This window comes from Odocoileus virginianus, chromosome 24 (assembly GCF_023699985.2).
Source record: "Odocoileus virginianus isolate 20LAN1187 ecotype Illinois chromosome 24, Ovbor_1.2, whole genome shotgun sequence".
Lineage (NCBI taxonomy): Eukaryota > Metazoa > Chordata > Mammalia > Artiodactyla > Cervidae > Odocoileus > Odocoileus virginianus.
In genome coordinates, this window is record NC_069697.1 from 27534298 (window position 1) to 27603583 (window position 69286).

General features: G+C 47.2%; 4 protein-coding genes across 8 annotated transcripts in view; 1 reads left to right on the plus strand and 3 right to left on the minus strand.

Annotated features, from left to right (window-relative positions):
* Nucleotides 1-4021: 4021 nt before the first annotated feature.
* Nucleotides 4022-28711, plus strand: RACGAP1 (Rac GTPase activating protein 1). Of its 4 annotated transcripts, none has more exons than XM_020908186.2 (17): nt 4022-4161; nt 11503-11591; nt 15358-15560; nt 16522-16658; nt 17611-17680; nt 19275-19328; nt 19984-20064; nt 20447-20564; nt 21253-21383; nt 22018-22182; nt 23893-23988; nt 24076-24274; nt 25552-25657; nt 25831-25963; nt 26072-26207; nt 27160-27268; nt 27586-28711. In XM_020908186.2, the coding sequence occupies exons 2-17, from the start codon at nt 11507-11509 to the stop codon at nt 27659-27661; spliced, it is 1899 nt and encodes a 632-aa protein (XP_020763845.1). In that variant the 5' UTR covers nt 4022-4161; nt 11503-11506; the 3' UTR covers nt 27662-28711. The 4 variants fall into 4 exon arrangements, with proteins under 4 accessions (XP_020763845.1, XP_020763851.1, XP_020763846.1 ...); XM_020908192.2 differs by having other exon boundaries at nt 11507-11591; XM_020908187.2 differs by lacking the exon at nt 4022-4161 and adding an exon at nt 4797-5270.
* An 8975-nt stretch (nt 28712-37686) lies between these two features.
* On the minus strand, nt 37687-41341 carry AQP6 (aquaporin 6). The gene is made up of 4 exons (XM_070454867.1): nt 40949-41341; nt 39963-40121; nt 39625-39705; nt 37687-38958 (listed from the first exon to the last, which is right to left on the minus strand). Exons 1-4 carry the CDS (start codon nt 41339-41341, stop codon nt 38746-38748), a joined length of 846 nt encoding a protein of 281 aa, XP_070310968.1. The 3' UTR covers nt 37687-38745.
* A 6693-nt stretch (nt 41342-48034) lies between these two features.
* AQP5 (aquaporin 5) lies at nt 48035-53181 on the minus strand. 2 transcript variants are annotated; one of them, XM_020908247.2, is made up of 4 exons: nt 52176-53157; nt 50908-51072; nt 50440-50523; nt 48035-49418 (listed from the first exon to the last, which is right to left on the minus strand). In XM_020908247.2, the coding sequence occupies exons 1-4, from the start codon at nt 52902-52904 to the stop codon at nt 49233-49235; spliced, it is 1164 nt and encodes a 387-aa protein (XP_020763906.2). In that variant the 5' UTR covers nt 52905-53157; the 3' UTR covers nt 48035-49232. The 2 variants fall into 2 exon arrangements, with proteins under 2 accessions (XP_020763906.2, XP_070310559.1); XM_070454458.1 differs by lacking the exon at nt 50908-51072 and having other exon boundaries at nt 52176-53181.
* A 14086-nt stretch (nt 53182-67267) lies between these two features.
* The window catches only part of LOC110147016 (aquaporin-2), a 4823-nt gene continuing 2804 nt past the window's right edge, over nt 67268-69286 (minus strand). The window contains exons 2-4 of the mRNA XM_020908248.2: nt 68585-68749; nt 68117-68197; nt 67268-67477 (exon numbers count right to left, since the gene is read on the minus strand). Of these exons, the coding sequence (XP_020763907.2) occupies nt 67268-67477; nt 68117-68197; nt 68585-68749 (456 nt within the window). The remainder of the gene's footprint in view (nt 67478-68116; nt 68198-68584; nt 68750-69286) is intronic.

Sequence of the window (69286 nt, forward strand, 5' to 3'; positions counted from 1 at the left end):
GGCATCATACCCACTGAACACCCAAAATTACCTGCATGGTGAGGTAAATATTCCTTCACAGCACTAAACCTTCATAAATCCTTTGCTTGTGTATTTATAATATATACACATGTGGCTCATTTCTGAGATGTCACATGATCCTCCCATGGCCAGGAATTTGCCACCCCCTTCTATTGGGTAAATTCCTATTCACACTTTATGTCCCAGCTCAGATACCAACTCTCTGTAGACTTTTCTAACACTCCCACTCGGATTAATTGATTCCTCATCTGTGCTTTAAAGCACTTTCCACAAATTCTGTCTTTGTATGTGTTGTGTTAAAGGTGTAAGGAGGCACAGGCTAATGCAGGGGTGGTGGTAAAAGAACAGGAAAAAAATAGTTCAGAGGACATCACATGTGTCAAAGCTATGGTTTTTCCAGTAGTCTTGTATGGATGTGAGAGTTGGACTATAAAGAAAGCTGATTGCCGAAGAACTGATGCTTTTGAACTGTGGTGTTGGATAAGACTCTTGAGAGTCCCTTTGACTGCAAGGAGATCAAACTAGTCGATCCTAAAGGAAATCAACCCTGAATATTCATTGGAAGGACTGATGCTGAAGCTGAAGCTCCAATACTTTGGCCACCTGATGTGAAGAGCTGACACTGGAAAAAACTCTGATGCTGGGAAAAGTTGAGGGCAAGAGGAGAAGGGGATGACAGAGGATGAGATGGTTGGATGGCATCACTCACTCAATGGACACAAGTTTGAGCAAACTCAAGGAGATAGTGATGGACAGAGAAGCCTGGCATGCTGCAATTCATGGGGTCCCAAAGAGTTGGACAGGATTTAGCGACTGAACAACAACAATATTATGTGTAGTAAGAATCAGTAGAGCTCTGTGCTATGTGGTTGTAATGTAAACTCTCTTGTCTCAGGAGGCCTTACAAATAGCTGTGAAAAGAAGAGAAGGAGTCTGTTAAAATTTTCCCAACCACAAGAAACGCATTTCCATCCTAGGGTGAAGACAATGGGAATATAAAGAGAGACAGATAGGAGAGATCATGAAAGTAAAATGGCAGAGGATTGGGTGTAAGAGCCGAGAGCGGGTCAGAAATGAGCCTGAGAGTTCTGCTCTGTGCAGAGATTTCTGGTCATGATGGTTGACAGAGGGCGAGTTTGAGAAGTGTCAGAGTAGGGACCTAGTTTTAGTCAGGATAGGCCAGGTTTTGTGGTCATAAAAACAATCCCTGAATTTCAACAGAGCAGAAGTGTACTTCTCCTTTACTGTCCATATCTGACCTGCTTGTCATGGTCACCCAGGAATCCAAATTGCTTTCCATAATCACTATGGAAAAGGGACATGATATGGCAAATTGTGTGCTGGCTCTTAAAGGTCACACAAGTCACTTGTGCTCATATTTCATTAGCTATAGCAGGATGCACGACCTCATCTAAATTCAGAGAGGGCAGGGAAGTGCCTTCTGCCCTGAGCTACATCCAACATGGACGCTGCATCACAGTGTCAGTGGTGGAAGGTAGTGGATAGATGGATAAGCCCAAGGTTTGGCAGCAGGAGTGTGGACATGGAAATACAGAGAGGGCTGGTGCACAGCTGTGCGGCCTGGGGTTCCAATCAAGAAGTTGCAGGGCAGGGGAACTTTGTAACTAGTGACAAAGTACCAATCTCTGTGGACAACAGCCTAATGCCCCCAGATAGGATTTGTCATGGCTCGGAGGATCCTAGGCTGTGACTGAGACAGATGAGAGGTGTCTCAGATGAGAGGCCGGGGAGAGGTGGGGTGGGGATGGGGGGGAGGTTGTAGATCTGAAGCATTCCCCCCCCCCAAAAAAAGAAGAGAAGCAAAAGGCAAAAGAAGAAAAGAAAAGATATACACATTTGAATGCAGAGTTCCAAAGAATAGCAAGGAGAGATAAGAAAGCCTTCCTCAGTGCAAAGAAATAGAGGAAAACAATAGAATGGGAAAGACTAGAGATCTCTTCAAGAAAATGAGAGAGATCAAGGGAACATTTCATGCAAAGATGGGCACAATAAAGGACAGGAATGGTATGGACCTAACAGAAGCAGAAGATATTAAGAAGAGGTGGCAAGAATACACAGAAGAACTATACAAAAAATATCTTCTTGACCCCGATAATCACGATGGTGTGATTACTCACCTAGAGCCAGACATCCTGGAATGTGAAGTCAAGTGGGCCTTAGGAGGCATCACTACGAACAAAGCTAGTGGAGGTGATGGAATTCCAGTTGAGCTATTTCAAATCCTAAAAGATAATGCTGTGAAAGTACTGCACTCAATATGCCAGCAAATCTGGAAAACTCAGCTGTGGCCACAGGACTGGAAAAGGTCAGTTTCATTCCAATCCCAAAGGAAGGCAATGCCAAAGAATGCTCAAACTACCACACAATTACACTCATCTCACATACTAGCAAAGTAATGCTCAAAATTCTCCAAGCCAGGCTTCAACAGTATGTGGACTGTGAACTTCCAGATGTTCAAGCTGGATTTAGTAAAGGCAGAGGAACCAGAGATCAAATTGCCAACATCTACTGGATCATCAAAAAAGCAAGAGAGTTCCAGAAAAACATCTACTTCTGCTTTATTGACTATGCCAAAGCCTTTGACTGTGTGGATCGCAATAAACTGTGGAAAATTCTGAAAGAGATGGGAATACCAGACCACCTGACCTGCCTCTTGAGAAACCTGTATGTGGGTCAGGAAGTGACAGTTAAAACTGGACATGGAACAACTGACTGATTCCAAATAGGAAAAGGAGTACGTCAAGGCTGTATATTGTCACCCTGCTTATTTAACTTATATGCAGAGTACATCATGAGAAACGCTGGGCTGGATGAAGCACAAGTTGGAATCAAGATTGTCAGGAGAAATATTAGTAATCTCAGATATGCAGATGACACCACCCTCATGGCAGAAAGCGAAGAAGAACCAAAGAGCCTCTTGATGAATGGGAAATAGGAGAGTGCAAAAAGTTGGCTTAAAACTCAACATTCAGAAAACTAAGATCATGGCATCTGGGCCCATCACTTCATGGCAAATAGATGGGGAGGCAATGGAAACAGTGACAGACTTTATTTTGGGGGGTTCCAAAATCACTGCAGATGGTGATTGCAGCCATGAAATTACAAGACGCTTACTCCTTGGAAGAAAAATTATGATCAACCTAGACAGCATATTAAAAAGCAGAGACATTACTTTGCTAACAAAGGTCTGCCTAGTCAAAGCTATGTTTTTTCCAGTAGTCATGAATGGATGTGAGAAACTATAAAGAAAGCTGAGCGCTGAAGAATGGATGCTTTTGAATTGTGGTATTGGAGAAGACTCTTTGAGAATCCCTTGGACTGCAAGGAGATCCAACCAGTCCATCCTAAAGGGAATCAGTCCTTAATATTCATTGGAACGACTGATGCTGAAGCTGAAACACCAATACTTTGGCCACCTTATGCGAACTGACTCATTTGAAAAGACCCTGATGCTGGGAAAGATTGAAGGTGGGAGAAGGGGATGACAGAGGATGAGATGGTTGGATGGCATCACCGACCCCATGGACATGAGTCTGAGTAAACTCCGGGAGTTAGTGATGGACAGGGAGGCCTGGCGAACTGCAGTCCATGGGGGTGACAAAGAGTCGACTGAGGGACTGAACTGAACTGAAAGCTCAGTAAATCTTCCAGAATTCTTCCTATTCAATGGAGAGATGATCCACTGATCAGTTAAGAATTTCCAAAAGTCCTATTTCCGGGTCTGGGGAAAACAGGCCCAGAATAATTTGCCCTCAAAAAGTATCATTTGTCCTTAGTCAACATGGTATCTTGAATGCCTTCAAAAAAGCCCTCCGGAGGGAGTGGGGGAAAGGGAGAAAGAAAACCCCCCGAAACTGTTGACCTTAGTCAAGATGGCAGCCTTTAGCGTCGCTCTATCAGAATGCGCATGCCTATTCTTGTCCCCGCCCTTCTCCGTTGCCCTGGCGTGTGCGTCAGAGCGTAGTGGGGGGGGAAACACCGCGGGAGGAATAAATTTCTCTGTGATTGGTTGGGGCAGGATTTCAAACCTGGGCTGGCGGCGCGGTGCTGGTCCGCCGTTGGGTGAGACGCGGAGGGAAGTAGAAGGCCGCCCGGGTGGGGCCAGGCGGACCCGACAAGGTGGGTGTTGGGGTCCTTCTGGCGCTGGGTTTGTTGGGGGAGGGAGGAGTCCCCGCTGGTGAGCTGTGGCCCCCCCGACGGGGTCGGGGTAGGGGGAGGCCGGCACCTATAGCTCCTCCGCGGCCCTCCTCCGGCCGGGGGCGCGGGCTGCCTGAGCCGGCGGTTATTTAGGGAGTGGGGGGTTTCTTTTCGTGGCGCCATGTTTTGTGGAAAGCCGGGGGCGTCATTTTGAGATGGTGACTTCAGCAGGGCAGAAACTACCCCAAAGAAATGGTTCTCACTTAAAGACAGAAAGTAGGTGGGGTAGCAAGACTTTTTCCAGGGTTCTTTTCGGAAGAACAAAACTTTTTCAAAGGGAAAAGCCCTGGTGTTGTAGAGGCCGAGGCGGCTTGGAGTGGAGCCCCTCTTTCTAGTGGGCTGTGAGAGTCTCGGGAAATGATGACATTTGCCTTTCTCATTAAAAACTCAGCCTTAGAAACAGCAAGGCCTTACTTTACCCTTTCACATACATCCCTGTTCATCTCTCAGCAGAGTCTATAGGAGGGAGTGTATAGGATTGTGGGGTGGGTGGGAAGATAAGCTTTTTTTTTTTTTTTTAAGAAACGTCATCGTACTCTAATGTGGTGGGTGAGCTTTCGAGTTATTCAAAGTGTTTAGAGAAGTCGCCTTTCCTATAGGTTAATCATGCAACAGGTATTGAGTGCAAAATTAAGTACAAGACAGTCTCGCTTGGCTTTAAAGGAGTTTGCAACTTATTTGTGCTAATAGAAAGATAGCACAAATCTAGTAGGCCTTTACACTGTTGAGAATACTGTACGTTAGTCCAGCCCTTTTAGAAAATATTTTGGCACCATTTATCAAGAGTCATAAGAGATTTTTTTACCGTCCGACTTGGTACTCCAATCCTTGGAAATGCATTTTTAAGGAACATGGCCACTTGAAGAAAAACACTGTCCACAATGATGTTCATCTTATTCGTTCATTGAATATTTTGTTATCATTTGCCAAATGTCAGGCATTGTTCTAGGCACCAGGAGCTCATCAGTGAACAAAAATCTCTGCCTTCTTGAAAGTTAAACTATTGGGGAGACACACAATAAACCAGATAAGTAAGTTAATATGTAAATATGTTAGATGTAGATAAATGCTTTTGAGCAAAGTAAAGCAGGAGTTTGGGGGGAAGCATGCAATTTGAAAGAGTGGTTAACAATGGGACAGTGTTTTTTTTAATTGAAGTATAGTTGATTGACAGTGTCATATTAGTTTCTGGTTTACAGCAAAGTGATTCATGTTCTTTTTCATATTTTTCTCCATTATGTATTTTCTCCATTATGGATTATTACAGGTCCTGCTATACAGTAGGACCTTCTTGTTTGTCTATTTTATGTATAGTAGTTTGTATCTGTTAATCCCAACTCCTAATTTATCCCGCCCCCTTTCGTTTTTGGTTGCCATAAGTTGGTTTTCCGTTTCTGTTTCATAAATAAGTTCATTTGTGCTATATTTTAGATTCTACATATAAGCAATGTCCTGTGGTATTTGTCTTTGTCTTTCTGATTTACTTAGTATGCTAATCTCTAGGACCATCCATGTTGCTGCAAATGGCATTATTTCATTCAGGGCTGAGTAGTATTCTGTGTGTGTATATATATGTGTGTGTGTGTATAATATATATATTACATATAATACATATAATATACACACATATATAATACACACACACACCCCTTCTTTATCCATTCATCTGTTAATGGACATTTAGGTTGTTTCCATGTCTTAGCTATTGTAAATAGTGCTGCTGTGAACATTGGGGTGCATATATTTTTCAAGCCATAGTTTTTTTCTGGATATATGCCCAGGAGTGGGATTACCAAATCACATGGCAAGTCTGTTTTTAATTTTTCAGGACCTTCCATACTGTTTTTTCCATAATGGCTGCTCCAATTTATAATCCTGCCAACAGCATAGGAAAGTTCCCTTTTCTCCATACCCTCTCTAGCGTTTGCAGACTTTTTAATGATGGCCATTCTGACTTGTATGAGGTGGTACCTTATTGTGATTTTGATATGCATTTCTCTAATAATTAGTGATGATGAACATCTTTTCATGTGCTTATGGGCCATCCGTATGAGGCAATGACATTTGAATCAATACCTGAAGAAAGTGAGGGAGTGACCATGTGAAAGAGTCTAAGTAGAGGTAATAGAAAAACAGAGTTACCTAAATGTTCAAGGAAGAGAACAGTTAAATAAATGTTCAACTTCTTGCAACTTAATGGAAACATGATAGAAAAAAGTAAGACACAATATATAAATTTATGATTGCAGTTCTATGAAATATGAATGCATAATGGGCAAAGATTACTTAGGGAGGTGCATATAGTTCAGGGTGGTGAGGTTTTAGTTTCACCATTAAAAAAATGTTACTTTTTTTCTGAACAGAGAAAATTAACAGTATGAAGCAGTGTTTTATACCTGCCAGTTGAGTGTTTTAGATAATAAAGAGGTTGTTTTATACTAAAATGATTACGGAATGCTTTCCATAAGTTGGTAAGACTTATATTAGACCTTGAAGAATGGAACACTTTGGAATGGAAAGAATTCACAGAAGAAAAAAATAAAAGGAGAACTTAGTATAATGAGCTGGTAATGATTTTCTGAAAAATAGTAATTTGTCTCATTCTGCTTTTTTTTTTTTTTTTGGCCATGCTGCATGGGCTTGTGGGATCTTAGTTCCCCCACCAGGATAGCTGGGCCCTCTGCAGTGAAAGTGCAGAGCCTTAACTGCTGGACTGCCAGGGAATTCCCTCTTATTCCGTATTTTAATCTTCATTCATGTTGGACTGAAGATGTTCTGTTTACTCTTTCTGCAGTTGACTTGCTCATGAGAACATTTGGTTTCAAGATATTCCTTCTGCCTGCCAGTTGAATAGAGGCTTTGATATGGTAAAGCAGAAGCTGGACATTTGGGAAAAAGAATTGTTCTGAAATGCTTTTATATGAAAGCATTTTGTAGTATTGAGACAGTTTTAGGGGATGTTTTTCCTTGGCAGCAGAGAACTGGTATTAATTTCTTGGGAATCTCCAGATTTAGTAATGTTTGTGAGAATGTTTTTCATCAAAACTCTTTCCTGAAAAACTCATTGCTTTGTCTTACAATATTTAACACCCTTGATACATCTAAAACCTGATGTATAGGTCTCTTAATAATGTTGTTTGTAGGGGGAGGAAGAAGAGGATAGAGACTTTTCCCAGGATACTCTGCAGTAAGATCTGTAATAGTCTGTTATTCTGAAGGATGATGTCTGTTCTCTTGGCTGGGTGATTGAAATTAAATTGGGGACTCAAAGCAATCACATCAAGCTGAGACTCTTTCCTGGTGATGCCAAATTGCTCCCTTAGGGATACTCACAGATTGGGAATCTGTAACATAGTGACTTCTCCACCTCTGGGGCTTCTCATCAATAACAACTGAGATTCTCTAGCACCTTTTTGTTTAAAGTGCTCCACAAACTGATTTCCTTGCTACACACAAGGATCCTTTCAGCTTTCCCAGAAGACAGCCGCCTCTGTAGTGGAAAAGTGACAGCTGTTTTACAGCTGCTCAGCAATGTACTACAATATGACTTTGTTTGTGTTTCCTTTCACATTAGTGTATCTCCTGGCTATGAGCTAAATAATAAAGGGGGAGAAATAAACAAGTGTTCATGAGGGTGAAAATGTGACCCAGCAGGACAATTAAGACCATTTTCGGTTGATATTGAATAGAATGAGTAAATTTTAGCTTTTCAAGATATCAGGGTTAGTACTGATACAGAAAGATATTTTTGTCATCTATAAATAATTCCTGAGAGTCACTTCTATAGAACATTAATAGAAATACATAGTTCCCCAGCATATAAAGTGAAAAGGATTATATTTTCTGGTGCTGTTTTGGATTGCCCAGAGTAATTCTGTGTTAGAGGAAAAGCTAACTCAGATGCTATAAGGCTCATGAAGAAGGGCTTGTTTAAGAGCCTAGACCATGTCAAATTTTACTGTCTGCTCCCTTTTTGATCTGAAGTCCAGCTGTGGTTTGCTAATCACTGTTCTAGCATGTAAATAATAACAATCAGACAAAAACAAAACCAAAATATTTATACCCACTCTAATACCCTATAGTCTTACTGTGAGGTTTGCTTTATACAGTATAAAATTTTATCTCCATTAATTTGTAGTATTCTGTGAGACAAATAGGGCAAGTATTTTTGTTCCCATTTATAGATGTGTTTCAGAATTTTAAGCGACTTATCCACGGTTATACAGCAGGTAAATAAAAGAACTAAAAGTTTATCCTAGGGCTTCTGTCACCTTTATTTAACTGTTCTCTTTGTTTTTATATATACTAAACATGTTCAGGTAGAATGGAAATGCTTTTGACATACTAAACATGTTCAGGTAGAATGGAAATACTTTTGACAATCAAATCATGGTGGGGGACGTGTCTGTATTCATTCATGAGTTTGTTCTCTGACTTCAATTTATCAAGTGTGTGTTTTTGTTTTTTTTTTAAATGCTGAGTCTTTGCAATATAGTAGTGCCAAATGTAAGGTTTCTCCTTTCAAATTTAGAGTCTAGCTGGGACATAGGATAGAAACATGGTGAAGTTAAAATAGAGTACAAGGTGAATATGCCACGTGAGCAAAGCAGTTAAGGAAAGATTGGAACCAGAGAGGTCAGTTGAGGTGAATGTAAATGACCTGCAAGTGTTGAGGGGCTGGCTGTAACATGCATGAGAGAAGAATCCACAAAGTTTGGTGACTGTATTTGTAGGAAAGGGAGTAACTTAAGATGACTCTGGGGTTTGAAACTGAGTAGGGGAGTGATAAAAATAAGAAAATCAAAGTTTAGTGTCAGGAGGAGGACTAGGGTAGGTCACTGGGTAGAGTGGTTGATAATATATGTGAGGGAAGGATGTTCTCAAAATAACAAGCTCAGCATCCAGGTCATCCAGAATTGAGAGCTATAGGATTGGGGTGGGGGTGGGGGGGGAGAGCTGAGGGCCAGAGAAAGAAATAGGGGGTTGTCTGTAGTGATGTAATGACTCAGATGGGGTAGTTTGACAGCTGTCTCCTAGGTGCTAGGCATCGTGTTAGGAGAACAATGCAGATTGAGGTAGTTGTGTGAGATCACAGTTACTATGGTGAGATGTCCCCAAGTAGGTACTCTGTGTCTTTAGTCTTTTCAGGAATCAAGTTGTGTTTTCAAGAAAGTACCTCCACACGGTGCTCACTCTAGGGAGTGGTGTACACAAAGAAAATAGGAAACAAGAATAGAGGAACTTGAGAAAATAAAGAATTTCTCTTAAAGGGGACAGAGAATCAGATTGTTGTCATTTAAGTTGTAAAAATCCTCTGAATTTTTTTTTTAAATAACCAGTTTTCAGTACTCTAGTTGCACTGTCAGATTCTCCTTTTCTGCTTGTGTGCTCAGCCGTGTCTGACTCTTTGCGACCCCATGGACTGTAGCCCACCAGGCTCCTCTGTCCATGGGATTTCCCAAGCTAGAATACTGGTGTGGATTGCTATTTCCTCCTCCAGGGGAATCTTCCCAACCCAGGATTGAACCTTCTCTGCATTCCTAGTGAAGTAGAAGTTTTTCTGTGTACTGAGCTCACTGTTGTACAATCTCAGATTATACAGATGAGGGAAGAGGTGATAGACACGAATAGTATCCCATATTAAAACTGACCACCGACTTTCATTTTTATTGGGAGCCAAAGGAATTCATCATTTGAATAGGCTACTGAATGCCCTGACCCTGTTTTCTGTCCTGTAGCACAGAGATGTATTTGCCTTTTTTGGTCATATTGTTAGAACCCATGGGCATCTCTGTGACTTCCACATCTTTTCCTACCAGTTTTAATACTAGTCTTTTAGTTTTGTTTTCAGTTTAGAGAAAGAGCTTTGTAATAAATTTGTCGGTCTGGTTGCTTAGCAGCTTGCTGTGATTATTATGTAGCTTGGAACAGATACATTGCCATTTGAAAATCTTGGTTTCCGGCCCTGATTCAGGTATATATTGCATCCAAGCTTTGAATTGAAAGCTTTTTTGCTATTAGAGCAATCATCATACAAGTACAAATGAGTAATTCTGTAGCATTTAATAGAAAATATCTTAATGTTTATATATTCCTTTTTTCTTTGGTTTTCCCTCCCCTTTCTTGCTCTCATAGCTTATAGTACAATGTTACAAACACTATAAAGTCACTGATCCTTCATAAAAGAGTTCTTAAAATTTTATTTAGATGCATGAAAGAGGACCTGGACTAGAACGTTCAAGGGATGATTAGGAGAACATAAGAAGAATCCTTTAATGGTGTTTCGGAGGATGTTCAGTTTTCAAATGAAATTTGATTTTTTAATTTCATTTCCTTGATAATTTTCATAACATCACACTGATGTCTTTCTCAACTGTTAAATGAAGATCTTATTTCCTCAAAGTGTTCCCAGTTAAAGTCTACTTGGAATAGAAATGCCTGTAAGGACACCATTTTTAATGTAATATCAGCAAGTCTTTGGGGGGGGAATATGAAGCTTGAAATTCACTATTACAGAACACAGTAGCAGATGATTTTTCCTTTGCCCTTCTAGCTGTGAAGGTGGTGTATTGTCTCCTTGATGCCAGAATGTGGTACAACATAATCCTTTGCCTATACTTAGTATAAATTTATTAGACATAGTCCCTGCACGCAGTCCAGCAGAGAGCCCTGCATTTCAGAAATAATTCTTGTGCTGCTGAGCTGGCGATTTCCCCACTTAATCACTCGTGTGACGTCATCTGTGCCAGTGGTAGGAAATGTGCTGACCATGTCCTGCGTTTTAAAAGGCAGTTGCAACATGGGTACTAGCTAAAAATGAAATTTAAAATAAACCTTTTAAGTTACATTGAAAGTCTTCAAAGTACAACAGGATTAAAGTGGCAAAAATGTTATATTAATCATTAGGCTCAACTAAGTAGTTGATCACCTAGTAGTCAACTGACATACTTGTCCCTAATTGCTTTCTTCTCAGCTTCAAAGTGATTGCAGAGTGGAGGAAAAGAAGTAGGCAGGAAGAAGGGGGTGTTACATTCAGGGGACTGAAATGCTTTTGTAATTTTCAAATGAGTCTTAAACATTCTAACTTTGTTTTTATAAAAAGGATTACACAAAACATCAGTTGTTAACTTGAGATTCTCATAGTGGTAGCTTACACATAGATGAGTCCAGATGTTAGTCACTGATCACTGTGCTGGATTGCTACTGAATCTTTTGTCTGGGGGAGATGGCAGGACCCCTAATTTATATTTAATTTCTTGGCAGAAAGATGGATACTATGATGCTGAATATGCGGAATCTGTTTGAGCAGCTTGTACGCCGCGTGGAGATTCTCAGTGAAGGAAATGAACTCCGTAAGTCATTCTGAGCTGGCCTGTGAGAAGAGAAAAAACAAGATTTCAGATATGGGCTTTCTACATAGCCGAAGTGTGTTCCAACCCTAAAATTGTTTTTCATTTTGAGTTACCGAAAAAAAAAAACAGTGGTCACTTATTTGTGGTCAGAGCTTCATGGACATGGATTCTAAATGTTCACTTTTTTTTTCTCTGTAGTTATTTTTAAATGGGTTTTACCCAGATTTTTTCATTATTAAGGTTCTCTTTTCACTAAATAGTTGGCACTAGTTTCCAGTTTCATTTTTGTATAACAAACTGGGCAAAATCGACTGAATTTCTAAGAATGTTGCTTTTTTTCATTAGAGGAGTAGTCGTGTACATTTTTTATCGGGGGTTTTCCCTGTGTTCTATAAAACATTTTCAATTGGAAAGGAGAAAAATGACATAATATCTTTTTGAAGGAAGGACAATCCATCTGCTTTCACCTACTTCGTATATTTGATGCTTAGTAATAAAGGTTTGAGGTTGGGTGGAGAGCTACGGAGGCAAAGGAGGTGGTGATAGAATAGTCTTCTGAGAAGTAGATTAGTGACAGAGAAAGGTGGAGCTGATAGCTCTGACTTAAGTGATCTAAGGGAGTTATTCTTTACCAGCTTTTCTTTGTGTTACCATCCTCTCCTATTTCAGATTTTCATGAATACCTAATTCAGTGGGTGTTGCTGCTAAGTCAGTCTCATAAAAGTAATGCAAGAACTAAGTCTTAAAAATCTTCATAGTACTTACTGTAGTGTGTTGCTTGTGCCATTCAATACTTTCTTTAATTTGATTCATGCTTTTAATAGCTTTCATTTACTTACAGCCCTTTCAAAACAATATTCTATTTTCTCTAATAACTGTTGCATGACCCTGTTATCTGGTACCAACTCAGTAACCATGATGGCATACTAATTAGGCTTTTCTTTGAGGTCACATCATCTCAGAAGACAGATTGTTTTGGAGTGGGGAAGAGATCTTAAAATTCAGGTTCACTCAGCATATATTCAGTGAGAACCTATCACAGCTTCTAGCACATGTAGAGGGAAAGGGATGATGAAATGACTTCATGGAAAAAACTAGGGTTTGACTTGAGCCTTCAATTGGATATACGGTAGGATCCCAACAGACAGAGATAAAAGAGGTCATTGAATGTTAAGGGAGACGAGTGGAGGCAAGAGGGTGTGGGATGTGAGGTGAATAAGAGTAAGTGGGGAATGACTTAATCAGAGCCATGCTTTTGGAAGGTTACCCTGCCAGAGGTGGCGGCTGCATTAGAGGTAGAGGCTGGGAGGCTGATTAGGTGGTTGCCCTAGCTCAGGAAAGAGGCAGTGGGGAGCCCTAACTGGAGTGATGATTGTGAACATGGAAATGGGTGGAAGAGACTGTGATAATAAGATCACTAGGAGGAGGCAGCTGATGGCATGTGGGGGCAGAGGGAGGAATTTGAGGTTTGGAATCTCAGTAACTAGTGCTGGCTTTTAACTGTTATTTCTGTCTGTGAGTTAGGAATTTTGCCACAAGGATTTGGAGGTAAATGAGATACTAGGTTGTGAAAATACCTATGGAAAAAATATGCCATAAAAATACAAGATATTTATTCTTATAGGAAACTTTATTTTATAAGTAACTTTCTATCTTTCCTTAATTTCTGTTACAAAGTAGAGGTACATTTTATACCCTCTTCGAATCCCTAACTTGGAATGTTGGCTTTTGAGGAACTTAAATGACTTAATGTCTTCTAGACTCTACAGTCTCCTTTTCTGCAACCACTAGTCTGTCATCTTCTTAGAGCCTAGGAATTCTTCCCATGCCTAAGTGTCCCCTGACTCCTTACTCTTGCTTTTCATCATTGTAACTTCATTCCTTTCTCTTTTTTTTGTATAGTCATGTATCTTATGTATCCTAGTCATGTATGCAGATGCTCTGGTTTTGGTCTAATATAAATAAGTATTTAATCATTTGTATTAAAATAGGAATGCCTTCCTTTAAATGAACTGATACTTTATTTGGTTTCAGTTCTGTTGTCCAATTCAGTTAGATCTGTAACATATGCCATTTAACAGTGAATGGGAATTAAACCCCAAATAAGACTGTTCAAAGAGTATCCTAAACAACAAGCTAACCAGCAAATTAGGTCAAGTGAAAATCTTTTCATTCTTATATTGTTTTTCAATTCAGAAAATAGTTGAGTGTGTAGGCAACACTGTATTTAGAAACATTGACCACAGTGTAGAACTAGAAAGTTTTTAGACCATGGAAAGTGTGTTTCCTGTTCTTTATTTTTGAAAAAGGGAAGTATTACATACATTGAAAAATATGCAAACAGTAAGTTCTTTGCTTGTTGAATTGTGAGAGTAAAATGTGACTAAGAACCAGCTCTTGTTTTTAAATTTTTTCTTTGTGAATCTATAATTTTGAAATACTTAAAGTTGCAAAAGGATATATTGTTTTCGTTTTCAGTTAAGGAGGAAAAGAACCCCTTAGTAATGTGTTCTAAACTGTTAACTGAACCGGTATATCATTTACAACTATTTGAATTGTGATAATATATTCTACTTTTTGAGATCCTTGATATTTGTATTATCTGAGATAACTAGGTCATACTATCCTATTTTGCTAGAATCTGTTGTTTACTAAAAACTTGTTTCCTTGTGTGTCAGAATCAGTTTCTCTAGATTGAATTGTTATCCTAATTTGTAAGTTTGAAATTTGGTCAAATAGTTAAAATTGCTTTAAAAAAGCACTATATTATTTCTGTGCTCTTATGTTAAATTTGAATAGGAAAGGCTCCCTTATTACCAGAGAATTTGCTAGCTTTGTGTGAATTTGGCCTAGTTTCCACCTTAAACTGGGTTAATTTGACCAGCAGCAGATGTACACCTTGGAAAGTTCCTCCACGATGCTGGTGGAGTGATGGCTTAGAGATACATTGAGGTTAACTAGAATAGTAAGGCATTGTAGAATTGTCTTTGCAGTAGTCTTTTGCAGGTGATAAGAATGGATGCCACCAGGGTTGTCATGCTTTGAGGTGCTGTCTTGGAAGTGATGCTTCCTTTGCAGACATTTGAAAAGAGTCCACATTCCTCTTATCAGTGAGTCATCCAAAGCTAGTATGATCTTCTCTTCCTGTGTCTTTGCAACTGGAATGTTTACATACCCTTCAGGGCTGTGTTAAACAGCAAAAGCAAATTGGCTCTTTACTTTCAAATCAGTATTTGTATAATTATACAGCTGAATGCGATTGCAGGCCTAGACATCTGTAATATTAATCGACATCTACTGGAGCATATTACAGCAGTTACATTTGAATTTGCTGTTTAACGCCTCTTTGGTGCAGCAACGTGTGACTCTGAAGGAGGCTGTTTTTATTTTATGGCCTAACTGTCCTGGTGCATGACAGCTGCCCCGAAGGTTTCCTCCTTTGATTGCCTTCTGTTCAGGGGCTTTCACTGTTAGTGTTACATCTGGAGCCAGGTGACTAATGAGTTACTTACTCCATAGCAGATGCCACTGGCTAAGCCAAAAGTAAGTGGCCTATTGGAATAGGAGTTGCTCCCCACAAAACTCTTGACCAGAGTGATGAACATATATCCAGGATCTGCTCCTGGTTATTTTCAGCTGGATTTGCCCATAATTCAACTGGTCCCTTAATTATGCACTTGGAGTAAATCTAACTGGTGAACTCATTTATTACAGCATTTATACTCTGTTTGGTGCTTGAATTATTAAAGTTTCCCCCTTTTCTTAGAATTTATCCAGTTGGCAAAGGACTTTGAAGATTTTCGTAAAAAGTGGCAGAGAACAGACCACGAGCTGGGCAAATACAAGGATCTTTTGATGAAAGCAGAGACTGAGCGTAGTGCTCTGGATGTTAAGCTGAAACATGCACGCAATCAGGTGGATGTAGAGATCAAACGGAGACAGCGAGCTGAGGCTGACTGTGAAAAGCTGGTGTGTATTGTTTTTATGCTAGCACTGTGACGGTGGGGGTGCCCAGTTTCTTCTTCATTAAAGAGTTAGAAGCAGTTTGTCCATGATTGGAGCTGAAATTGCAACCAGAAATACTATTCTTATAGGTTGAAATTTAAATTTTTAACTTTTTTCTCCTTTAGATCTTAAACATTTACTTAATATACAGATTTCAAATGAGAATTGAAGGAGTTAGGGGGAAAGGCAGGGAAATCCTTGCATATTTGATCTATTTCTTATTGTTGATTATAAGTGCTACCTAGAACATCCTCATGTAAGATAGTAATAGCTAGTACTTTGTCATTGATATAGGCAGGACAATTCTTAAGTCTTCATTACGACTCTTAATTTAGGATAAACGGTTAGCTGTGTTCAACCAATATGAACACTGGGACATAGAGCACTGTCATTTTGATGTACCAGAGTGGGTCATGGTACAAAGGAAGCCCTTACTAGGAGGGACTAATCCATCTCGGTGTACTGTTAGACGCCTCAGTAAGCTCAAATCGTCTGGTTCCACTGCATCACAGCTTTGTATCCATTTTAATGCATTTCGCTCCACTATTTAGAAAGGTGGGTGGCTGCTTTGATCTGTAGAAGCCAATAATTGTCCTGATAAGATGACACTAAAGTGTTTTTGCTCTGTGAAATCTATTTTGGGACTCTGATTTTGCAGTCTTCTCTTCTCTTGAATTAGCGGTTTGATCCAAAAGTCTTGTAGCAGAAACCTCACTATTCTAGATAGAGTTCATTTACCAGTCAGAAATCAGAGACGCAATCTGGGCTTGATGTGAATTAATATGCTATTGGTGTAGCAGCCTTCCTGAAGGCTCATTTGCATAATGCTGTATTTTAATGTCTTCTGGTCTGCCTGTCCCATAAATTTAAGGTGAAGCTTTCTCCCCTGGTTAGTTAGGATGTTTTACTCTGCTTTGGTCTGTAGGAAAGACAGATTCAGCTGATTCGAGAGATGCTCATGTGTGACACATCTGGCAGCATTCAACTAAGTGAGGAGCAAAAATCAGCTCTGGCTTTTCTCAACAGAGGCCAACCATCCAGCGGCAATGCTGGGAACAAAAGGTGGGGAAACTGCATCTGTTATCCGATCACAGGGAACACAGCTCTCAGAAGTTCTTATTATCTAAACTCTTAAATGTACTGCTTTTGGAATGTGTGCTAAATAAAACAGAAAAAGACTTTGGAGGAAGCGTGTGTGGGAAATAAAGGTGCAGGGGCTTCCCGTTTTATTTTTTTATCTCAGGTTTTTTCATTAAGGGTAAAATTTGATGTTGGTGCACAATTGCACCAACATCAATAATCCTGCACATTGCTAAGAAACCTAAAGGTGGAAGTGGCGGTTCAGCAATACTTCCGTGTTAACTCTCTAGAGAGCTCTCGTAGTTCTGGTTTAGAAAGACCCTCTGTGGGCCAAGACCAGACAATAATTTTGGTTCTACTGCATTGTTATTTAAAATAGTCTCAACCAAGCTTTGAATTAACACCCCCAATACAATACATAGGGAAAGGTCAGCACTCTTTGAGCTATTTATTTTGTTGTCTGGTTGTTTTATGGGGAATCTTTATAACTAAGAAGATGTACAGGCTTAATTTCTTAAAACGCTAATGCTGGGTAATTCTCTCTTGTAGAAAACAACCACAGTTGGCATCAAACTGAACTTCACTCTTCTGCCTTGTGACTTTTTAGCAGCCTGTAGTATAGACTCAGCAGGAAATAGCACCTATACCCCTGAGTGTAGCTTTCAACTGCTGTTATGAGACCTTTGCTGAAATAGCAACTGTGCTGCATGTGTGCTCGTGTGTGCACACACACACACCAACACACATACACATAGTCCCCCTTGAAAACCATAAAAAGCAGTCCACCACAGCTAGGGTTTGAGCTTGTAGTTATCTCCACAGGGAAGATGCTGCTGTGAAATTGCTGATGTTACCTGACCAGTGTGACTTCTTCTGGTGTTGGTGGATTTTATTTTCCACAGTCTTGTTTCTAACTGCTATTTCACTCGTCTAGACTGTCAACCATTGATGAATCTGGTTCCATTTTATCGGATATCAGCTTTGACAAGACCGATGAATCCCTGGTAATGAACACTTGATTTCTGAGAATTATCTATTTTTCTTAACCCTGATCCCTCAGGAATCTCTCTTCTGTCCTCTCTTCTGCAATTCCCTTATTACTATTTTATTAGTTGATATGTTATAGATACCAACTAGCTTTTAAAAATATAAATACACACAAGACTGTAAGAGATTGGCTTATATATTTAGCCTTTGGAAGTGAGAATATAGAATTTAGGATTTGGCATGAGGTTTAACGAATCTGTGAGCTGCCTGTACTAATTGATTATTACATCTTGACTTTTTAAAACCCCAGCTAGGAAAAAAAAAATTATCAAGACTCTATCCAGGCAGGTTTTATTTGCTGCTCTTGGTGAGAGTAGACGTGTGCCTTATTTCTAAATTAAATTGGTTCTTAGGGTAACTTAGTCATACTTCACAATTGGAAGGAAACCAGTGCCTTGGAACTTCAGCCCAAAGGCTGATGAAAGTTCCCAGGCACTCGGTAATGCCTCTGTGAGCAGTGGTCCACCTGTCTGAGCTCTTTGTTACCCCGCTGTTACAAGCACCCTTCTTGTAATGTATGGTGGTGTTTCTGCATAAAAGGTCATACCCTGATATTCAGTCTTTGTTCCAGAGACTGGCAGCTTGTTGGTTTGTGTAGCTTTCCTATTTGACTGGTGAAAAGCTAGCAAACAAAACAATAAATCAGGAGGTTATGGGTAGTTGGTCATTTGATGAAAGCAAAACAAATGACAACTACTTGTTACATAGGCTAGGAGTTTTCTGTCCAAATTCAGAGTTTGACTAGGGCAGTAATTGCTCTTTTGTAGATATTAATATTAGGTATCACCTTTTTGGAATAAGGAATGGCACAGTTTGGGATTTGTAATAAAACTAGGATATATTTCTATCTGATTTTAGAGCTAAACCTATGGTGTAATATCTGTTGTAACTGAAGCTTAATCAAACAACCAGTAGCTAAATTACTTGACCATAAATTGGAAAGGTTAAATTTATTTAGCTAAGCTATAGTATATACAACTGTTTAGGGGTTTTGTGTTTTCAGGGATTATCAGGGTCAGGAGGTCATAGGTAGCTACTAAAGATGAATGCAGATGGTTAAAGTTAGTGAAGTGAAACTAGACCACAGTGAAAGACGAATGACTGTTTAGGGCCCAAGGAGGAGGTATGGTTGAGATGTGAATCCTAAACTATAACTTTTAAAATGGCTGCATTGTACAGAACATCGAATTAGATGGTAGCAGTCCCTTATGAGCAAGGATCACATCTAAACCATTAGTACGGTGCCCACCATTCTCTGAGTTCTGAAACTAATTACAAAAATAATCAGGAACAAAGGACCAGGTGCTGAAGATAATCACGACGGTAACCTTTTCTCGCCTCTGTGGTATTGATTCCTGATTCTGTTATAATAGCTTCAATTTTGGAAAGAAGGCATGTTCACTTACACAGCACTATGGCTATAACATTTGAGAATTGTGAGTTAGATATTCTGACTCAGGAGGTTTTTAAAACTGTCTGTAAATGTATTTGCATAGGGTTTAGGGGAGGCCTAACCAAAGAAGGAAATTAATACAGTATACTTGTCAACAGGATTGGGATTCTTCTTTGGTAAAGACTTTTAAACTGAAGAAGAGAGAAAAGAGGGTATGTATGGTTTTGTTTACTTTTGGGTTTGTGTGTGTGTGTCTGTTTTTACTTAGTAGCAATAAAAGAGTTTCCTCCGGAAATGTTGCCATTGTGCTGCATTCCTGACATGTTGCTCTAGCTGGTGTTAAACACATATTACAAGTGAATCTATGTTGGGGGCGGGGGCAGTATTGATGTTCCCTGAGATAGTAGACTCAGGACAGAATCCTGTCCTGCCTGTTTCACTATTCTGAGCTGATTTCAGTTCATTCATGGAGAGGAAAAGGATCTATTTAAGTTTGTTTTGAGATGTCATATGAATTTTTATGCAGAATTTTTGTGCTCTGATATAGTTTCAGATGAAATGTGTGTATAATGGGATATACAGAGATAGGGTCCTTAATATGTTTCTAGGACTTCATGTCCTTAGATAGGATTACACTCTACTTTTTCTGGTGTTGCCATCTAAATTTTTCCAAAGCTTGCTTGTTCTTCTAGGGCACTGAGGGCTTTTTTGTGGAAATAGGCTGTGAGTGAGTGCACATTGTTTGTTATTTCCTGCAGCCCTGGTACCTAGGACTTGCATCCAAGTTGTCTAATGGAATAATTTTATTTTTTGTGCTTCAGATCTCCTATCTGGCACTAAAGTTCTTGATTTTTGCCCCATTTCTAGCGCTCGAATAGCCGACAGTTTGTTGACGGTCCCCCTGGACCTGTAAAGAAAACGCGTTCCATTGGCGCCACCGCAGACCAGGTAAGAATAACTATGCTGAGAGAATTGTGGTCTTGAACATAGCAAAGTGCAGTGGCCCCAAGCATTAAAAAATCCCAAGTCAACATTGTAGTGTTATTTTGAAAGAGATGTTTGGTGAAAGTTTTTTTCTGTACTAGGATCCTTATTATCCATATGAATAGAATAGTAAACAACTTCAGCTTCATGTTTGTTCTCAGTTACTTGTTTGTATACCTCTGTGACCTGTATTTTTATATGAAAATATTAGATTTCAACTTTAAGAGTATTTAGGGCTGAGGGCTTAAGTCCTTACTAAGACTCAGGAATTTTTTAACTACTCCAAACCACCTATAGTAGAAGGGAAATTAGATTTATCCTTCCCTCATTACTGCCTTTGTTTCAGGGAAATGAATCCATAGTAGCAAAAACTACAGTGACTGTTCCCAATGATGGCGGGCCCATTGAGGCTGTGTCCACTATCGAAACTGTGCCGTATTGGACTCGGAGCCGAAGGAAAACAGGTCCGCTGGGTTTGTGGCTGAATTGCCTGTGTAAAAACAACTGGTAAAATCCAGGGAGAGCTGGTTTCTTAGAAGCCTCACGAGGCAGGGGCTGGCTGTTTTGGGTAGGTTACTGTTGCTCACTGAGGGACAGAGCTGTGTTTCTGTCATGCCCTGCTTTGGCTTGCTAGCCTGACCTACACCCCTGGTGTGTAACTTGTCTCTCTGGAAACTGTTTTGCATAGTTCACTTCTGGGTGTTGTTATAGATTCCTGATTATCTATCTACTAGTTATATTGTATATTTGGCTGTGTCGCATCTTTGTTGCGGCACTCAGGATCTTTATTGTGGTGTGTAGGTTTCTTTGGTTTGTGGCTCACAGGCTGTTTAGTTCCCCTGCAGCTTGTGGGATGTTTCCCAACATGGAAGACATGTTTCCTGTCCATGTTCTTCAGCACTGGAAGGCAGATTCTTAATCACTGGGCCGCCAGGAAAGTCCCTACCAGTTATATCAGAATTGGAGTTAAAATTCAGAAGGGAGAATTACCTGGCGGTCCAGTGGTTAGGACTTCACATTGTCACTGCCAAGGACCCTGGGATCAGTCCCTGGTTGAGGAACTGAGATCTCACAAGCTGCAAGGTGCGGCAAAAAAAATTCAGAAGGAACGAAATAGCTAAGACACAAAGCTTGGAGTTGTCTGTTTTCTAGGTACTTTACAGCCTTGGAACAGTGACTCCACATTGAGCAGCAGGCAGCCGGAGCCAAAAACCGAAACAGACGGCTCCAGCACTCCACAAAGCAATGGGGGGATGCGCCTGCATGACTTCGTCTCTAAGACGGTAAAACTGGGGTTGCTGCTGCTTTGGGACACATCTAATTTTTTAATGGTGGGCGTAATATTTGCTAATCACAACTTTAAATATTTAGTGTTGTAAAATTAAACATCAAATTTCCTTCCTCCTTCTCATCCCACTCTCCAGGGTTATAGAGGGTGTGTATCTTTCCATTCTGTGAGTGATATTAAAAGAAAGCAACTTTTCAGAAGCAGTTTTTGCTTTATTGTGATGTATATTTACAGTTCATGCTTGAATACGGCACATCTTAACTTTGTCCCATTTGATTTCTGGTAAAAATCCAAGCAAGCTGACAGGGGCACAGAGGCATTAACTGACTTGTTTGAGCCACAGGACAGTAAGTAGCAAAGTTTAACACAGAGATTTTCTGACTCCTTGCCAACGAGTTCTTTCCACTAATGTATGATGATCCCTTCCAACTCAATGCCCTTATGCAAATTACTTAGCCTCTTCTTGCTTGTTTCCTTCTCTAAAAAAAAAAACCTATAGGATTATTGTGAGAACTACACAAAAATGTGTGTAAAGGGATGAGAAAGCTGTTGGGCACATGCTGAGTGCTTAATAAATGTTGATTGATGATAAATGTTCTAATTCATACCATTCCCTGTTTCATCCTCAGGTTATTAAACCCGAATCTTGTGTACCATGTGGAAAGCGAATAAAATTTGGCAAGCTGTCTCTGAAGTGTCGAGACTGTCGTGTGGTCTCTCATACAGAATGTCGGGACCGCTGTCCGCTTCCCTGTATTCCTACCCTGATAGGGACACCTGTCAAGATTGGAGAAGTATGTATGACCTATGGGAGTTCTCACTGTGTTATGACTTTGTTAGCTTTTAAAACCTTCTGTGTTCAGTCGCTTCAGTCTGTCCAACCCCTTGTGACCCCATGGACCGTGGTCTGCCAGGCTCCTTTGTCTGTGGGGATTCTCCAGGGAAGAATACTGGAGTGGGTTGCCATGCCCTCCTCCAGGCGATCTTGCCAACCTAGTGACAGACCCTGCGTCTCCTGCATCGTAGATGGATTCTTTACCTCTGAGCCACCAGAGAAGCCCTTCAAAAGCTTATGGTCATTTTTTTCAAAAGTTAATGATGCCATGTACATTTCCTCCCTCAAATAGTGAATAGAAATTATAAAATGTTAACTTGAAGAATCCTGTTTGGGTTTGTCTGTCTGATTAGTAGCCTTTCTAAATAAAATTCTTCTTCCTTTTCTTCCCCTCCCTTCCCCTTCCTCTTTCCCTTCCTTTCGTTATTTTCCTCCTTTTTCCTTCTCCTTTCCCTCCTTTCACTTCCTTTTCTTCTCTTCCTTCCCATCCCCATCCCATCTAATTTTGTAAAATTTCAAACATATACAAAAGTAGAGAGATGAGTATAACTAACTCTGGTTCTTATCATTCAACTTTCATGATCTCTGACTCATGTCCAGTCTTGATTTGTTAATACCCCCATCTCCTCCTGCTGACACTGTTCAGTGAATTACTTTGCAGTAAATCCCAGCCATGATATAATTTCATCTTTGAATATTCTTTCTCTTATGTTAGAGATATTCCATACTAGGCTATTAAGATTAGATTCATTTCTAAAATTTGATACAATTCATTAAGAAATTATTATTGGAAGCAACATTAGCAAGAATCAAAACAATGATTGAGCTACTACTCAGCCTCCAGCAAATCAAATATTACTTTTCTGTAATCTCTTTTTTTTAATGCATGATTCCCATTTAATCTTTATATTTTTTCTGGTTGTGCTGGGTTTTCTTGCTACTTGAGGGCTTCTTCTAGTTGGCAGTGAGTGGGCCTACTCTTTGTTGTGGTACACGGCTTCTTTTGTTGTGAAGCACAGACTTGAGGCCCATAAGTCTCAGTAGTTGTGGTGCATGGGTTTAGTTGCTCTGCGGCATGTGGAATCTTCCCAGACCAGGGATTGAACCCATGTCCCCTGCATTGGAGGTGGATTCTTATCCACCATACTACTAGGAAAGTCCTTCTTTAATCTTAAGAGTTTTTATCCATGCATGTAGTTTTTTTACAGATTTTTCTGTAATATAGAGCCACGGAGTTCTCTCCCACAGATTGGTGTGTGTCATAGTCAACTGAGTTGTATTATATAATTTTTCTTACTAAGAGTAATTACAGGGTAGAACAGATTTTTTTAGAGTAATAAATTAGTTTATATTACACTCCGTACCTGTAATCTCATTATTGCTTTCTTTCTGATGCCCTTGACTGTAAGAGGAGCAGAGGTGGAGTTGTAGCTAGTGATCTTATTACTTGTTCATGCGAGAGTGTGGTATATGTGACCATAAATCAGTCCTGGTGTAGAGGTAGGAAAAATAATTGAGTGGCTCTAGTCTTATTTATGCTTTGGGAAGAGAATTTTAAAGTAGGCATTATGTCCCAGCCTCAGTATTAGTCTGGGGATGGCTCTTCCCGTTGGTCTTCATCTACTAGTCTAAGTGGTATAGATAATAACTTTAAACTCACCTTTTTCAGGGAATGCTGGCAGATTATGTGTCCCAGACTTCTCCAATGATCCCGTCAATTGTTGTCCACTGTGTCAATGAGATTGAGCAAAGAGGGCTGACTGAGGTAAGAGTCTACCCTTGGAGAGTGTGAGTTTGTTATTTGCGTCAGTAATTAAGAGGTTTTTAACTGAAAGTGTCATCTTGATAACAGACAGGCCTGTATCGGATCTCAGGCTGTGACCGGACAGTAAAAGAGCTGAAAGAGAAGTTCCTCAGAGTGAAAACTGTACCCCTCCTCAGCAAAGTGGATGACATCCATGCTATCTGTAGCCTCCTGAAAGACTTCCTTCGAAACCTCAAAGAACCCCTTCTGACCTTCCGGCTAAACAAGACCTTTATGGATGCAGCAGGTGGGGCAGATCTTAATACTTAAATGTGAGTCCCATGGGGGCAGGAGTTTTTGACTCTTCTGTTTCCTGTTTTGTCCCTTGCCTGGTACAGTGCCTGAAGCACAGTAGATGCCTCAGATACTTTGATGGATGAATAACTATTCCATATTCCCTGTGCTCTTCCTGTCTGAACTGTATAGGGTCCCTAACAGGTTTTTTTTGTTGTACTTTCTGTTGCTTTTTTGGTCAGGTTTTAGGTTGTCCTTTTAAACTTGGATCCTTCCTTGATTTCTTTACCTCACATCCTACGTTTAATCCATTGGCACATCTCATCAGCAGAAGCCTTGTAAATACATCTTAAATTTGCGTCAATTCCTATTGCTGGCTTGACCTCTCTTGCCCCGGAGTGCTGTGAGACCCCCTGGTTCTCCCGTTTCTACTCGTGCCCTCTACAGTGTAACCTTCACGCAGTAGCTCCAGGGGTCCTTTCAGGACTTACATTGGATGATATCCCTCCTTTCTTTGGGATCTCCCAGAAGCCTCTCATAAGTCTCAGAATAAAATCCAGTCCTTAACAGGCCCTGGTTATGTCTCCAATATATTTCCATCAACACGCCTGCCTTCTTTCTTTTCCAGTTACACTGAAATTCTTGCAATTCCTAGACCATAACCGAGCTTACTCCCAACTCGATTAGAGGCCATCATACTTGTTGTCTCAACCTGAAGTGATAGTTGCAGGATTTGCTCCTTTGTTTCTTTCAGGTTGCTTGTTAGATAGCTTGTCCACAGAAACACCTGACCAGCTGGTCAGAAAGAACAGCTCCCATTACTTTCTAGTTTCTTGCCTGCCTTATTATTACATGTATCAGTGCCTGATAGGTATTTGCTTTCTGAGTGACTCTTCCAGGAGCATGGGGCAAGGGCTTTTGTTTAGTTCTGCTTGATGCTGTGCACTTTGAACAGTGCCTGGCACCTGGTAGGCTCTTAACATGTTTTGTGAACGAGTACCTTCTTAATACTTGTAAACTGCAGTTACATGTCTGCCTTCCTGGAAACATGAGTTTCCAGCTGCTCTCCCTAACTGCAAGAGCTGTTTTCTTTTTAAAGTTCTGATTTCTAATATTGAGCTGTTGGCCAGTATCCTACTTGTTAATGAAACTAGAGACTGATGCAGTCATGAACCTAACCAGAAGTTTTAGAAGCTTACTGTATAGATGAGACTTTGTGGTCGATAGCTTGAAAACCTCTTGTCAAGGGAAAGAATTCTAGGCCTCTTGGTGCTTTCTTTTCATTTACAGAAATCACAGATGAGGACAACAGCATAGCAGCTGTGTACCAGGCTGTTGGTGAGCTGCCCCAGGCCAACAGAGACACATTAGCTTTCCTCATGATTCACTTGCAGAGGTGAGTAGAGCAGAGATCTGTCTCTGTGAGTCTGGGGGTTTTCTACATGGAAGAGAATGGCGGTTGGATGTTAGGGAAGAACGTAAAGAGTGAATTATTTTCTGTAGATCTTATATTTTGGTCTACTTTTAAGCAGAAGAACAAGTCTTCTAACTTAATGCTCTTTTACATAGAGTGGCTCAGAGCCCAAACACTAAAATGGATGTTGCCAATCTGGCTAAAGTTTTTGGCCCTACAATAGTTGCGCATGCTGTACCTAATCCAGATCCAGTGACAATGTTACAGGACACCAAGCGTCAGCCCAAGGTAAGCAGGCATGTTACGTTGCATGAACTCATACAACAAAACAGGACAGATTGATGAGAGGTAAGGCCTGAGCGTTGATAGTTTGCTAACATGTTGGGTGGCTTTTAGGTGGTAGAGCGCCTACTTTCACTACCCCTGGAATACTGGAGTCAGTTCATGATGGTAGAACAAGAAAACATTGACCCCATGCATGTCATTGAAAACTCAAATGCCTTCTCAACACCACAGACCCCAGATGTTAAAGGTAAGGCCTAAGTCGTGCTTCTTAAAGGGCCTGACTCCCTCTCTGGTTTTTGGCTGGGTGCCCTCTCCTTCCCTTTGCTAGAGCCATTTGAAATACATATTCTTTAGTAAAATTAAAATATTTTTAAGAATTCTAACATTAAAGAAAAAGCTATACAGTTCTACCATCCTAACTTTTTTTCACTTTTCCATGTTCTCCTTTCTTTACCCATATGGATATTTTAAATAAATATAGATATAATAATTTAGATATAATTAGTTCTTATTTCATTTAGCATTTTGTGAGAACTTTCTCTGTTACTGTATGATCTTATTTATCATTTTTATGGTTGTAAACTAATTTACTTAAATATGCTATATTTGGTACTGATTTTATTTTTCAGTTTTTCATAATTACATATACTGATGCCATCAACATATGTATATGCCTTTTTATTTTTCCTAATGGTAAATTCCTTGGAGTGGGAATTACTGAATTGAAATAAAGGTTTTAAACATTTCTGTTTCTTGGTATGCTTTACCAACTTGATTTCTTAAAGGCTTTTGCCAATTTGTATTGCCACCAAAAGTATATGAGACTGGTTTCATTCCAACTTCACTGGCATTGGAGACCTGTTCTTTTATTATTACAAGTTGCTTTTTAAGGAAGTATATTGTTTTTTCTAGTACAGGAAAACTCAAATAGATGCTAGATTTGTGAAGTTTGGAGTTTGAGAATGGCTTAAGTCAGAAAATGAATGTTAGCTAGTCATTGAGCATCGCTTGCATAGTTCAAAAAAATATACTGGTGTGCTATAAAATAATGACAAAAATGACCCCCGGGACTTTGCCAGGTCTCCGGACTTAGCTCTTAAGTGTCTCACAGGATTTGTAGCTTAATACTAGTTGCCTTACGAGAATGCTTTCTTCCCCGCCCTGCCTCCTTTAAAAATATGTCTTACCTTTGATTGAAGTGAGTTTACTGGGGCCTGTGACCACTCCTGAGCATCAGCTCCTCAAGACTCCTTCATCCAGCTCCCTGTCGCAGAGAGTCCGTTCCACCCTCACCAAGAACACTCCCAGGTATGTAGAATTGGTTGGCTCAGGAAATAGGAAATGGTCACTTCCTTGGACATTTTCCCCATCATGCTGAAGCTTATTGAAAGAAAAATTGAATTAGATCTTAGCTAGCAGCTCAACATTAAAAGCTGTAAGAATACCCTTTTTGAAAGGGTCTGAAGGTCTTTAGTATTTCCCCTCCCTCATCTCAGGTGATAGAGAGCGGCTTACAGAGTAGCCGCGGAGGGTTTCCTACTTTAGTTGATTGTCAAGTAATGTTATAGTTGTTTGTTTATCATTTTTTATAGAGTACTTTTCCAGTTCATTTTCTTTTTCTTTAGATTTGGAAGCAAAAGCAAGTCTGCCACCAACCTAGGACGACAAGGCAACTTTTTTGCTTCTCCAATGCTCAAGTGAAGTCGTGTCTCCTGTTACTTGACAGCATTTATTGACTGTGAGGAAGAGCGCACCTGTACTCTACTCTGCAGCCTCATTACTACTTTTAGCATTCTCCAGGCTTTTAATCAAGTTTAATTGTGCATGGGGGTTTTATGAAAACTATATATATCTCCTTCTCCTCAAGTAATGTAATATCAACACCTTGTGCTGTCTTTGGGAGCTCTTAGATGGGAGATCTTTACAGGGGTATGAAATTGATTGTGATTCTTTTGCAGACTGGGAGGTACATCCCTTTGGCTTAAAGCCAAACTCCCTCATGTAATGACATTTCTCTGGTGTAATTTCCATGAGACTAGTGGTAGAAGCCTCTGCCTCTTTGGTAAGAATGACTTGTCTTGGGGTGGGAAATGGGGGAGCAGCGTAAAGAAAGGTTTGGGCAGAGAATTTAGGATGGCTCCTTTGAGAACTTGGAAATTCCCCTTCCCCTGTTAGGAGGTGAGCTGTAACAATGGAGCCTTCATAGAACTGGGATATGGGGAGTACTGAACTAGTAATGGGAGTGTGCTTGGCTTTAATTTGGTTTGATTAGGTTTAATAGTGTTAAGTGGCACAACCTTGTAAAAGTTATGCTACAATTTATATTTATTTCTAATGGGCCTCCGATGGGACATTGGGTTTGGTTGAGGTGAAAGCCAGTTTATTCTTAAGTTGAATTCATTCTGATGCTTAACACCCCCCCACCCCCTTGTCCATTGGAGCTCTCCTTCGAAAAGTCAGTGTACCGTCTGTTTAACATCCAACTAACAAGAGTAGGCTGTAAGGGAAGATTGTCAATATTTTGAGTGGCAAGAAAAGCCACAGTCATTTTGTCTTTGCACTTTGGATGCTGAAATCTTCCTATGGAGCATAGCCACATCTAGATAAATAGGAGCTTTTTCTTCTATTAAAATTATTTACAAAGCCTATCAAAATGCTTCCTTCTATAGAATGTTTCTGACCCATAGTGGCCTGTAAAACATATATTTGGAATAATATTTGGAAAAAAGTAAATAGTTTTTTCAAAATGAATGTGAGATTGATTTTCTTGTCTGGAAGATAACCTTCAATGCCTTTTTAAGGAAAACATATTTCCCCGAAAGTGTCCTAAGTCTATCATTCATTTCTCCCCTCCCCCCTCACCACCTCCCAGCTTCACCACCACCAGGAGTTTGTTTCTGTTTCAGTCTCTTTCATTGTCCAAACTGAAGTCCTGGGTTTGTCCTGACTCTTAACCCCTTATTTGAAGAAACTACTTTAAACGAAAACCAAACTTTCTAAACAAGTCTTTAAGGACCAGAATGGTGCAGGGAAAAGAAAGAAAAACCCAAATGACTGTCTGGCTGACTGCCTGGAACACCCATCACTGCTGGAAGTGCCTCTGGAGTGAGCTGGGATGATTAACGGAGGGCACCTGCCCTTGGAACTCTGAAGCTGGTGAACAGAATGTATCTGAGATTGAACGTAAACAGTTGCAGGCTTAATATGTAACCGTGGAGAGAGGAGGCAAACTACTGGCTTTTTTCCCAGGAGGTGGTAGCTCTCGCAGCAGGGCCCATCTGCCTCAGCAAATTGACAGAGGATGGGTCCCTTCTCCCCTTTCCCCCTTTACACACACACGTGTGCCTTTTAGGATTTTTTTTTAAAACTTTGTCCTAGATGCTGTCTCCTTTCTTATTTCTCTGCAAGCTTAGTGTTGGCCTGTCTCCATATTTGCTGTTCTGTAGTATCTCCCCAGGTACATTTTAAGTCACTAATGTGGAGGAAGCAAATGGATTGTATAATGTGAGTGAAGGCAAAAGAAGACCCTATGCAGGAACTGATGGCCCATTAACGAAAAAGGAAATGGTCCTGTGTGTCAAATGTTGGCAGCCAGTTGCTTGGTTTCTGGGCTAGGCCAAGAGACCTTAGCCATGAAAATAATTCTGATATTAGCAGAGGGAAATATGCACCAACCTTCAACTTCTTTAACAGTGCTTCATGTGGAACAACTTGACTTTTGAGGGCTTTCTTAATTAAATTGTACTCCCTTGATGTGAGATCTATGGCAGGGGCTTGGGAATAGGTGTCACCCCCACCTCCTGCTCCTAACCCTTTCTGACGTTGCCTCTTACTTTGTCTTTATGCAGTTTGGCTTTATTAGCCCACTTGCTAATAGCCAGAATATTTACATCTTTAAATCCATTCATCTCCATCCATCTGTGTAAGGCTCCTGAGTTTGATGTTTATTTAACTGGGCAAGCATTACATGGTTTGATTTAGGAGCAACAGTTGGTGTTTATTACTGGATATTTAATGATTTTTTTTCTTCCTTAAGAAGGTGAGTTCTTTGCTTGCAGAAATAGAGGGCAAGAAGGCATTTTGAGTTTCCATCAGAAGACTGTAGGGTGCTCAGTTGAGTTAACTGTGGGAAAAAAGTCATTTTTGGCTATGAACTGACCCTGTGGCATTGAAAGGGATCTTGAGTTCCTAAATTCATGCTTCAGTTACTGAGGGGCACAGAGTGACGGGGAGCACTGTGGAGTGCTGAGAGCAGAGATCCCAGGCTTGCTGTTTTTGTTTGTTTGGTTATAGTAGGACCTCTCTGCCCACGTCAGCCTTCGGATAGGTAGACAGACACACCTGTACATGTACGTGTGCATGTACATCCAGTATGTGGTTTCCTATTGGGAAGTGTTTGGGCGACCCAAGGCTGTGCCTGGAATACTGAGCAGTCTGCTTGATCATGTGTCACCATTTCTTAGATTCTCGGCAGGACTGGGGAAAGAGCTGCTGTGGTGTCCAGACCTGAGAAGCAAGGGTGGCAGGTGCAGAGTTCAAGTTGGCGCAGCTCACACAGTAGGTTCTTGATCCGTGTGCTTTAATGATAATCTCGGTCGTGACTCAAGCTTCAGCCACTGGTGCGAAAAGCTTTTAAGCCTGCAGAGTCAGGGCATGTTAGTCATTGTGCTGTTAGTATAAACAGGGTTTGGAGAGTGGCCACTTCACCTAAGAATTTAGTAATTAAAAAAAAATAAAATCTCCCTGTAGCTGGTATATTTTGTAAATAAGTGAAAGGCCCCAGACCAAGAGGTCCTTAACTTGGATGATTTGTGAGATTCTCATTTTCGGAGTCTATATTTGTTGATGGTTTCTATTCACGAAGTCAGGCTGAAGACAGCTTGACGTCACCAGGAATAACCTTGCAGTGTGTGGGAGCCTTGTCCTCTGCAGTCGTGTGGGATGGGAAAGGAGGCCACTTTTCAGGGACACAGAGTTGGAAGCAGGAATCTTCGCTTTTGTATACCTTCTCCCTCTGTAACTCTTGCCAGGCTTCATTTAGTCTCACTGTTTTTATACAGCATTACACTTTCATCTCACACAGTTGGACACCATATGTGTGTTGGGCTTAGACACATGTAAATGGATGTTTAGACTTCTAATAAAGCACTTGCCAGTTAATATCTTCTCTGGTCATCAATGAAGATGGAATTAAGAACTGATTCTCCACAAAGCCTCTAGGAAATGTAATGTGGTGACTTACAATATACAGGGTGCTTCCATTTAACATTTGACCCCACCACACTCATGTGTGGTGGTGGAATAGGTGATGTGATCCCAGTTGATGACAAACTTAGTGAAGTAATTTGACTCAAATTCTCATAAATTGTAGTTTAACTGGGATTAGAACCTGGAGATTACAGCTCCTGCTCTGGAGGTTAGCTGTGGTGTTTGCTACTTCAGATTTCCTCAACATCATGGGTCCTATAATATATTATTAAGTATGTAAGTAATTCGACTCAGGGCTGGCTGTATGTGGACGTGCCTATGCGCTCTCGACAGATGACCCAGAAAGAGCAGGAAGACCCAGACCGCTGAGAAAAGCATTGGGATTGGAATATTCCTTAATGTTGGGTTGTTGGGTAGGTTGGAGGACCTGGGCTTGGTGGTCTGGTGCTATCTTCTGTGTGGAAAGAGAGGATGGGCTGGTGGAGGATGAGCTTAAGGTTGTCCTGGTGGGAGTCTGTTCCCAGGCCACCCATGTGCATCTTGTGTGCTCCGAAGCTCAGAGCTAAGATCAGGCAAGTCTCTGAGCCAAAGCCATCAGCCCGCTTCTAGAGACATGTCAGCGGATTAGCTTATTGGCTTTCCCCTGAGTGGCATTAGCTCTCACCCCGTCTCATGTTCACCATCTGGCTTTGAGTAAGAAGTCTTCGAGTGATCTCTCTTCAGCAGCCAGCTCTGTGCCAGGGCTTTCTGAGAGCTGTTCAGCTTTCTCCCTCATCACCCCCAGAGCCCGGGGCTCTTGGAAAAGAGGAAGCCCATTTGTTGTGTTCACACAAATGCACACCTGGGATCCAAAGAATACTTGAGACTTGAGAGGAAAAAAATAAGGTCAAAGGAGAACGAGTGCCTGCCTGGTTAGTGGCCTAAAGTCTTGTCAAAACTAACACGTGGAGGGACTTCCCTGATGGTCCAGTGGTTAAGCCTTCATTCTCCCAATGCAGGGGGTGTGGGTTTGATTCCCAGTCAGGGAACTAAGAGCCCATAGGCCGCAGGGCCAACTAAGCCCACAAGTCACCACTAGACCCAGTGCAGCCAAATGTTAAAAACAAACAAAAAACCTAATAAGTGGCTCTGTCCTTAGGTGAGTTTTAAAAATGGAGTTCTTGCTACCTGTGAGAAAAGCTCTTTCTGTCTGTGAGATGATACCATTTGTCCAGATTTTAGTAGAGTGAGCCCTACAAAGGGGCTGGGATTTTTCTTCCTCATTGGAAAGCAAAGACTGGGGGTGGAGGTGCTTAACTGAACCACCTCCCCTCTTCCCAGGGAGCTGGCTGCTCTCCTCCTAGGTTAATATACATCGACTGGGGCTAAATGCTTGATGCTTCTGGACAGAGTCCAGCCCCTCAGCAGAGCAGCCACACTGTGGAGATACAGCTGCTAGCATTAAAGGGCTAAGCCCTTTCCAGCTGCTTTGCTTTAACGGGAACTGCCTGCAGTCTGCAGCTTAATGGCGCCGTCTTAGCCCGCTTCAGAGGAAATGACTAATCTCGGCGTCTTCTCAGGGCCCTGGTCTGGAGGCTCGGGGGCAGGTAGCCCTGTAGGGTGGGAAGTGGTTGGATAATTGGTGTCAGAGTGCTAGGTGATGATCTCAAAAATGGCAATCCTGGCTTTGACAGGGTTTGTGTTTTGTTTTGCCTCTGTGAAAAAAAGTGGGGTTCTCTTCAGTGGACTCCCTGGTGCTGAAGGAGAAGAGATGCTCACTGTGAGGGGCAGCCTGAGCATTTAAAAGCTGGAATAGCAACAGATGCATGGAGGAGTTGAGTGCTTACGAGGGCAATGAGTGTTATCTAAGGAAGAAGACTTGAGACCTGCGATGCGGTCCCACTTGGGCTTTCCATCCCAAATCTGAGTTAAGGAGCCAAGACTTGAAGGAGAAATGATCATTTCCTTGACTGTAAAATGCACTTAAAAATACAATTTAATGAGAATTAGGTTCTCATAATCAGTGGTCTACAACAGTGCTTTTCTTCAGTGGCTTGTACAGTAGCAGTGCATCTTATCATCCAGATTGTTTGGCTTGGAAATATTAGCTGTTCATGAGAGGTAGGCTGTTGGCTAGCCCCAACGTGGAGACAAGGGAACTTTCTACTTAGCTGTGATCAGAGAGAGATTAAAACGAGGAGTTTCCCCAGGTCTGAGGGCAGTTGCAGTGTAGGAAAAACAAGGCCTAGCCCCAGGACAACTGGTATGAAGAAGCAGACAAGCAATGTGTAGGAGAGAATCAAAATCTGCCCTAGTCATGACCCCAGAACCCTTACATGTGACCCCTGAGTTGGAGAAGGGGAAAGAAGGCATTGTGGATCAATGAGGCTCAGTGGATCAATGGCCATGATATAACAACACATCCTGATAGAGTTCTGAAATCAGTACAGCATTGAAACATCCAAGGTTCTTTACACGGAGGTGTTAGATAATCTGTGCAATGCTTTGTCCAGTTGGCTCACCAAATCTAGAATGCCAGAGGTCTTTCCTCCTTGCAGAAGTGGGGCTTCCTTGGTGGCTCAGACGTGAAGAATCCACCTGCAATGCAGGAGATTTGGGGTTGATCCCTGGGAACATTCCCTGGAGAAGGACACGGCAGCCCACTCCAGTATTCTTGCCTGGAGAATCCCATGGACAGAGGAGCCTGGTTGTAAAGAGTTGGACGTGACTGAGCGACTAACACTTTCACTTTCCTTACTGGAAACTGGAAGGCCATGTTATGGGCACCGACAAAAAAAGGGGACAGATGGTCAAGTTAAGGAACCTGTTGCCTGGAGATGAGACTAAAAATATAATTTTGCTTAAGAAAGTCTTCTTGCTTGGGTAGAGAGAGGTGTTCCCAAAACTATGAAGAGATGGGTTCAGTGCCAGGACGGAGGTGGGTGCAGAGTGCTGTGGAACTTTAGAGGAGGGAGGAGCTGGAGGCTTCAGAGCGCCCGGAGCTGATGACTTGAAAGCTGGGTCTCAGGATGAACCTGGCAGCTCAAGAGGCCTGGAAGCATCAACAGGGCTGGGGAAGGACCTCTGGGTTGGTGCTCTGTAACTGGTCACTGTCCTGGACTGCTGTCCTCTTTTCTCTTCTGACCCAGGGCTGGGCCCCGGCCTGCCTGAGCCTTGTTCCATCTGTCCGCGGGGGTGCAGGGGAGTTGTTGGTCTCTGTCTCTGGCGTCTTCCACCCCCAGCTCAGGCAGAAACTGACTCTTTATCTGACTTAATCAGAGCTCTGAAAAATTTCCATTCCCTGCTTTTCTGCCCTTTAACTGCAGCCTATTAATTAGTGCCTTTGGGCTCCCCAGTCTCATAACCCCCCTTCACTAACCATGCCTCCCCTCTGCAGCTTTTGCTAAATATGTGACTGCTCCTCAGTGTAGCTGCTCCCCCCTGAGAAGTGATTACAGAGCTTGGCTGTGCAGACCCCCTGCCCCAGCTGCCCGAGTGGTGACCTCTTGGCCGGAAGCTTCCTCTTGATTAGCCCTAACCTCTCCCCTCCCTCCGTCCCTCCCTGTCCTCCCCCTGACATTCCAGGGGCCTGGCGTTGGCTGTCGGTTAACACCTCTATTGCTGGGAGCTCTCTTCTTGTTCCAGATCTTGGAGAACTGCGCTGTGAGCCCAGAGGGGCCGAGCTGATCACCTCTCCTGACCCAGCAGAGTCTCCCATCAAAACCCCAATTAGCTTGTTCCAGATCAGTTGACCTCATTATAGATTAAAGATCATAGATTTTGATCTATGCTGCCTCTTAAACCTCAGCTCTGTTAGCTGTTTCCCTTTTGTTTACTTTCATCTGAGATTCCAGGTGCTCAAAGCCCTGCTCTTTTCACCGCTTCATATCCACCCAGCCTCCTTTGCTTCATTGAATCTCCCCCAAACCGCAGTCCCTCCAAATGCTTCACCACTGTGTTCTGAGGTGGGCCTTACTTCTCTTTCTTAGGTTTGATTTTTGACTCCTCTTTCTTCTGGGATCCTCCTCACTGCCTCCCCATTGTCCCCCAACACACACACACACACACACACTCCTCATCCTCACTGCCTCCCCATTGTCCCCCAAGACACACACACACACTCCTCACTGCCTCCCCATTGTCCCCCAACACACACACACACACTCCCTCTCTGTCTCCTTTATTCAAGCTCAGCCTTGTGTATGGGAAGGAAGTGATCCCTTCTTTAGTAATAGCCTGGTCATGATAAAAACTGCAGGAGAAACAGCTGAACTTTTCTGCAGAGAGCATGGCAGTCTACCTCGATGATGCTGAAAACCACCACTGAATGAGCTGTGTATATGTCAGGCCCCGTTGGGTTTCTTCCAGCCCCTTAGGAACAGACCCTGTTTTCCAAATGAGGAAACTAAGGCTCGGGATCCTGAAATAACTTGCCAGAGTCCATGCAGCTGAGCCCGCGTTTAAACTTTCAACCCTTTCAACCCCTATTCTATCTTTATATGGTCTTTACTATTTAAGAAACAAAAACAAAAATCTTGATGCACAGAATCCTTTAAGTCCAAGTGTTTTTCTTTGGAAAGTGAACGTCTCTGGATAGTTGTCTTGTTCCTCTCCTCTCAGTCCCAGGAGCTCCCTCCGTGGAGCCCCCCCACTGTGCAGCATGGTCCCAGATTAGACCTGTGTCCTCTTTAAACCCGGGGGAGGCAATGGGGGTGGGGAATGGAGAGGGGCTGTCTGCCAGCCAGTGGGGATGTGACAGCCTAGGCTCTGCGCTCGCATCATCTGCTCCTGCTAAGACAATCATCAACATAAAAGGCTAATTGTATTAATCACCAAGGCACCCGTCCCAGGCCCCCCTCCCTTTCAGGAGAATTATGAATTGCAATTGCAGATGGCTCCGCTGATTGAAGGCAGCACTCAGCAGGGAGAAGGGCCAGATCAGATTACACACCATTAATTAAAAACTTCCCCTGACAAAAGGGAGGAAGGGAGTGCACACCAAGGGTCTGCGTGGTTGGGTCTCTGTCCTCCCCAAGCCCCCCCCCCAATCCAGGCTCCGGTTGTGCCTGTGAAGCCAAGACCCTGGCTGGAGCCACTGAAATTTGGCTCCCCAAAGGCCAGCCCTTCCCACATCCGAGCAGATGGCCAACTGTCCTATTAAAGGGCTCCAGAGAAGGAGAAGCTAACCTTTGGTTACTCATTCCTGTGTCTAACTTTGGATGCTCTTCAGATTCTAACCTAATTCCTCACTTCTCATGAAGCTTGTCTCTTGCTCTAGTCTATTCTGACAGAGCACAGCTTTATAGAACTGTTTGGGAAAATAGCGCCCAGCTTTCTCTTCAGGCAATCACCCTTGTCCTCTTGGCCAGGAAGTTCCTGGGACAGAGGTTCCACGCTCTGCTCTAGGGTAGGGGCAGGAGCCTGTGCACCCTCTCCCCAGCTCCCCCAGCCTTCCAGCATAGGCTTCTCAGCTGCTGTCTTCTTGGCTTATTTGGAGCAGTGACTCCCGAGCTCTCCTCTTGATCAATTACCACCTCCCCTCCCTCCCCAGCCGCCCAGCCTCAGTCATTCATTCATCAAACTTTTATTGAGCACCCACTGCGTGCTTGGCTCTCAGGGATGCGGAGATAATTTGTCTAGGAGCTTAAGAGCTTGCTGCAGGAGCTCCACCCCCCTGCCCTCTTCAACCTTCTAGTTCCTGCTTCCTTCCTTTCTCTGGCTGCTGCTTGTATAAGCCCCCTTGGAGCTCTGTCTTGGAAAATTCTAAGCTGGGAGCTAGGGAGACCTTGGGAGGGCTGTGGTACTGAGCTGGGTGACCTTTAGCAAGTCAGTCACACACACGCGCGTGTGCACACGCGCACACACAAACACACACACGTGCATGCCCAGCTGTCCCTGCTCATAAAGGGCACAGGAGGCCCTGGGCTCTGAGAGATTGTGAAGATGAATGAGTGGGGCCCAGCTTGGAGAGATGTGAGTGGTTCTCTGCACTGACCATATTACAGAACACAGCTGCTGTGGCCACTAGCTCTTAGGACTCAGCCACTGCACTGTCACAGAATGGGCCCTGTTGCCCTGTCCTTGGGAGACTGGCAGCCCCTCCCCTATCTCTAGTCCCTTTAGAGACATCATGGAAAAGGACCTGTTTTTCGTGCTTTTGACTGCTGTAGTGCAGGGTACCATAGTGATGGGCGCCATAGAGATGAGAAAAATTGACTTTTCCTAGCTTGTCTCTTCATTCTAGGGTCCCTCCCCAACCTGACTCCTGTTCCCCCCTCACCCCCTCCACACACACAAAGCTCCCGGGTCAGTAGGTCCAGGAGAGAAGAGGGCAGGGCCTTGAGTAAAGTAGAGCAGATGAAATGAGAAAAGCCTACTCACTTTTCCCTCCCTCTCAATCTCCCTCTCCTTCTTCCCATTATCAACAGCAGTTGTATTCAAACCCAATAATTACAGTAACAGCAACAATAATCACCATTTATTGGATTTGTTTTTCTGTTCTATCATTTTAACTTCCAAAAACATTTTCCAACCTCTTGTTTAACATCAATCTTGGGGGAAAATTGTACAGCCCATTTTACAGCTGAGGAAGCTGAGATGCAGACAGGATCCCACGTCATAGGCAGAGTAGATTTATAGCAGCTTGTAAATATTAACCAACTAGGTGAGACTCCGGGAGTCCTTCAGAGGCACTGAATTGCAAATCTTGGTTTCCTGGGTTATTCCTGACTTCCCACCATCCTTGGGGCATATTCAGCAGCTTATGGGAGATCCCGGCAGAGCTGAGATGAGTCTGGAGATGGCTTCTTCAGGCCTAGGTCAGTGCTGCAATGGGATGTTTCCCCCTCAGGATTGCTTCTGTGGATAAGGCTGGAGTGGAAGGCAGGAGAACAACTGGGGAGAAAGGCCTGTCTGGGTTGAACCTCCCATGCCTGTATCCTGCCCCTCCACTAGCTGGAGAAAAGGTTTCTCTCTGTGCCAGCCCTTCCCAAGGGAGGGGCTCTCTGCTGATTCCTCATTTGGAGGAGTGAGGAATGAAGATCTATTGGGAGGGGATAATCTGGCCTCAGGAAGCCCCCAGTCTGAGGGGGAGCCACATCCCCCATCCACATCCAAGGTCAGAGACATCCCTCCTTGGAGCTCAGAGGCTGGCCTAGGACCAGATTCTTCTGGGAAGTCTGGATCCTCCTTCCAACAGTGGGGTGAGAAGTTAGGGTTCCCAGAGGTCCCCACAGCCTCTGAGCAGAGATCCTGTTTGGGCTCAGATTCCTTTTCTCCAAGACATGGGGACCTGGAAGCCCAGGGTCCTGCCTGGGGTCCAGACAGGTGAGAGGGAGAATGGTGATGAATTCCCCTGCCTCCCTCTGCTCAGCCCCATTAAAAGTGATGAAAGAGGAGGAAACACCAGATTTGCTTCCCAGGTTCCTTCTAGAAATGTAATGCTGGGGATCCTCTGCCCACCCTGTTAGGTCAAGAGGCCAAGCCTTCCCACCCCACCTCACGAGCCCCCCATCTCCCCAGGAAAATCTGAAATCTATACAAAGCATGCTGTCCATTTTCAGGGCTCTTTTCAGAAGCTTGAGGGCAGAGGCCAAACTCTATGCCACCTGACACACACTCTCCATCTCAGTGTCCTCTGAGTTGGACTGGGTTTCTTTTTTCTGGAGTTCCTCCCCTTCCGTTTTCTCTATTTCTGCACTGCCTGTGAGGATGGCCAGTCGCTGGGCCAGGGTCTTGGTGTCAGGGAACAGGATGAAGTTGTAGATCAGCGAAGCCAGGACGGCTCCCGTCAAGGGTCCCACCCAGAAGATCTGAGGAGGCAAAAGCAGATGCCCTGCTCGTGAGCCGTCAAGACCACAGGGTGTCTCTGGGATTCTGCCTGCTTTCCAGTGTTAACTTGGTCTCCTGGGAGCCCTGGAGCTTTCTACAAGGTGGCAAATTCGAGAAGCACAAGTCTTGTCCATTGCCTCCCCCCCCCACCCCCCAGGAACCCCAACACTGAGTCTCTGCAGGTGAAGGGACCTCGCCTCCCCGGGGTCGGGTCAGGCCCCCACCACCCCTGCCTCCCTCCTCTCACCTCCCCCGTTCCAGCCCAGAACTCTGGCTAGTGCTCCTCCTGTCCCTGCTGCTGTGTTTGTGTGTCTATTTCTGTTTGTCTTTTTCTCTATCCAAGTTTGGAAACTGGTCCAGCTGGAGGAAGTGAATAAGGAAGCAGCCAGGACTTGAGGCCTGGGCCAAGGCTGCCGCGCCGGCCCTGGCCCACTTCTCACCAGTCTACTGGGTGCCCCCGACCTTGAGGCGGGCAAGAAAGGATGCTGGCCCTGGTCTTCCGAGCTTAGGGAAACCTCCCCTGGGAGTGAAGATGCTCTGTGGCAGGGAGCCTTGTCTCCCCCAGTGTCTGGGGCCCCCCTGCTGGTGAAAGTCCCTATGGGCACTGGGGCCTCGCCCCTCCCCTGGCTGCCGGCAGAGGGTCTCACCCAGTGGACTTCAAACTTCCCCACGATGACGGCGGAACCAAAGGAGCGGGCTGGGTTCATGGAGCAGCCGGTGAAATAGAACTGGGGAGTGAGTGCAGGGCAGGGCGTGAGCAGCCTGAAGGCAGGCCTGGGAGAGGACAGTCCCCTTCATCCCCGCTCAAGCCCCAGCCCCAGACTGGGTCTCTGGGTCGCCCTACCCTGGGCCTGAGATGGGGCATAGCCTTGGCTCCAGGGCATGAAAAGTTTGGGGAGGGACACTTCCTGGCCACCAGGGCCCTTGCCACCTCCCCAGGGAGGGGCCAGTGGGTACACAGGCAGGTGTCCCCTATGCCCCTTACCCCGATGAGGTGGCCCACTGCCACCGAGGCTCCAATTGTGGCTGCGGGGGAGCCCGTGGTCTGACGGCTGTCGGTGGAGGCGAAAACGCAGAGCACGAGCTGGAGGGTCAAGATGAGCTCTACCGCCACCGCCTGGCCGGTCGAGGCACTGCTCCGGACCTGTGCGGGGCGGGCGGGGCGGGCGGGTTGGGGGTGGGTTACGCTGGAGCCAGCGGACTTTGCCGGGGGATAGTGAGCCCTGGGCCCTCGTTCCTCACGGTAAGGGGTGCGACACCTTGCCACCGTCAGCCCCAGGACTTAAGGAGCTAATGGGCTGGGGAGAGCGGTGCACTGGGGTTCAGGTGAGCCCTGAAGTGAGCCCACACGGACACTTACTCCCTGCGGGAGTGAGCAGCACCCCACCCACTCCATAGGGTGGTCGGGGCCACGGTCCAGGGGGAGGTGGGGGCCCAGGGCTGGTGGAGGAGAGAAGGCTGGAGAAGCTGTGTTGCACGATGCTCGCCCGTGGGCTGCCTGGGAGGGGCAGTGCGTAGGAGTGGAAGGTGGGGACTCAGGGACGTAGGTGGAACACGGGTGATTAGAGAAATCTGGGGAGGTGAGACAGGCTCAGAGTGCTGGGGACGGAGGAACAGGAGGAAACAGGTGGGGGGTGGGGAGGGGGTGTGGACTGGGGAGGTGAAGTAGGTGCAGGGTCCCCTGCTGCCCCCACAGCCCCACCTCTCCCCTGCTGCTCCAACCCTGAAGTGCCTGGTCCTCCTCCCACTCCTGGCCCTTACTGTGGTTTCTTCTTGTCCCCCCTTTCCCCACTGTTCCTCACACCACAGTCCCCTTCCTGCTCTGCCTGCACTGAGGCCATGGTCTTTCCCCAGAGTCCCACGTTCCCAGAGCAGGTGTGGAGCACTTGCTCTGCATATCCCCTCCTCCCTGGCCTGGCCCTCCCCACTTACCATCTGTATATACCTGCCCCTCCCCCTCCCTGCACCTACCATATTGACCCCAAAGTTTTCTCGGATGTCCCCAGGCGTGACCCCGTAAAGCAGAGCAGCTCCCGCCGTGGCCCCTGCCAGCTGGGCAGCCACATAGGCCACAGCCCGGGGCAGGGAGATCTGGGAGCCCACGAGGAAGGCCAGCGTCACGGCAGGGTTGACGTGGGCCCCGCTGGCCTTCCAGGTGATCTGCACGATCACGGCCGTGGCCAGGTTGAAGGTGATGGCGATCTGCAGCACAGAGGGAAGCGCCAGGGGCCATCTTAGAGCCGAGCCCACGCCAAAGAACACGTACAGTCCTGTGGCCAGGAACTCGGCAAACAGAGCCTTGCTGATGGTCATCCAGAGCCGGCTCACCAGCATCTTGGCCAAGCTGCGCCGGCCTGACTCCATCGCGCCCAGGCCTTGGCGCCTTTGCTCCCAGGTCTATGTTTCTCTTCTGGTCTCTGCCTCCAGCTGCTCCGGCCCCAGCCTGCAGCTCCTTCACGGCGCTGCTGCTTCAAGGACCAAGCTGGTCAGACTGGCAGGGGGCAGGTGACAGGATTATGTGTGTCTGGGGGTGGGGTGGGAGGTGTGGGGGTGGCCACACGCCCGCCCCACCCTAAACTCACATGACAGTCAAGGAGGGGGGCTGTCCTTGGGCACTGAACTGGAACCCCCCAGGAGTTTTCCAAGCTGGACAGGCCTAAGTCTGCTGCTGGCTGACACCCAATCTAGGGGCCACAGGTGACTCTAGGACACTCCCATCTGCGATGTCAGCTTAGAACGAGATCACTCAGATCCCCAAGTCCAAGGCCTACGTCAGCGGGCTCTGTGCACCCTCCGCCCCCAGGCTCCTAGTCTCCTGGCCCCCTTTGCCTGCAGACTTGGCCTCCAAATGGGCTCACACTATTCTGCACCCCATAAACCCAGATGTGAAGGAAGCTCTTTCCTCCATTTCCACCTAGAACACCACTCTCTGAAAGCTGATGTGAATGGGGTCAACTTCACTGAGGACGTGTGCCTGCGGGGGTGCAGAGGGGCAGATGGGGGGGTTGTTCCACAGCTACTTGGTGACGCCTGTGGCAGTGGGTACCTCTGCTGCCCACCAGTCTGGAGTCTCCACTGACTTCACCCTCTTCTGCCTCTTCACAGGGCAGCTTACCACTCTTGTGACTGTGCTGGCCCTAGTTTACCCACACCTAGGCTCTGCCCTTTAACCCCCAGTAATATACCAAGGTATTTTCTCCAACAGCAGTGTTTTGTCCCTAAGAAGAACCTGCTGAGCTGCTAAAATATTACACTCGTCACCTCTTACCCACATCAGAGTGCCCAGGCCGCGGCCGGAGCCATGTGTCCCTGCCCAGTAAGTGTCCCCTGGTGTCCGCAGGCTCCCCAAATGTGATGTGTCTCACGATGAGATCCTCTTTTCTCTCCAGGCCCCCTGAATGCACTCCTGTTATCCCCAGCTCAGTTGGTGGCACCTGCGAAGCATCCTTGACCTCACCCTCCCGCCCCCGTCCAGCCAAGGCATCAAGTCCTACTGATGCTGAATCCCAAGTATTTCCTGACACTGCCCTCTTCTTGCCACCCCTGCTGCCCTGCAGCCTCCAACCATTCTCTCTGTCGTCTCCCTTGCTCCGCTCCAATCAATTATCCACACTGCAGCCTGAGTGATCTTTCTAAAATGCAAATCTGATCCTGCTGCTCCCCGCTAAAATCCCTTCAAAGCCTCTGGTCGCCTCTGTGAGCTCCGTACCTGGCCTCCACAGTCCTCTGGGACCCTGCTTCTCCTGCCTCACCTCTCCCCACTTCTCGCCTTGTCCTTTACCCTCTGGCCTCACCAAATGGCCAGTGGTTCTAGAATACTTTATGCTGGTCTCCCCTTGGGGGATACTCTCTCCTCTCCCTGGAAAGCCCACCCCACATCCTTTGTTTGGGGGAGCCCTGATTGATTTCTGATGAAAACAGACGATCCATTGGAAAAGTCCCTGATGCTGGGAAAGATTGAGGGCAGAAGGACATCAGGGGATGAGATAGCTGGACAGCATCACTGAAGCAATGAACATGAAATTGGGGCAACTCCGGGAGATGGTGAAGGACAGGGAGGCCTGGCATGCTGCAGTCCATGAGGTTGCAAAGAGTCAGACACGACTAGGCAACTGAACAACAACCACCTATTCCTAAGGCTCAGCATTGACATCACCTCCCCCTTTCCTGGGTGAGGACTCCTCACCACACCTGGCCATTTACACTACAGTCACCATGAGGTGTTTTCATGGTGTTAATGTATCACCCCAGTGAGGCAGTGAGCCCCTTAGAGGGGCATGAACCAAGTTTTGTTCATCCCTGCATGTAACCTCTTGCATGGGGATTGGCTCAGTCCTGCAGTAGGTGCTCAATAAATATTTGCTGGATGAATGCATGAGTGAATAAGTTTCCTGACCTGGAGACAGGTGGCTTTCATGTCTGCTTCATTCCAGCCAGCTCACCTTACAGCCTTATTATACCTGTCCTTACCTGGGACAGGCCTTCTGAAATCTTCAAGTGAACTATCCCGACTGTGACCACAGGCTCTGTCCATCCACCCTCCCCCACTTCAATTCCAGCTACATCCCTCCCCCCTCCCCTTTCTGTTCATCCCACCTCCTGACCTGACTCTACCCTGTCCAGCCAGATCCCCTGGCATCTCACCTTGCAGTGTCCTCTGTCCCAGCTCCCCATTCTCTGCACCCTGCCCTCCCTGCCCCCCACTGTTTCCCTCCATGCACATTCTCCTCCACACCCTTCTGCTCCCATCTGTGCTGCTGAGCCCTGCTGGAGAAACTCGCCCAGCCATGCAGACTGTTGCCTTGACAAGCCCATGGTCTCTGGCCTCAGGAGGGGGTCTCAGTAATCTGTACACCACACTGTCCCCAGGCAGCTCTCTCCTTATTCTTCTAAGCCCTACTTCAAATCTTCCCTACTCTCTTTGAGTATCCTACCTTGCTCTGGCTTTCTTCCAGCAGATCGATTTGCCTCTTGTCATACCTAGAAAGTGAAACCAGCTGGCAAGTCTTCGCATATCCTCCCCTGCCCCTGCAGCTGCAAGCTCACCTGCAGCCCCCTATGCCCTTGCCAGCTTCCCTCTGGTCCTGAAGAAGAGGCAGCCCTTCTCCTGGGCCCCTCCTTGGGTTCCTGGCTCCCTTTGAGTGACTGGGGACCTCTCTTGGCCATTCCCAGCTTCATCTGTGATTTTCACTTCTCCCTCTTCCTGGCTGGCTCTTTGTAACGTGCCTGGGTAATCACCGAGTAGTGGAGACTCTGGGTTTGGAATGCCTTTCTTCTTTGGTTTTCTTTCAAGACTTTGCTCAAGTTCAATTCCTCTATGAAGCCTGCCCTAATTTCCCCCCTCCAGCAGAGTCAGGGCAAACTTCATAGAGAAGATGGGCTTGGGAATAACTAGTGGCTACTTCTGGCTTTGACCTCCTTGGTGCTGCCACTGTTCCCGTGCAGACTCCCAGGCTTGCGTGGCATGAAGGAATCTTTCAAGAAACACTCAAGACTGAAGGAATGTGGCTGCGGGGACAGTGTGAGTGACATTAGTCCCTGGCACGGAGGGGTGGGGGGAATTCCCTGCCTCGGGGCTGTCCCAGCGAATTTCAAGGGCATCTCCCTCCTTTGCTCCCCTCAGACAGGGTCATAGAGGGCCTGAGGACAGACACTGCCCAGTCCCTGCATATTACCTGGCCTCAATTTCTGCACCCGTACACAGGCACCAAACAGCAATAATGCCTGTCTATTGAGAACCTTTGAAAAGAAAGAGAAAGCATTTGAATACTGCCGTGTGCTCTGCACCCCCGACCAGTGTTTAACTGCTGTCACCTCAGCTTCCCCACTTTTAAAGTGGAGGTGATGGGAATTCCCTGGTGGTTCAGTGGTTAGCATTCTGAGTTTTCACTGCCGGGGGCCAGGTTTCAGTCCCTGGTTGGGGAACTAAGATCCTGCAAGCTGTGCCTCCGGGCCAAAAAAAAAAGTGGAGATGTTAGTTCCCACCTCCCTAATATGTTGTTAGGAGTGAATGTGCTGATGCCTTGGAGAAAGTCAGAAAATGGTAATTATTAGGATTGTCACCTCCCTTCCCACTCCAGTGAGAGCTGTGAAGACCGTGCTGGGTTAGAAATGATCCAGGACAAACAGCACCTGAGGCCCTTGCTCTGGGCCCTGGGGTTGAGAGCCTTCAGTGGGTGGTGGCCCTGGTCTCCAGCTGACATGGAGCAGCGTCTCCTGGGATCCTGCCTGGCCTGGAACTTGGTCATTCATCTGTCCAGGACAGGTGGACATTGGCCAGAACTTGCTGTAGCCAGCATGTCCCTGGACCTAGCCTTCCGGGGCCCTGGTGGCATGCTTTTGAGGTCACTCACGCTCCAAGAGTTTTTGTCAAGCCCCACACCTGGCTGTCTACAGCTCCCTGTCAGGTAGACGTGCGCTCTCACTCGTCAGAGGCCTGTCTCTGGGCTCCCTAGACTGCCAGGGTGGGCATCTCCACATATGAGCAGATGTGCGCGCGCGTGCGCGCGCGCGTGTGTGTGTGTGTGTGTGTGTGTGTGCAAGTCCACTTGGGGCAGCGTGAGTGCTGACTAAGGTCCTATCCCAGGGCTGGGAAGGGATGGGGGAGCAAGAAGGAGAGAAAGGAGGAGGGATGATGGGGAGATGATGAGGAGGAACAATAAACATGACAGAAAGGGAAGGATTCAAGGTCATCTCCCTTGTATCCCCTCACCCACTGCACTAAAACCTGGAAAGAAGAAGCAAAGGCTCAGAGGGTGGCTGAGAGAGCCGACCCTCCCAGCAACCCCTCCTCTTGTCCATCCATCTAGACAGTCAACCCTGTGCCCATTCTCTGTCTTGACCGCTAGCCCTCCATCTCTCCATCATGTCACCATGTCCACCTGGGGAAACTGGCCATCCCTGGACACAGGGGGAGGGGAAAGGGAGGAAGCAGCCTACGGAGAAGGAAGGCTCGTCTGGGTTCTGTCTTCAGGTGGAGCAGAGGGTCAGAGGGGGTGACTGAGCATGTGTGTGCTGGGATAGGACACACACGTGTACCCCTCAGAGAACACGTGCAGCCAGGTACCAAGGTCTGATCCCCAGGGGTCCTGTGAGAAGGAATGGAGAACAGGCGATGCGGCTCCGCACACATGCGGAGCGAGAAGTCTACGCGGAGAAGACGCAGCCCGCTGGGTACAACCGGAGATCCGCGCAGAGCGGGGTTAGCTTGTGCTGGTCGGTGTGTGCGCAGGTCTCTGCCAGCCTGGGACTCGAGCTGCTCGGGGAGGATCCGACAGGAGGGGGCGCAGCGCCCTCTGCTGGCCAAATAGCCGGGCGCGTGGCACCTAGTCCGCGGACTCCCTCGGACGGGGTGCCCCTCCCATCCCTGAAGGTCTGTCCCTCATCGACCCACCATTCACCCCGTCCTGCTTCCCTTGGGGTCCGTCCGAGAAAGGAACCAAGTTGCTGGGCTGGATGGAGAGGCCAGACTGTACCTCACCTGAGCCGTGTGGAAGGGTGAGGTCTGATATACTGATCCACAGATTGGGGTTGAAAGAGCCGACCCTCCCAGTCACCCCACCTCCTGTCCATTCATCTAGACAGCCAACACTATTCTCTGCCTTGACCCCTGATCCTTCTCCATCTCTCCATCCTATCACCGTGTCCACCTTCCTACCTGGTGAAACTGGCCGCCCTTGGGCAAAGAGGAGGCGGTGAGTGGGGAAGGAATACCCTCTCTTCTGCACCCACTCCCCGACAGTGGGGTGGGCTGGTCCAGAGGACCCAGACCTGAAAGACTTCAGGTGCCCTCTCATCGGCTCTCCATCTGGCTGGAGCCCAGACCCGGGACTTGGGGGAAGAGGAGGCTCAGCAGCGATGGATTCGGTGGACGAGGTCCCCCCCTGCTGGTCAGAGCTGGCACTTGCGCCGGGCTCTTGGATAGAGGCAGGGGTGGAGGCAGCTGTCCGGGGCGGATGTGCTCCTTCACTGTGGCTTCATACACACTGACATTTGGTGTTAACTATAAAGCTGCCAGGCAGGCAGGACAGGGCAGGGCTGGCCGCAGCCCCCATTTACAGATATTAGACCCAAGACTTCCCTGGTGGCTCAGACGGTAAAAGCGTCTGCCTACAATGAGGGAGACCGAGGTTCGATCCCTGAGTCGGGAAGATCCCCTGGAGAAGGAAATGGCAACTCACTCCAGTACTCTTGCCTGGAAAATCCCATGGACGGAGGAGCCTGATACGCTACAGTCCATGGGGTTGCAAAGATTCAGATACAACTGAGTGACTTCACTTCACTTCTTCAGACCCAAGTTTGGGCTTCTCCAGTGGCTCAGCAGTAAAGAATCTGCCTGCAATGCAGGAGATGCAGGAGACGTGGGTTCAATCATCCCTGGGTGAGGAAGATCCCCTGGAGGAGGTCGTGGCAACCCATTCCAGTATTTTTGCCTGAAGAATCCCATGAACAGAGGAGCCTCTCGGGCTACAGTGCATGGGGTTGCTAAGAGTCAGACACGACAAAAGCAACTGAGCTCTCACACATCCACCACCCCACCCCCATCCCCTGGGACTGACCCTTGTCAGCCACTATCAATAGCTTCTCCCATCCCTTTTCAGTCCATCTCCTGGCCCCTTCTCTTCTGGAGCAAAACTGAAAACCACAAGGAGAGGTTCCCACACCAGGGGGAAGTGGGAGCTTGGGTTAAACACTCTCAGGAAAGCAGAGGCCCTCCAGAACTGGGGTGTGGCTGAGGGCCTAGCTGTGGACACGCTGGTTTCTTTGCATACAAGCAAATCGAGCCCTTGATTTGAGATGTCTGCACAAGTGTTTCCTTTCTATCCATTGTCTCATTTTATCTTCACAACAATCCACGAAATGGGTACAAATATCCCCATTTTACAGATGAAGTAATTAAAACTTGGACAGCTTGTGTCATCCAGAGTTGTACAACCAGACTTAAACTCCAAGCCGGACTCTAACTCTGATCCAGAGCTGTGTCCTGAGCTTTATCTGCCCCTCTCCCCACAGTCCCAGGAATCTCACTCCCTCCCTTAATCTGACCCCACAACAACCCTGTGAGGGAAGCATTTTTTTATTCTCATTTTATAGTTTAAGAGGCAGAGGCTTGGTGAGTTTAAGGAGGTGTCCTAAGGAATGTCAGTGGCAAGGGGACAAGAGCAGTAAGGGCAGAGCTGCAGGTCAAGGGGAAGACGGTGGGAACCCTGGCTGGTGGAGGCAGACCCAGAAAAGAGGTGGGTTGGGTATGGCTTCCGATAGGGGTGGGGGCAGGGGGCTTCTCCCTCTGAGTACAGGCTCCCAACGTGGCACCTTTCTGGAACCTCAAGGGGCCGAGAGTGGAGTCCAGGACTGTGTCTCCTGGCCCAATGACAGACCTGGCTGGTCACCCCCTTGGCATCTCAAGGGGCTGCTGGCCGGTTCACTTCTCCTCCGCCCTGCTAAGCACACCCTGACTCTGGTGCCAGGCCCTCCTCAAGTGGCAAGGACTTGACATAGCTGAGGACAGAGGGGTGAGCAGGCAGGCCGCTTGGTGAGGACCTTCTCTGTTCCCACTGCCCCCTCCTGACCTCCAGCTCTGTTCCTACATTTGGTCTCTCTGCCCTCTCAACCCCGCCTCTCTGGCTCTCTAAGCCTCTCCTGGCCTCAGTTTCCCTGTCTTTCTGCAGAGGATTGTGGAGAATGTGGAGGGGGCTGTGGGATGATGCAGAGGAAAAGTGAGGAGCTACAGTATCCTGAGAGAGGCTTCTGGAGCAACACAGGCCAAACATGAATGTCAGTGGTTTATTGGGAAGCCCCCACCTTAAACACCAGCAGCCTACCCCCTGCATCCTTGAGCAGAAATAAATAAAGTGGCATGTAATGAACCTAAGGAGCTCTGGGGTGGGTCAACACCTGTCATCCCAGGGGCTGGGGTCCTCCTGGCTCTTGAAGAGGGGCTGGGGAGGAGGAGGGGATACAGACTGCCAAGCCACCCCTTCCTGGCCTGGCCCTGGCGCAGCCTGCACTGAGCTCACCACCCCTGAGGTCTGAACTTCCTGTCCCTTCCCCATCAGCCCCCAGCCCCTGGCCCCCTACCCCAAGAGTCCCATCCTGTGTTCTTGCTTCCAACTCTTTACTGCGCAGACTGGCGAGCAGCACCTCCGCCCCAGCCCGCAGGACCCAGCTGCGGGCGGAGGAGGCCTTGCTGTCATGCACGTCTCCTCTTCTCCCCTGCGGTTCAGGGGCTGAGAGGCTGACCCCTGTGTGATGCTGGTCAGTGGGCGGTCAGCTCCATGGTCTTCTTCCGCTCCTCTCGGTTCTCCTCCCAGTCCTCGTCGGGCTCATACGTGCCCTTGAGGATGGCCGCACGATCACTCAGGCTCAGGGAGTGGGGGAAGAGCAGGTAGAAGTAGATGATGGCAGCCGTGGCAGCCCCCACGATGGGCCCCACCCAGAACACCTGGCAGAGACAGGGCAGCGGCAGAGCTGAGCCCAGGCCTTGGAGCCGAGACCTCCCCTCCAGAGGACAGACCCAGGGGCCTCGCAGAGGAGACAGACGTAGACACTCCCACATCTCCGGAAGGAAAGAATTCACCCTTTTGCAGGGACAGATTGACTGATACCCCACTCCCCAATGACAAAGGACACTGATACCCAGGTCCTGAGAGGAGATGGACATCCCCAGAGGGACAGGGCTCCCGCCAACCCCACTATGCCATGCTGCAAGTCGCATTTGACTCTTTGCGACTGTATGGACTGCAGCCCGCTAGGCTTCTCTGTCCATGGAATTCCCCAGGCAAGAATACTGGAGTGGTTTGCCGTGTCCTTCTCCAGGGGATCTCCCCGACCCAGGGATCGAATCCTCAGTCTCTTATGTCTCCTGCATTGGCAGGCAGGTTCTTTACCACTAGCGCCCCTGGGAAGCCCACCAACCCCACCCTAAAGAGAGACAAATGAACCTTCAGAGAGAACAGACATGGAGATCCTCAGAGAGATGAACATAGCTCCTCTCCCTTCCACAGAGGGAGAGAGACAGACTCTGGAGAGAGACCATGAGCTCTCAAAGGAGATAACAGACAAATTGTCAAGAGGGACAGACCCACAGGAAGGAAGATTCTCCCCAGTCCCCAACAGGGACAGATAAATAATACGTCAGAGAGGACAGACACTTGGACCTCCCTGCCCCCCACCACCCTGAAAGATGGAAACCAAATCCTCAGAGACCAACACTGGAGCACAGATGCTCTTCCCTTCCCTAGAGGGACAGACATGCACAGTCCCTGCCCCCCCCTCGACCCCCAAACAGGGTCCCCTGCCATCTAAATCTGCCCCTGCCCTTGTTCTGGCTGCATCCCCATCTCTCTCCAGTCACCCCCAAGCTCTGGGCCCCCATCATCCAGAAAGTCCTGTTAACTGTCAGCTGCTAAGGCTGGGTTTCTAGGTGCTCACTGCCAGGGAGACAGGGGAGAGTCCAGACTTACCCAGTGTGCGGAGCTGAACCGACTCATGATTACTGCGGGACCGAAAGATCGGGCCGGGTTCATGGAGCAGCCTGTGAAGTAGATCTAGACAGAGAGAAGGAGGCTGTGAGGAGGGCAGCATGCCTGTCCACTCCCACAAGGCCTGGACCCACCCTGGGGTCTCCTAGTAGTTCAGGGGCTCAGCCAGGTCTCTGACTGTCTCCCGATTCCTAGACTGGTGACCTTTCCCTTCACAGTTCCCTCTGGATCCCTCCTTTTCTCTCTGTCCTGAGCTTGGGCTTGGTTTCCTGCCCCCATCCCAACTCGCCCTCACTCCCGTATTTTCTCAGAGAAGGTTTGAGGGGATTGGGTCTGGGCCAGAGTATAGTAGCTCCACTCTAGGTCTTCACTGGGGGCTCGCTGATCCAGAAGGTGCTGCCCCAGGGCCCCATTATTTGCCCTGAGGGGTCAAATGGCGCCTTTGCTCACCCCCACTAGGTGGCCCAGTGTGACGGACAGACCAATGGACAGGGCTGGGGAGCCCACAGGGCTGGTGCGGCGGGAGTCAGTGGAGGAGAAGACGCAGAGTGCCAGCTGGAAGGTCAGAATCATTTCCGCCACCACAGCCTGGCCCGCGGTCGTGTTGTTGTTGAGCTGCAAGGGGACGGTGTGTTAGGAGCCCTGCCTTCCTCTGCCTCTAAGGCCAGGGACCTGCAGGTATGGGGCTCTTGGTCTCCAGGGACTCCTAGAGCCCAAGTGCCTGGAAGCCAAGCTTTGTCACTTCAGGGAGGTCACTTGCCAGAGAGACTATATACTTGCCAGTGCTCACACAGCTTGGAACGCAAAGCTGTGGCCCAAGTGACAAAGCTGGGGGACCTCTTCCTGGACACTGGCCCGGCACCGGTCTGCCCAGGCCCCAACCCCCACAAGCTGGCATTTACCCTCCCTCCTGAGGGCAGCTGCCCAGTTTGCTTACTGCACCCCCAAGCCCGCCTCCTGCCCGTGCCTGACCCGCTGCCAGTTCCAAACCTCAAACCCGTCTCTCCGGTGGGGCTGACTCATGGTTTGACAATGGCCGAGAAAATCCTCCTCTGTGTTTGATTAATGAACCCAGTTTGCATGGGACAAGGGGGCTGAAACTGGGGTGGCAGGGGTGGGGGGAAGGGGAGGGGGCCAGGAGCCAAAACCAATATTCATCAGAGAACATATGTACGGGCACCTCATTAGGGAGTTCACAAGGCTGGCTTCTAAACATAACCCCGAGCCCTACTCTATGGAGGTCATGGCCATTCTCACCTAATGAGAAGGAGAAACACAAAACCCACAGAGGCTGGGGTCACCAAAGCCAGGATCACAACCCAGCTCTCTCTGATGGTTCCATGAGGCCACTCCACTGAGGACCACACAAGAGCGATCAGGTGCCCAGGAGGACAGAAGAACTTGGAGGTAAGACAGGAGAAGAGAGAAGTTCTGGGGTAAGAAAAGGCAGGCAGTAGGTACCGGGACAGAGGCTGGGATGGGGCAGCACGAGGGGGTTGGGCAGGCAGAGGAGGCGGATAGGAACCAGAGGAGTCGGCTGAGAGCACACACAGCCGCGGAGATTCACCTTCCTGGCCTTAGGATGCTATGACCTTCTTGGCAAAGGTGTGAGCTGGCTGGTCCACTCTGTGCCACCCATTCCAGAGATGGGGCTTGGGGGCCGGGTCCAGAGCCCACCCCAGGGTCCCTGCCCCACAGCCAGCCCCCTGGGCACTCACCGCATTGACAGCCAGATTGCCTCGGGCGTTGGACGGTGCCAGCCCGTAGAGGATTGCGGCCCCGGCAATGGCGCCCACCAGCTGGGCCACCAGGTAGAAGACCGCCCGGAGCAGGGAGATCTGGTTACCCACTAGGAGGGCCAGCGTGATGGCGGGGTTCATGTGGCCACCGCTCACTGGCCCCAGGGCCTGGGCCATGGTACCTATGGCCAGGCCGAAGGCCAGCGAGATCTGCAGGACGGTGGGCATTGCCGACGGCCACTTGAGGGCCGAGCCGAGGCCGAAGAAGACGAAGATGAGGGTGGCCAGGAACTCGGCGAACACTGCCTTGAGGAAGGCCACGGAGCACACCTCCTTCTTCATGGTCTTTAGGCAGTAGCCCCCGCAGGGGTCGCCCGTCGGGGCGGCGGCGCAGGGGGCGGGGGGCTGGCTCGGGGGCGCCGCACGGTCTTGGGTGCCCGCGGCGTGGCTAGCGACGTGGCACGGGGCCTGCGGGGGCGCGCTATATACCAGGCAGGCGGCCCGCGGCGGGGCGGGCCCGGGGGGGCAGTGGGCGGCTCCCGCACCCGGGGGCCAGCACTGCGCGCAGGGAGGGAACTTCAGGGCCGCCGCGGGCTCGCAGCGGCCCCCGGCCCCTCGCGCCCCCCCGCCCGGGCAGCCGCACGCCCTCTGGGGCCACGTGACTCGGCCGGCGATGTAGACCGGCTGGGCGGGCTGGAACCCGCGCATAGTGCGCTCCGGGCGTCTCCCGCGCTCTTAGTCCACTCTGTCTGTCCCGGGCTCCCGGGGAGACTTTGCTGGCTCTGGGCTCTCCCGTTCTTCGGCCTTCCGGACGGGTGCCTCCGCTGAGCTTCGATCTCTGGCCGTGGTCTTCCCCTTTTCTTCTCTCCGGGCGCTGGGTCCAGCTCCTCCTTTTCCTCCTGCGACCTGGGCATCCTGACCCGGCCTCATGCCCGGCCAGGCTGGAATGATGCGCTTCCCTGAGGACAGCGTCGCCGCCACCCAGCTCCCTGCGGGCCCGCGGTGGCGGGGGCGGACGGCCGGCCGGGCAGGGCCGTGCGGGGCGGTCTGGTCATCGCGGGCCTCTCCCTGACTCGGGCGGGGCAGACCTCCTGGATTCGAGCCGGGGCGTTTGGGGATAATGAGCACCGTGCTCATAGCCTGCCCCGGACTTGGCCATCCTAGCATCTACTCTCTGTTTCACCTTTCCTCATCTCTTTTGCTCTCTGTGACTTTGTCTCTGCCAGTCGTTGCATCATTTTCCACGTCAGAGTGTCTTACATGTGGTCTTTTTTAGTTCCCCCAAAGTCAAGTTCTCCTGCCCGTGGACTGGGTAACACTTTCTTCCAGCCCTTCCCAGTGCCCCCTCTCCGCCGCCCCTTCTTCCCCCCACCCACACCCCTCCCATCCTTCCCTCTTCCCTAATCCAGGGGTAGGTATGTGGGGAATGAGGCTGGAGGGCCCTTGAGAGCTTGGAAGAGGGGCAGGGACGGACCCCCAAGATCCCAAGAGTGGAGCTGCAGTAAAGACGCCTCCACCGCTACCATGCCCCATCCTTGGGAAGTACTCAGATTAGTGCTTGGCAGAGAGTGAGGCTCCATAAAGTTTCCTCACATTGTGACTGTAATTTTAAAAGCCTCCTGAGGGCTGTGTGTGGAGCGCAGCAGGCCGGTGCAGCAGAGGGAGGGAACAGGCGCTCCTCTGTCAGGGGGCTGAGGGGCGGGCCGGAGGAAAGTAAAGGACCTGGAGGAGCAGGATCTGGGCTCCATGGCAGCTAAGAGGCCAAAGAAAACAAGGAAAACAAGGACGGAAGGAGCCTCGCTATTGTTCCTGCTCTGCCCTGGTTTCCTGGTGGAGCCGCTCCTCCCCCACTTCTCTCCTCTTAAGACAGGGGGCCCTTCCGTCCCTTCTGCCCTGGGTCCGGTGGCCCTGCCCCTGGCAGAGGGTGGCGGCTGTGTACAGGATCTTCATCTGGGCTTGGGGGCACAGGGCCCTGCGGGCCTGGTACAGACCGGTGCAGACTGGAACAATAATATTCGTGACCCCAGAGGCCTTTGAGGACTAAGCTCTGTCACCTCTGTCTGGCCTCCGGTCTGCCCCCTTCCACCCTTTTTTTCACTCTTTCTCTTCAAGGCACTGCTCTCATAAATCCACAGATCTTAAACTCCACAGTCTTAAAGTGTCACCAGGGGAAGGAAGCTCCTTCTTGAGGTTTTGAGACCAATGTTTTACAGCTAACCAACAGCTCTGGCCTCCACTATATGATTAAATTATGAGCTGCCTGTGAGGAAAATCAGACTCACAGGTTCTGCCTTGCCCAGGGTCACACGGGGAGCTAAGATGAGACCCATAGGCTCATCAGGACTGACCTGGTGTAGATGAAGAACAAGACCCTATCTATTCAGGTTGCTCAAATGAGGGCAGCTGGTTATGTTTCCTAGGCCTGGCTTGAGGCCTTTCTACCTCTCTCTGACCGTCAGGGTCCCTCTGTCCTCAAGCTGTCACAAGAGTGACCATATGCTGGAATTATCTTTGCCCTGAGCACTTGGATCCTTCCTGGTCAGTCCCAGAGGAATGCTTCCTTGGGACCTCTCTGGGCTGGGAGATGGATCTCCCTGTGTGTGGCAGGGAGAGTTAGAATCTCACAGGAGAAACCCCTTCTTTTTCTCCTGATATTGGGCTCCCTTGCTTCTTTGGCAGCAGTTTCAGGCTAGGGGTAGAAATGGCAGGGTAGTTAGCAGTACGTGATGCTGCCAAGAGTCCACACACCCCCAGGTTTGGGGAAGAGTCATTCATTCATATCCAAAGACTTATTGAGCACTTACTACATACCAGGCACTGTTCTAGGCACTGAAGATATACCCATGAGGCAGCAGGCAATGTCTTTGCCATGTGGAACTAATATTCTAGTGAAAGGAAACAAACAATAAATAATAGACATATGGAAAATATATAGTACAATAGAGTCTAGTTAAGTGCTATGGAATAATAAAATATGTTAAGGGGGACTGGTTCTTTGCAATTTTAAATGGTTGTCAGTGAGGGTCTTATTGACAAGGTGACATCTTAGCAAAGACTTGAAGAGTAAAGCTGAATCTGGCCTCTGAACCCTGAAACTGAATTAAATCTCTGAGACAGAGTTTTGGGTGAAGCAGAAAAGGATCGTTTTATTGCTTTGCCAGGCAAAGGGGGCCACAGTGGGTTAATGCCCTCAAAGCTGTGTGTCCCCCATTTGAGGGGGGCCTGTGAGGAGTCTTATTGTCTAGGGACAGGGTTGCTGATAAGGATCAGGGTGCGTGCAGGACCCACATTCCTTCAATCCAGCGATCATATGGCATCAGGTGATGGGTGAACTGTGACCTTCTCTGGAATGAAGAGTGCTTCATCACGTCTTCCATTTGGTGGGAGTTTTAGTTCTGTGCAAGAGTTCAAAGATAACATTATATATATTCCTTGAGGGGGAACCAGGACCCTGCCCCCAAGGCTGTACGACTGTTTCTGTTTCTTGACTGCTTCTCCCTTTTCTTTGCATCCCCTCCCTTCCCTGATCAGCAACTATTTGAACCTGCCTTTTGAAACTCAGAGAAGGTGACTCAGAGAGGCTTTTGAGCCCAAGAGTTCCATAGGGTCCTGCTTGATCTCAATACCCGCTTTTCTTTGATACTTCTCAATGCTGAGGAGAACAGGTATTGGACAAGAAGGGGAATAATCATTTTGGATAGAAAAGTTAAAAATAAATGCTTCCCAGGTGGTGTTAGTGGTAAAGAGACTGCCTGCCAATGCAGGAGATGCAGATTCGATCTCTGGGTCAGGATGATCCCCTGAAGGAGGGCATGGCAACCCACTCCAGTGTTCTTGCCTGGAGAATCCCATGGGCAGACAAAGGAGTCTGGCAGGCTATGGTCCATAGGGTCACACAGAGTCAGACACAACTGAAGCAACTTAGCAGGCAAGCATGTTAATCATAAACTCAGCAGAGGAACTCAATCTTAGGGGGACTTGGTTTCAATCCTCCCCTTCTTTTTCTTTTTTGGCTGTACCTTGTGGCATGTGGGATCTTAGTTTCCCAACCAAGGATTGAACCCTGGTCCTCTTCATTGAGAGCACAAGTCCTAGCCACTGGACCACCAGGGAAGTCCCAGCATTTAGAAAAATTAATTGATCGCTGCATTGGGTCCTGTTGCTGCACATGGGCTTTCTCTAGTTTTGGTGGGCAGTGGCTACTCTCTAGTTGCGGTGTGCGGGCTTCTCATTGGTAGCTTCTCTTGTTGTGAAGCATGGGCTCTAGAGTGTATGGGCTTCAGTAGTTGTGGCGTGTGGGCCCTAGAGCGAGGGCTCAGTAGTTGCAGTTCACAAGTTTAGTTGCCCCATGGCATGGGGAATCTTCCTGGACCAGGGATAGAATCTGTGTCCCCTGCCCTGTCAGGCAGATTCTTAAATAATGAACCACCAAGGAAATTCTCCTCTTCTCTTTTTAACCTTTCTGAACTCTTTTCAGGGAATGGGGCAGTGGCCACTCTGGCTACTTCCTTCTAAAATAGGACATGGTCCTGCCTCAACTGGACACTGAATTGGAAAGATTCATGAGTTTCAAATCCTGGATCAGAGTTTAGTTCGATTAAAATCGCAAACCCCTGGTCCACCACTTGGTGCAACAGATCCAATTAGAAGTAGTCGGAATAGTGACAACCGGAATTCTAATAGACAAAATGGATCTCATTCCCTGAGGAATTCAGGAGAATAAACCTGAAACCCAGCCTGGAACTGGCCCTTTGAAGAGACTCACTGTGGCCAGTTATCTAATTTTACCTAAGGAGGTTTTTAACAGCATTAACATATACATAACAGGAGATACTGACTACTACACATATTGTCTTTTTTTTTTTTTTTGCTAACATCTGACCTAAACCAATTTTATTGTCTAAAAATTTAATCATTTTAAGCGGATACCTTGAAACCATCTGGTTGCAGCTACCAACTGCCAGAAGACATTGCTTTGAGAATGGCTGGTAGCATCCTAAGTGTGACACAGCTCAGAAAGTTCAAGTTCTCAGCAATCCAGGAATGTGCCTGAAATCCACAATGGTCACTTAGCTGATGTCTGAACCACAGCTACTCCATTTTGATTTTCAAATATTTTTCCCTCCTCATGGCCAAAGCAGATGTCACTGTTAATGATTTCAGCACTTTTCTTGATATGAGAAGATGCAAGAATTTGGGCTTGTAAAATCTCCTGAGTATCCAACTATCTGACGGCCTGTTCTTCCAGTTTTTTCCAGAGCACAGAGTACCTCATTCCTGATCTCCACCCTGAACTCCTTTCAGGGTGTGTTGAAGGTCAGTGGCTGCAGTGGCCTTGACCTAATCCTTGCAGAGGCAGATGGCAAGTGCCAATTTTCAGTTGGCAGAGCCCCTTCAAGGTCATGCATTTGACCATAGTTTGGTGGGAGTCATTTCATGGTTACTTCATCCCACAGTGCTGAGAATACTTACTCCCAGGTCTGGCGAAGATTTCACTGATAGGCTACCCAACATGCTATTACTGGACTAGGCCTTACTAATAGTAGCCCCAAATCTCCAGACTCCCTGTCTTACTAGTCTCTTATGGTTCAGGAAAACATTCCCTCTTGTTTCTTCCCATATCTAGAACTACATTATTACAATCATTAATTTCATATGGAACTTATATCATCATCTTATCAGAGGCTCAGTCACACATTTGGTAATTTAAAAAAACAGCTTTGTAAAACAGGTAATATAAAAAATAATATAGCTAGCAGTATTAGTAAGGTCATAAGTAAGAATTTAAGTCAAGAACTTCTATTAGGTGCAGCCTAGTATGTCTCTGTTTGTCTGGCTTTGTTCTATACCAGTTGTTATCTTTAAGGGAAATTATATATTGGCATTGTCCATGAAACACCCAGCCCAATTTCCTAGTGTTGCTAGGCTGGTTATCTCTAGTATGGTTTAATTGTCCCCAACATAAGGGAGCCTTTAAATTTAAATGACCATAACCTGGTATTAATCTCTTGGTTGCAGATCATGTAGCATCTGATCTTCATCCAAAAATAGATTACTGAGTTAAGCCTCAGAAACAAAGAGTGTCCTTTAATAATTCAATTAGACTTTGCAGCAATATAACATGATGTAACAAAGATCCCATGTGCTGCAACTAAGACTTGATGCAGTCAAATAAATATATAAATATTTTTAAAAAGCCCTGATATTTGGGATGTTTGTCAAAAAGTTTCAAAACACTTGGGTGTTTAAGATCATAAGTCACTGTGAAACAATAGTTATTCACTTAACATAGTGACAATAAAAGATTTCAAAGGCAAATATAGAACAGATAACTTAAAAGGTAAAGAAATCTGTTATCAGAGCCAATTCAATGTTTTAAGAAAAATTGTCTTCTCGACAGAGTTAAAAATAAAATTCAATTTTCAAATCAGCTTACTTTTGAAATTCATTTACTCAGTTAAATTCATTCCAAACTCAACCAGACTTGACCATGAATAAAACTCTTCTCAGGGTCCACTTCCCACAAACCTTCCATTACTTTCTGGATCCATATTAGCCCATTCCTCATTTTTCCATCCAAAAACAATGAGTTCTAAGATGGACTCACTTTGTTTTTCCTTAATAAAATGTAATTCCATTCCTTATAATTTCCTTACTGAAAACACACATCCCACTTTCCTAGAGCATACTGAGATGTTTCCTTTATTACTTTTATTAGCTTTAATTACATGTTTAAATTAGAGTCCTCAACTCTTAAAAAGCTTGATTTCTAGTGAAAATTAAGAAGTAAGAAATTATAAACTTTTATATTAGCATTCTATTGATTGGTGAACATAAATACCAATGATAATTTCTTTAAAAATTTGCTTTCTTACAGAGAACATCTCCGGGTGGCATCAAACATATTCATTGATAGACCTAAATGTCTTTAATTTCTTTGTTTAGTAATTGATGTCTTGGTGTCTTATTTTATTTGGGAATGACCCAGCTATTCAACAAACTTCCATCATTTAACTAACGCTTCATGTTACTAAATATCCAGAGAGATCCTCCTCAAGTGGACATTCCTAAACCATAATTATTCCCATACAGTTTACCTAAAAGCTCTTATCATTTACATTTACTTTCCTTAAAGGACTTCCCTGATGGTTCATTGGTTAAGACTCTGTGCTTCTAATACAAGTGGCCTGAGGTTTGATTCCTGGTTGGGGAACTAAGATCCCACATACTACAGATCATGGCCAATAAATAAACAAAAGCTTCTTCACATTGTTACTTTCCTTGACAGATTTGCAACAGATATAATAAGGTCTTACTTGATTGCAGCCATGAAATTGAAAGATGCTTACTCCTTGGAAGGAAAGTTATGACCAACCTAGACAGCATATTAAAAAGCAGAGACATTACTTTGTCAACAAAGGTCCATCTAGTCAAGGCTATGGTTCTTCCAGTAGTCATGTATGGATGTGAGAGTTGGACTATAAAGAAAGCTGAGTGCAGAAGAACTGATGCTTTTGAATTGTGGTGTTGGAGAAGACTCTTGAGAGTCCCTTGGACTGCAAGGAGGTCCAACTAGTCCATCCTGAAGGAAATCAGTCCTGGGTGTTCATTTGAAGGACTGATGTTGAAGCTGAAACTCCAATATTTTGGCCACCTCATGCGAAGAGCTGACTCATTTGAAAAGACCCTGATGTTGGGAAAGATTGAAGGCAGGAGGAGACAGGGACGACAGAGGATGAGATGGTTAGATGGCATCACTGACTCAATGGACATGAGTTTGGGTAAACTCTGGGGGTTGGTGATGGACAGGGAGGCCTGGCGTGCTGCAGTTCATGAGGTTGCAAAGAGTCGGACACGACTGAGTGACTGAACTGAACTGAAACCTAAGTACAACAGAAGTATTATGTTTAATATTGATGACTCTAAAGACATGTCTATATTAATCGAACCAACAAGCTTAAGCCATCTTCAATAGCAGATATCAATTCAGTACTGAATATTTCCCAGATCATATGGTCCTGAAGTTCATCTTGGCCAATTTTTAAAATATTTAATTTATAAGCACTTATTTTTAAGACAATTACATAGAGCTAATTTACCAGTTATTTTTACATACTGACAGAACCAGAGATCCCACAGTTTTTCCATTTGAGGCCCCCCTCTTTCTTTTTTCTCTTTCTTCAATCTCAGAAAGTAGAGATAGTCTAGATAAATGTTCTTGAGAATCCTGGTAGAACATTTACATCTCAAGGCATGTGAATGAAAAGTCGCTCAGTCATGTCTGACTCTTTGCAACCCCATGGACTGTAGCCCACCAGACTCGTCCATCCATGGAATTTTCTAGGCAAGAGTACTGAAGTGGGTTGCCGTGGCATAGGGGGAGATAAATACCAATTTCTTTTTCTTTGAATATAGAGAAATTTGTTTTAAGAAATTGGCTTTCACAGTTGGCTTGAGGATTCCCAAACCTGATAGGATAGGTGATTAAGCTGGAAACTCAGGGAAGAGTTCTTGTTCATAGACAATCAGGTGGCAGAATTCCTTCTTGCTTAAGGGAAGTTAGTCTTGTTCTATCAAGGCCTTCTACTGATTGGTTGTGGCCTGCCCACATTACAGAGGACTTCAGTTTTATTAAAATTTCATTAATGTAAATGCTAATATCACACAAAAAAATACCTTCACAGAAACATTCAGAATAATTTTTGATTAAATATCTAGGCACTGTGGCTAGGCCAAGTTGATACATAAAATTAACCATCACAGGAAGTAAAGTAGTGTGGTTTTTAAGCCAAATTACTGAATTTTTTAGAATTCACCTTTGTTTAAAAATTTTTAATTTATTTTTAATTGAAAGAAAATTGCTTTACAATATTGTGTTGGTTTCTGCTGTACATCAACATGAATCAGCGATAGGTATACATATGTCCCCTCCTTCTTTAACCTCCCTGCTACCTCCCATGCCATCCAACCCCTCTAGATTGTCACAGAGCCCCGGTTTGAATTCTCTGAGGCATCCAGCAAATTCCCACTGGCTATCTATTTTACATGTGGTAGTGTATATGTTTCCATGCTACTCTCTTCATTCGTTCCACCCTCTCCTTCCCCCGCTTCCCCAGGTCCATAAGTCTGTTATCTATGTCTGCATCTCCATTGCTGCCCTGCAAATAGGTTTATCAGAAATACCAATTCCTTTTCATGGGAGCATAGCTGAAAACTTCCCAGCTTTGGAAAAACACCCTAGAGGGACTACAAGATAGAAGATAGAGCTCTGGTCACCTATATCAAGGCTAGTCCAGAAGGGAAAATTCTAATCAACCCTCCGCCACAGGCAAAGCCCAGTGCACTAGAGAAGGATACCCTGATGTTGTCCAAGTGAGACCTATTATTTACCAAAGACCCCTCCACCGGTCAGTGCAAGTACTGCCACACATACAGACAAACAACAACATGGTTCAACAGACAAAATATTAGACAGGGTGTAGCCCGAAGATTCCATTTCCACTCCCAGATGGAGAACTCAAAGTGGTTCACAATGAAGAATTTCCCCATCTTGCACAAGACAGAGTGGCTCACCCCAAAACAACACACACAAATACAAATGATAGATAAGCCACGGTCACACAGATAGAATATCAGAGGAGGTATAATCTAAAACCTTCACTTCCACTCCCAGACTGAGGGTTCCAAAGAGATTAGCTCAGTTCTTGAAGGAGAACAAGCCCAGAAGTGGCTCTCAAGGAACCAAGAGTGGCTGGCCACGATGGAAGGGAGCGAATTCCCAGCCTTTCCATCCCTGTGACAAAGCCATTCTAGCTGAAGAATAGGTGATCATACAAAGGCCACCCCTCCTCACTTTTAAGAATGCACATTGGCCAAACAGAATTACAACAGGATCTCATTTCTTTTTAGTCATAGGTTCATAGCTATAGGTCCATCAGTCTGCCAGGATTTTCCCCAGAGGACTATCAGATGGAATTGAAGATGAAGCATTTCCCATGTTTGATCAATAGAACACTCAAGTGCAGACCAAGAACAAACCAAAATCCTTGCCAGCAACAGAAGCCTCAAACCAAAAACCAAACAGCACAAGGCTCAAATCAGCTTCCAAGTTCCGCTTAGCTTGTGGCCTCTGCCCCAGCAGGTGCCTTTCAAATGGAATTTCCCAGAACAGAAAACTGATGCCAGGAGCTCAGCTTCTGTACACTGGTGCTGAATCGAATCTCGGAGACAGGGTTTGGGGTGAAGTAGAAGAGAAGAGATTTATTGCTTTGCCAGTAAAGGGGGCCACAGTGGACTAATGCCCTCAAAACTGTGTTTCCCAACTTTGGCGGGGAGGGGGGGGTGGGGAGCTGTGAAGAGTCTTTTTGTCAGGATAAGGGATCAGGGTGCGTGCAGGACCCACATTCCTTTAATCCAGAGGTCATCTGGCATCAGGTGATGGGTGAACTGTGACCTTCTCTGGAAAGAGGAGTGCTTCATCACGTCTTCTATCTGATATGAGTTTTAATTCTGCAGAGGAGCTCAGAGATAACATTATGTATATCCCTTGAGGGGGAACCAGGACCCTGCTCCCAAGGCTGCACTACTCTTTCTTGACTGCTCCTCCCTTGTCTCTACATTTCCTCCCTTGCCTGATCGGCAAATGTTTGAACCCGCCCTTTGGAACTCAGACAAGGTGACGCAGAAAGGCTTTTGTGCCCAGGAGCCCCATAACATCTTGCTTGGTTTCAAGAAGAGAGGGAAAGAACCATGTATGTGGAGGGGAAGAACATTCCAGGCAGAGGGAGCAGCCTGAATTGCTGGAGCAGAGAAAGTGAGGGAGGGCAGAGAGTGGTGGAGCTGGGCAAGCCTTGTGCATCACCAGAAGGACCGCAGGCTTTACTCGAGAGACTGAGGGAGTCACTGACTGGGGACTGGTGTGGGCTGAAAAAATTCTTTTTGTTTTTCTTTTTGGCTGTACCGTGTGGCATGCATAACTTCCCTGCCCTGGGATTGAACCCATGCCCCCTGTAATGGAAGTGCAGAGTCTTGGCCACTGGACCACTAAGGAAGTCCCTGACAAAGGTTTTTAAAAAAATTGATTTTTTTATGACTGTGCTGGATCTTCGTTGCTGCACGGGCTTGTCTCTAGTTGCGGGGAGTGGGGGGCTACTCTCCAGTTGCAGTGTGTGAGCTCCTCTTGTGCAGCACAGGTCTAAGGCACTCGGGCTTCAGCAGCTGCTAAGAGTGGGCTCAGCGGTTGCAGCTCCCGGGCTCTAGAGCACAGGTCCAGTACTTGTGGCATGTGGGCCTAGCTGCTCCGAGGCACTTGGGATCTTCCCAAGTCAGGGATCAAACCTGTGTCTCCTGCATTGGTAGGCAGATTCTTTACCACTGAGCCACCAGGCATGCCTCTGACAAAGCTTTAAAAGACACCTCTGTTGCTGTGTTGAGAAGAGATGAGAGGGGCATGGAGGCAGGGACACAGTGGCCTGGTGGGAAGTACTCAAGGTGAGAGATCTGGATCCCTTTGAAGGTAGAAGTGACAGGATTCCCTGATGGAGTCAGGGCTGGGTGTGAGAATGGGGAGTCAAAGATGGCTCAAGCCTTTTGGCTGCAAGCTGGAAAGATGGAGTTGCCATCACTTGAGATGGAAGGACCATGGCAGGAGCAGGTCTGGGGAGAAGAGCAGGAGGCTAATCTTGCATGTTCAGTGTTAGGTGTTATCCCAGACCCTGGGATAACTGTATTCCCAGGTCCCTGCCCTGTCTTCCCAACATGGTGCTCTAGTCTGTACGAGGGGACCAAAAGGGGCTCCTTCACTCTCTCTGGTGGCTACACAGCCAGCCCATGTCCTGGTGGCCTCCCTGCAGTGCCCCCTGGGTGAGCCCAGCATACCCATTTGGGCCAGGCTGACAGTGGGACTCGGACACCACAGGCCTCCCAGCTGTGCTCCTTCGGCATTGAGATCCCTTCTGCACCACCCGTCACGGCAGCTCTGGGTGCTCATGACATGCCATAGACTCTAGTCTGTCCTCTGGCTCCTCAGACTGCATGGACCATTTTTAAGTTGTGACAGAAACAGCATTTATTGACAAGTGAGCATTTATTGAGTGTTTACTATGTGCAGAGTACTGTGCTACACAAGACGGATGGGGGAAGATAGAGAGGAGGGTGCCATCTGAGAACCAAAAGGAGCCCTGCCCCCAGAGGGCTCATCGTCTAGCTGGGAGGCACTGCTCAGATACAGAACTGCAGCTTAAAGACCCAAAAGAGTATTGAAGCAACCCGCGCAGGGGCAAAGTCATCTGGAGCAAAGTGGGAGTGCAGAGGTGGAGGCAGCTGAGGCCCAGTGGCCAGCCCCTCCTCCCCTCAGCTCAGAATCTCCTCATTCTCCAGCTGGGGACCTGAAGTTCTGTCCATCTGCCTCCATGCTGCCCTGCCTCTGTCTGGTTTGGTATGTGGCCTCCACCCTTCTCCAGACTGGGTGCCCTTTGAGGGCAGAAACCAGCTTGTGTTCTCCGTCATTGTCTCCCCACCTGGCACAGAAAATGGGACACAAACATGCTTAATAGGTGTAGTTCCCCTCCATCCCATCACTTGAATCCTGCTTTGACTTCTGACTTCAGTGACCCCAATCTGGGTGATCGGGGCTGGAAGCAGTGGGGATCTCACATTTAGTTCAGGGGACAGTGTCGTCTTGGAAGAGGAAGAGCTGTAGGGAGAAATTTTTGGCAACTTCTGGAGGGATCTGTGGAGAAGGCAATGGCAACCCACTCCAGTATTCTTGCCTGAAAAATCCCATGGACAGAGGAGCCTCGTGGGTCAGAATCCAGGAGTTGCAAAGAGTCAGAAACTATTGAGTGACTGAGCAGAGAGGGATCTGTTGGGGAGAAGTGAGGAGGGGATGAAATACCTGAGACACGTCAAGGCTTGGCTTACAGCTGAGAACCTTGCTGCCTTTGAAATTCTAGTGCAAGGACACCCAGCTGCCAGCAGTACAGCCTGCAGGTTACTTTGGACTCTGACTTGACCCCTCCTCCAGGAACGAGGCCAGGTGACTGTCATCAGCTGTTCAAGGATTGGGAGAATCATCTCCATAGCATCCATGACTGAGGGCAGGCTTTTTCTAACCCAAAGGAAGGTTTGCTCAAGGAACACAGAAAAGAGCTTAGAGGAGGCAGTGGGCATACTTACAGACATGTGTTCCTTATCCAGTTTGTCTCTAAAGGGAGTGGAGGGCCCGAAGGGGCTGGAAGCTCTGGTGCATAGTGATGCTTGTGCAGTGTGGGACAGACACAGAGAAAAGCCTTGAAAGCATGAAGGCATCAGAGCACGGAGAAGAGGGCTCACCAGGTGTGGTCCTTAGGTCAGCTATGCAACAAGCTGGAGAGGGAGGGGAGCACGGCTGACATGGGTGGTGGGAGGAGGGGAGGCGAGGGGAGAACAGTCAATGTGCAGGCTCAGGGTTGGCATTGGTGAAGAGGCTGGATCAGGATGGGGCTAGCCCCACACCCATCTCCTGCTGGTACCTTGGGGCCCCAGGGCCTGCCTTTGCTTTAACCACCAACTAAAGGAGGTACAGGAGGCCAAAGGTCATGCTCCTTCTGCATTCTTCACACCCCCCCACCCCCACCCCACCCCACCCCCAGGAACAGAAATAACAAAATGATCCCACTAATGCGTGATAATGGTATGAGGACTTACAGTTCACACAGCATCTTTACATGCATGATCTCACTTAATCCCAGTTAATCTCATTTGAGAAACATCGCACTGGCCTGGAAATTTAGAAGGCCCGGCTCTAGACATAGACCTGTCTCTGCCTAGGCAAGTCATTTCCCCTTCTTTGGCCTAGAGAGTGCTAGGCTGCTCTCTCCACAATAAGGTCCTATGGGGGGAGCCAGAAGGGAGGGGGCAGAAGGGCTGGGGAGGTGGAAGGGAGAGAGGGGAAGAAGAGCTGCTTCCTGGGAAGGGGCCAGAAGTGGGATAGGTGATGGGGACATGTTGCCTGGTGCCTGTGGTTACGTGCCTGAGTGCCTTGCCCAGCTAGCCGTAGGTGTGTGCTGGGTGAGAGGGCTCACTTGCGAAACTGAGTGTCTCCTTTCAAGAAGTGTCTAGTTGCAAATCTTCCTCCTCCCAAGACAAAGGCCAGGGGCCCACTAAGGCCTTTTGTTTTCTCTGCCACAGTGGGAGGCTAATCTCTCAGTCTGGAGCCCCCCCACCCCTCCCAGATGGGGTCGCAGGTACACCTGCTGGATATGCACATACACACATATGCCTGCTTCTTCCTGGGGCGAGGTCCTCTCTTAGGGCAGGAGGGAGGTCCTTGGCCCTCAATTTCCCTCTCTCCGCTCCCATCCCAGGCCAATTCTGGGGGAGCAGTCTTCTGGTTGAAACCTCGCTACCTCTAGCGAGGGTTCCTGGCAAATCTTAGGACCCAGTGCTGCAGCTTGGGGAAACTTTCCTGAAGGGGCAGAGCCGGGAGTGGAAATCAGTGCCTCCCTCCAGCCCGCTCAGAGTGGCCTCCACACCCCCCTCTTCCCTTCTACCGGGGAGCGCGCTTAGCGCTCCTGGGGACAGGACGCCTTCACTGCAGAGGACGCGGATTTATTGCAGGTGGGGAGGGAGGGGTCAAGAAGGGAGTGAGAGGTGATCAGCCAGGGCACACTTGCGCCAGCGCAGGCACACCTGCTTACACTCAGGAGTGTGCACAGCCCTGCACTTGGGGACAGAAAGGCACTGGGGGACGAACACGCAAAAAATCCTCGGGCACCTTTTCCAGCTGCCGTCCCCCAGCCCCCCAGTACACTTGCGCAGGCTCTCGGAGGAGGCTTCTAGCTACGCCCTTCCTTCCCAGCTCAGCGCCGTTGTCCCCAGCTCCCTGCCAGGCGCCGCAGGGTCCACTACTTGCTGCCCCGCAGCCTCAAGCCAGGGGAATCTGCCAGGCTCACCGCGGTGCCCGGGGCCCTGGCCGCTCGGCGCGTCTTGGAAGCAGCTACTGTGCCCTGGGGGCCGGCTTCGAGCCTGGGGAGAGGGGCTCCGGCGGGCTGGCGGGCGGGCGGGCGAGCTCCCCCAGCCCGTCCGGGCGCTCAGGCCTTGCTGCCGCGCGGGAGGCTCTGCGGGGAGTGCAGCTCCACCGACTGCCGCCGCCGCACTTCGCGCTCCTCCCAGTCGGCGTCGGGCTCCAGCCCCTTCAGCACCGCCAGGCGCTCCGACAGGCTCTTGGCGGGCGGGAACAGCACGTAATTGTAGAGAAGCGAGGCCACGATGGCGCCGACCAAGGGTCCGATCCAGAAGACCTGCGGGGCGAGCGAGAGGGCGGCTCTAGGGATGCTCCTTTCCCCTTTGGCGTTGAAAGGGGGCCTCGCGCGGTGAAGGGTATCAAACGCGCTCTTCCGTGTGAATAGTGAGCAGGAGCGAGCAGCTGGGAAGACTTGTTAGTTGGGGGCCAATGGGGCGAATTCGGTGCGGACTCTCTGGTAACCTTGGACAAGTTACTTGCCCTCTTTCTGCCTGTTTCCTCACTCTAATACCTAGTGCCTAGGGTTGTTGTGAAAACCCTATGAGTCAATATTTGCAAAGCACTTAGAATAAGTCCTGGCACATACTAAGAAAGTACTAGAAAAGTGCTAAATGATAGAAATATGTAGCCTAGTATAAATATTACCATTTATCGAATTCGAAGGCACTGCGTCATCTCTTTTAAACCGGTAACCTCACTTAATCTTTCCCCAAAGCCAAAGGAACAACCACTCTTATCCTCACTTGTAGATGTAGAAACGGAGTCTCTGGCGTCAGACCTGAAAGGTGGACCCAAGGCTCCCGGTAGCCCCAGGAGGAGGACTGGGGGCGGGGTGGATTTGCTGATCCCACTGCTCTCCCTTCTAGTGGAGATGGGTTTCTGCAGGAGGGGAAGACAGGGAGGTTTCGGCCATTACCCAGTGGTCATCAAACTTGCCGGTGACGATAGCTGGAGCCAGGGAGCGGGCAGGATTCATGGAGCAGCCAGTGTAGTGGATCTGCAGTGGAGGCAGGAGTCAGGGAGGGGAGTGGGGTGAGGATGGGGCCAGAGTCTTTGTTCCCCTCTCCAGTGCTTGACCTCAACCTAAAGGGCATTCATGGATGGACAGTTAAGTTCCTTCTATATTTACAGGGCATGCTATTCATTTGAAGCTGGAGTGCTATCTGTCCCTTTATGGTGCCTTGGGGTCAAACCCTCTGGAGTATGTCCATGTGTCCGTCCCTCTTGGGAGGTCTGTGTATCTGTCCCTCTGGGGGTGTCTCTGTGGCTGTCACTTTTGGGGGTTCTGTGTCTCTACCTCTAGAGCAGTCTGTGTATCTGTTTCTTTGGGGGAAGGTCTGTGTCTGTCCCTCCAGGGAGGCTGGAATCAGTGGCCATGACCTACCCCAAGGAGGTGGCCCAGGGCCACAGAGAACCCGATGGAGAGGGCAGGGGTGCCCATGTTGTCTCCACGGCGCTCATCGGTGGAGGCGAAGATGCAGAGCACGAGCTGCAGTGTCAGGAAAAGCTCCACAGTAACCGCCTGGCCAGCTGTCGAGTTGTTGCTGAGCTGGGGACAGAGGAGGGGGCACACTGAGCATGCTCCTCACATTGGTGTCATCTTCCTGCCCACTTGCAGCCAGGGACCCAGATAGGCTTCCGGGCGCAATCCACCAGGGTGCACCAGCCACCTTAGTCCACACTGCTGGTGGGTTCTTGCTGGGCCATGGTACACAGGCAGGGGGATGGACCTGTGGTTCCCAGGCTAGAGGTAGGGAAACCGACTCCATAGCCCCTTAGGTTTGGTGACTGGGATTGTGTGCCTGCAGTGTGAGAGGAAAGGGGTACTGAGATGTGGCATTTCTGTTTCCTGAAGAACAGGGAGGGAAGAGGTTTTGATTGCAGCAGGAAGTTTTAGGCCTGGTTACAGGAAGGCCTTCCTCGCTATTTAAGCCACAGGATACTGGTGTAATGAGAGGCCAGTGGTCTTTCCTCCTATGGTCAAAGGGCTCCCAGGAACAGGATCAAGGGACTGGCTCAGGGGCTGGCGCTAATGTGTTCCCTTCCCCCAGGAGCCCAGTGTACAACTGTGCTTGTTCCCCTTGAC

Bases quoted from the DNA above. Each gene is read 5' to 3' on its own strand.
- AQP6 (XM_070454867.1), bottom strand. From the start codon at position 41,341: ATGGAGTCAGGCCGGCGCAGCTTGGCCAAGATGCTGGTGAGCCGGCTC. The intron at 40,122-40,948 runs GTAGGTGCAGGG...CGCCCCGCACAG, and splicing joins AAAACTTTGGGGTCAATATG to GTCCGGAGCAGTGCCTCGAC. The intron at 39,706-39,962 runs GTAAGGGGCATA...CTCACTCCCCAG, and splicing joins CAGTGGGCCACCTCATCGGG to TTCTATTTCACCGGCTGCTC.
- AQP5 (XM_020908247.2), bottom strand. From the start codon at position 52,904: ATGCGCGGGTTCCAGCCCGCCCAGCCGGTCTACATCGCCGGCCGAGTC. The intron at 51,073-52,175 runs GTGAGTGCCCAG...GTCCCCTTGCAG, and splicing joins GCAATCTGGCTGTCAATGCG to CTCAACAACAACACGACCGC. The intron at 50,524-50,907 runs GTGAGCAAAGGC...CTCTCTGTCTAG, and splicing joins CACTGGGCCACCTAGTGGGG to ATCTACTTCACAGGCTGCTC.
- RACGAP1 (XM_020908186.2), top strand. From the start codon at position 11,507: ATGGATACTATGATGCTGAATATGCGGAATCTGTTTGAGCAGCTTGTA. The intron at 11,592-15,357 runs GTAAGTCATTCT...CCCTTTTCTTAG, and splicing joins CAGTGAAGGAAATGAACTCC to AATTTATCCAGTTGGCAAAG. The intron at 21,384-22,017 runs GTAAAACTGGGG...TTTCATCCTCAG, and splicing joins ATGACTTCGTCTCTAAGACG to GTTATTAAACCCGAATCTTG.